Below are 71,277 nucleotides of genomic sequence, written 5' to 3'. Positions count from 1 at the left end.
CCACACCCCTGGCAACCTCATTCTAATTTCTATCCATTTGACTCTCTAGTTAGCTCACATGAGCACTCATTGAAATGCTCAATAATCTGTGTCCTGTGAACTGTTACCACAGTCTCTGCCAGCGCTGGCCAAGCGCTCCGCCCCCTGCCTGACAGTGTGGGCCGCCCCCACCCCACAGTCACTTCAGTGGTCAGGGTGGGGGTGGGCAGAGCTGACAAGACACCTGCATCCCCTCTACATCTGGTCTCCTCCACCCCTGTGTCCACCCCCCACCCCCGCCAGCAGAGGGAGGGAGAGCTGCACATTACAGACGTGGACTTTCAACGACTGAGCAAGCCTTCCAGAGAAACTTCCAGTTGTCCATTTCCAAGTCTCTATCAATGGATCTCTCTCTCTGTTCCCATAGGTCATTCCAGCCGTGGCGCCATTATTACCTCCCGCTATATATAGCCTGGGTACTAAGTTCAAGAAACAGTAAATTAAAGTGCAAAATATAACACGATAACAGGCCTGTTCAAGTGCCAGCTACTGAGAAACTAGATGCTAAGCATCTTGTATATGGGACAGGCAGCTGTCACTCCTGGGTGCCTGCCCTGCGGTCCCAGGGGAGCCTTTATCCCCTCAGGCCCCCAAGCCGTGGGGCATCAGGGAGGGTACCCTGAGGCCGCCCTCAGGGGGACATCCAGTCGGGAGGCTGGCCTGAGCTGGTGGCCTGTGTGTCCCCAGACGCCCGTCCTCAGACATGCGCTGGCCCCTGGGGGAGACTTGTGACTTAAGAACCAGCAAGCACCTGCTGTATGTGGTAGTTGTCCTGTCTTCCTCAGCCAATCCCAGAGGAAGACGAGGACAGGAGAGGTTCTGGTTCTGGGCCCAGAGAAAGGGGACCTCAGTCAGAACACCCCCTCCCTGCAGCTCAGTAGTGGGAGGTCAGTCGGGGCCCCTGGCCCTCCCGACTCCGGGTCGCCTGCTGCCATGTGTGATTATATCTCTCTGGCAGAGAAATGGAAACAAAAACTTATGACAAACTTATGTCCCTGGTGTTTGTCATCACCTTGGTTGCCACCCCGACCCTGGGAACAGCTGTAGAATGGGTTAGCGTCACCAGAGAAGGCTGACTGGCTGGCTGTCAAAGGGAGTTACCCTGCCTAGCCCAATGACCTCACCTCACAGATAAGGAAACCGGGGTTCACCAAGGCACAGAGGGCAGTGGGGATACCAGGGAAGCAGTCCGTGGACACTCTGTTCTCTGCTTTTTTTTTTTTAAAGATTTATTTAGTTATATAAGAACCGGGGTACAGGCCAGAAGTGCGGGAGGGTGAGAGGATTCACCAGAGACAGAGCGGGGAACAGAACAGGCAGATAGACCAAAGACACAGCTGAGGGGAGCAGTGGGCGAGAAGGAGAGGTGGGAATCTCCCTGGCCAGCCGGGAATCGAACCCGTGCAGCAGAGGCTGCGGACAGCTTCACAGCACTGTGCTCAACCCGCTGCGCCACCGGGGAGGCCCAATGTTCTCTGCTTCTTTGAAAACAGGCCAGCCGCTGTGACTCCAGGCTTGGGCGTGACAGCCCCTGCAAGGGAAGCCCAGGGTCAAAGCCCACTGAGCCCTCCATTCTCCTGGCCACCTGCTGCCCGCAGCGTTTCTGTTGGCAGGGAGCAGTGCAACCTGTCTCACAAGTGGAAAGGAGCAGATAACCCTGGCAGGTTCCAGAACACAGGCATCTGGGAAGATATCACTTACCGGGGCAAGGGTGAGGGCAAAGCTGCAGGGTGAAGAAGGGCCGCGAAGCCTTCCAGACCTGGCTTCCACATGACCTGGGCTCTCTGTGGCTGTGGGTGATGTGTGTCCTGCTGTGCCAGGCTCTGACAGCCCTCGATGACCTTCTGGTCTTTCTGGACTCCTCCCTGTCCAGATGCCCATTGCGCCCCTTTTTCCATGCCTCACACTACTGTTTCTATCTGGAAACCGGCTCCACTCAGTTTCTAAGATCCGGTTCAAAGACTACTGTTGCGTGGAGGCTCTCATGTGTTCAGCTTCCTCTGGTTCCTGCCACACATGCCCAGCTGCTGCGGAAACCCAGCACATCCGCTCTGATCTCCTGCATCACACTATCTGCCCCAAGCATTGCTCGTTCATCTCTGTCCACCCCCAGCCCTGCCCCGAGCAAGCTCCGATCCCAGTTCTTCCTGACAAACATTACGGAGTGACAAACACTGTAGGGAGATGGCCGAGAGCCCCCTCGAGTCACCTCCAGGGGTGTGGGGGAGGGCATCAGATACAAACAGTAGGTGGGGTCACAGGGCCATGCCCAAGGTTCGAGGAGGGCATAGAGGGATGCAGACTCAGGGGGCATGGTTAAAGGTCAGAACAGGCTGTGGTGGGCGGGGGGTCGTTTGAGTCAGTCTGCTTCTTGTTCCTTGGGCCGGGGCCGCACTTTCCAGGCTGGTGAGTAAGCAGTGGGCTCCCTGCTTCCGGAGCCTGGTAAGCAGCGAGATCTTTTCCCCATGAGTAGGACAGGGGTGTGTCCAGGTGAGGGGACACTTCTTAAGAAAAGGTGTGACAGCAGGAAAGATCACGGTCTCTGTGTGGGGAGGGGTGGGGGGGTGCTGAAGGCAAGCCAGTGGGGTTCGAGGTTGTGGAGGGCTTTGTGGGCTGAGACTGGGGTCTCTTGAAGAGGGTGATAGTCAGGGAAATCCCTGGAGAGCCTTGAGCCCAGCCCAAGGCCAAGGAGGGAGTGGTTGCTGGCCCAGGGAAGTGGGGACTGAAAAGGTGCCAGCTCCACTGAGAAGATTCCTGCTGTGCCTTGTGTCCACCTGTTGTGGTTCCCGTTGCCAGGAGGGAAGAGCGAAGCTGGCGCCACCCTGACCCAGGAACTCGTGGCCATGACTTTGGACTCCCAGTACCTCAATGGGCTCCCGTCACGCATGACTCTGGGCCAGCTCCTCAGACCCACTCCCGTCGTCAGACCCACCTCACAGATGGGCACAGGGATGGAGGGATGGAGGGATGGGTGGGCTGCGGAGCAATAGTTTAGAGCAAATATGGACCGATCCTTCAAACCCATCCCTTTTACTGGAAAGAATCCAGCCTCCCCCAGGCTCATTCACACAGGCAACACTCCCTGCAGGTCAGAATCTGCAGGACAAACCCAACCTTGAAAGTTCTAGTCATTTCTGGTCCTCCCAGACACATTGGCCTCACCCCAATTCTGAGGTGACTCAGGGACCTCCCCCACCAGAAGTTACTCTGTGTTCCCCACCCATGTTCCTCATACCCTGGGCTGCCTGGGAGCGGTGCGGCACACCAGGCCCCTTGGACCTCGCCTCTCTCCCATCCCCCACTTGTGACAATGGCTCAGAGAGGGAGAGGGCCTCCCAGCTGATGATAACACAGTGGGGCAAACAGAGAGCCCGCCGCAGCCCCCTCCTCCCACTGGTCAAATGGAAACAGACATAGGAACTCAAGCCTGTTTTGCTCAGAGCTGGTGGGCACCTCCCAGCCCCTGCCAGGACCTCATCTTTGCTCCTTTGGGAAGCCCCATGGCTACCCAACACTTGGGATTCTTTGTTAGCCCCAGAGTGACATCCCTCTCTGGAAGTCTCTACCAATAAAAGAACAAATTGTGAAGTACAAGGTGTGGAGTGAGTGGCCTCCTTCCCTCCCCTGTAGTGGCCTGGCTGGGGCCTGGGTCTCTGGGAAGGATCTTCTCAGACCAGGGTTGGGTGCCAAGTCTGGACATGGGACACTTTGTTAGGGAGAAATGATGTCCTGAGCTAATCCCATGCAGGCTTTGTGGACTCCACTTCCAGTTCAGACTAAAGCCATTAAGACATTGGGAAAGACAAATCCCATCACCACCAAAGGGAGGGTGGCTGGGACCTGAGGGTGGAGTTAAGCAGCCAGGTTGGGTATAAAAACCAAACACGTGGGCCTTGGGGGGGGTTCACTCTGTCACTCACCTCCTGGCTTCACAGCTCCTGGCTCGCGGCCAGCTCTCAGAGTGCCATTTTGGGATTCCTGATCGGCGGATCAGGTAGGACTCATTTAAAACTTTGTCTCCCACTTTTCTCCCTGAGTTGTACATTTCCTCATTTCCCCTTCCCTTGTAAATAAACCTTTATTAACCTTTCACGTGTGCCTGCAGTAGAGCATTGATAAGTCCTTTTAAGCGCGCGGGTGAGGACCCACAGTCAGGCACCCCGTTTTGTATTGGGGTTGCTCTACAACAACTTTGTCTTGTTCTGTGCCCACACCTAGAGCTCGGAGCCCCTCACCTGTCCCACTTGAGCAGGGCCAGGGCCACCTCTGCCTGGATGAGGCAGTGAACCTTAGACCCAAGGAACAAGGGATGAGAGCCCCCAGGAGGTAAACACCTGGCATGGACCTTGAGGTGGGGGGCCACTCCAGATGGCCACAGGGGTCCATGCTCACATGTGGACCCACAGATCCCTGGCCCCTCAGACCCAAGAACCCTCAGTTATCACAGGCTCCGGCATGGACATGACCTGTACCCCATGTTCTGGTTGGAGACCCACTGAAGAAGAGGGGAGGAGGGTCTCCTTGATAGGGGCTGGAGTGAAATGCCAGCACCTTCTCCTGTTAGCTCAGGCCTGGTCTCTTCTCCTCACCTCTCACCTCCAAGAGGTTCCTCATTCTCCTGGTCTACTTCAGGGCCCTGTATCTGCACTTCTATTTTGGTGACGAATCTGATGATTTGCATGCTGATGTGCTGCCTGGCTCCCTCCCTGTGCCCTTTGGCCTGAAACAAGGCCCACACCCCCAGTCATAAGGGTAGCTCCCAGACTGACTCAGGTAGAGCTGGCGCGAGGATCTTCTGTCACAGGGATCAAAGTTCTCCCAGGGTCCATTTATTTGGGGGTTCCTAGGCTAACATTCATTTGCTGGCTCACACAAGAGTGACAGACAGGTGCGCAGGCCTGCGAGCTCCCATGTCAAGGCTGGGGACTATGGTGCTCTGCCTGCTGCTTCTGCTGCTCCAGCTCCCGCACCCACCTGCTGCTGCCTCTGCTGTGCAAGGTGAGCCGCCCCAGCCCTGGCCACTGCTTCGAGACTGGCTGTGCCCACCCGAGGGAGGGCTGCCTCTTGGGGTTACACATAGGGGGATCCTCTGCTTGGAGTTCAGCCTCCCCTCCCTCAGCAAGTTTTGGGGCCAGGGCTTTGGAGGCTCATCCCATTAGTCTCTCCGAGCCTGGGTTTCCTTTCCAGAAAGGGAGACTAAGAACGCTGACTGGCCAGAGCTGGAAGATTAGACAGACTCCCCCAGGCACCAACCCTGGCACATGACAGATGCCCAGCTGATGTTAGGACCTGTCCTTACCCAGAGAATGTAATTCCCACCTACCTCCCTTCTCTGTACATAGCACAAAACAAATGCCTTAAATCTGCTCTAACTCTTGTCCTGCATCACCCCTCCCCTCCCCTCGTTCCCGAGGAGGTGCAGGGCTGTCGGGTTTCCCAGAACCAGGAGAAGGGCCACCGTAGCACAAATGGGCTCCTGGGGTCCCCGTTCCAGTTTTTCCCCTGAAGGACACAGATGACCCTTCCAAAGTTCCTTCCAACTCAGCTGCTCTGGGACCCCAGGCTCAGGTGGGCAAAGGAGTTCTGGTCCAGGGCCTCCCTTCTCTGCCCGCGGGGGGAGAGAGAGAGAGAGAGAGAGAGAGAGAGAGAGAGAGAGAGAGAGAGAGAGAGAGAGGGAGCCAAGGCAGAAACCACTTTTCAGCTTGGGACTCCCACTGTTTTCAGCTTTGGGGGTTCGGTCCTTGACTGTGGTCATGAAAGAATCCAAACCCACGTCTTAGTAGACGCAAATCCAAAGTTAGTTTATTTAGTGACGGAATTAAACTACACCCGGGAGAGGCCAGCGGGCAGATCCCCACAGAAGACCCAGGCCTGGGGCAGAGCTCCTGGCCTTTATGGAGTGCCCAGTCTTGTTCTGCTGTCTCCTTGTCCCGCTCTTCTGCTGCAAAGGAGATTGGAAGGGATTAGAATAGTGACTGGCGTGCTTTGCCCTTCCCTTGGGAGGGCAAGAGTGTTTGGTGTGTTTTTGGGGAATTGTTTTATTGCCCAGAAATCGGCCAACTTAGGGGACTTGCCTCCCCTCTTTGGGTGTTTCCTGCTCTTCTAGGGCTTTATAGGCTCTGCCTGCCAGGGCGGGGGATCTGTGGGGCACTACCATGTCTGCTCTTGGGCATGGTGTAGTTTTTTTTTTTCATCTAGATCTTCCGCTGCCCTTGCCATCCTGGGGAGTGGCCAGTCTTTAATCAATTCCAGAAACCACTGTCTCCATCCTAACTGCCTACCACTGTCCCCTTGAGACGTCATCCTCGGGGAACCTGGGCCGAAGGAAGGAGACTTGGAGGCAGAATCACAGGACTCGTGACGAGCCCTGTAACAGTCATTCAAACTGGCCTGTCCTGGACTTTATCTTGCCCTGAGCTCATGATGCCAGGAGCAGTGGGGCCCTCTGCTCTTCTCCAAGGAGGAATGGAGTGGTGGGGGGCATAACCCTAGGACCTGGAGCTTCCCTGGCTCCAAACCACCCACAGGAGGCTGGGTCTTCTGTGGGGCCAGCTGGGCAGGGCAGGGCAGCAGCTGGGTTCGCTGTAAAGGAGTTCACAGACCTGAATCCTGCCAACATTTAACACGCATTCCCAATGTGATGTCAACCAGAGCTATATCTTATTAGAAGTAAGAATTGATGAGGTTCTGATGAGATGTTGGGGTTCAATGGGTGGGACCCTTGGGTTCCCACTGAGATAGGTTTTTGTAGAGTTTCCCATGTGTTGGCACACAGCGAGTTTACTATGGAAAAAGACGTATGCATAGACACCAACAGGCAGAGGCTGCAATTTGAAAGGGCAGGCTTATCAGGAAAAAGACACGCCCTCATTGACACAGGTGGGCAGAGAGCTGCTGCATTTCGCAGGGCAGTTGTTTTATATAATGTTCTTTGGGGGGAAGAGGGGATTCATGTCTTTGTGGCATTTTACCTATTGTGAAAGCTATCACTGCCAGGGTCTGATTGGGTTAAGCCGCAAGGACTACTGTTTTCTGGAATGACCAGCAATTCTCCCTATTCCCACCTCTTCACCTCCAGGCTGTGCCTAAGGATTTCCATGACTCTAATCATTTCCACTCCCACTTCTAGTTTCCAGTAAAGCTTCCATCCTAAAATTCTACTCTAAGCCTCCATCAAGAATGACACCTCTTGCTGGTCACTTTGATGTTTTCCAGACTTACCTTCATTGGTGGCAGTTCAGGCGCTATAGAGGGCCTTCGGAGGGGACTGTCTTTCTGGTTCCTTCTCACCCCTCCACATCCCTTCCTGGCCTTCATGTCTCCCTGCTTCTCCCTTCTCGCTCCCCTTTTTCTCTGCATCCTGCCCCACATTCTGCAGGCTGAGGCTCATGTCATCTCCTGCCTCAGTCTCCCCCCTTTCACTCTCAACCCCAGCTCTCCAGGGCTCTGTGGTCCTCTTTTTTGACATCAACTGGACTGTAGAGCCCTGGCCAGCTTTGAGTGGCTCCTGTCCCTCCCATGCCTCCTTTCTGGAGACCCACAGGCACAGGCTACTAGACTCGAGGAAGCATGGGCCTCAAGGAGGAAGTGAGGGCCCTCACCTGGCTTTTCCTAGCAGATACACTGTCCAGGCCCCTCCTGGCAACACTGCACTATAACCCTGGTTGTATTATGTGTCAGACAAACACCGGGTCCTCTATCAAACAGGCACAAGGGTCCAGCCCATCCCTAATAAACCTTGGCAAGGGACATCTTATCTTCCACACGTAGCACGAATGGGACCAAGTCCTGGATGCTCAGTCATCTGTCCACAATGTGTCCTCTGCTCTTTTTACCCTCCCTGTGTTCCCACCACGATCCGGCTTTCATCCTTCTCTTAAAAAAGCCTAAAGAACACACATTCAAGTGCTCACCTTTCCCACCTTAACCTTTATCCAGAAGGCTCACCTTCTCCAGGGGGTCTTCCTTGGTGTCTCCACTAACTTATCTACTCTTGAATTCACTCCTACACAGCAAGTTCATAGGTGAACTCGCAGGTGACCAGAAAGACAGACAGCATATTCATTTCCTGGGGCTGCTGTTACAAATTGCTACAACCTGGTGGCTTGGAATGACAGAAATCTATTATCCCGTGGTTCTGGAGGCCAAAAGTCCAAAGGGATTAGGGCCATGTACCCTCTGAAGGTGGCAGATAAGGATCTTTTCCAGGCCTCTCCCAGGCTTCTGGTGGTTTTCTGGCAATCTGGAGTTCCTTGGCTTGTAGGTGCTTCACCTTGATCTCTGCTTCATCATCACACAGCATTCTCCCTTGGTGCCCACGCCCCTCCTAAAAGGACATCAGTCCTATAGGATTAGGCCCACCCTATTCCAGTGTGGCCTCACCTTAACTCATTACATCTGCAGTGACCCTATTTCCAAAGGTCACATTTTGAGGTGCTAGGGGTTAGGACTTCAGCAGAGGAATTTGGGGAGGGAGACGCAATTTAACCTACTCCACGGCTGGGGATGGGTCCCCCTAGTCATGCCCCATGTGTCTACACACTGTCTTCTCTCTCTGTGCATTTGTCTCTGTCTCCACATTTCCTTTTCTACTATTGCTACACGGCAGGGTGAGGGGTACCCCGGGCCCCCAAACCTGCCCACTCTAAACTGTAAGCAAACAAACTGGGTCTTTCCTTATGCCCAGAAAGCCAAACTCTGAATCACCTGAATTGTCTTTACAGGAAATGCTATTTGAGTCAGCCAGCAAGGGAGTCAGCAGGATAGACCCCAAATGGCCAGCTCCCCGAATGGCCGAAAGGCTGGGGTTTTATAAGGGGTGAAGGAATGTGACGGAGTGCAGGGTTTCACATGTGCAGCCTGGAGGAGGTGCAGAGAGTCGAGGTGACAGGAGTCAGGTGTTGGATTCTCCCAGCAGGTGGCTGCTCAGCAACCAGCAGAGTTTGCTTCTGATGCCAGTTTCAACTTAGAGGGACATGGAGGACTTTATTAGGGATGTAACACGATCAATTTTCCGAGTTTCCAGGAACACAGAGTTAGAGTTTAATTCCCCTTCTTCTGAATTTTTAGTCTGGGATGTTGCAAAATGGAGGTGATCTGGCTACACCACCAGTCATAATGGATTAGGGACCCCAATGACCTCACTTTAACTTGCTATCCTCTATAAAGACCTGTCTGGGGATTAGGATTTAAATAAATTTTGGGGGGGTGGGGGTGCTGGGGGTGAACAGAGTCTGCCGCAGGGAAAATGGAGTGGCTAAGACTCTTTTTCTCCTGCCACCGCCGCCAGCCTCTAGGACCGCCACCTGTGGTTTGCTTTCCTCCCAGGTTTTGTTGCCCACATGCGCTGTGTGTTATTGTAAAAGAGGCACTTGGGAGTGCAATCTCGGGGCACGCCTGCCTGTAAAAACAGACACCTGAGCCAAGAAGCTGAAGAGCACAGGGCATGCATACCTGTGAGTACAGGCACCTGGACAGAGTGCGGATCATGGAAGACATTATGGGGAGACTGGAGAGCATGGAGATCGTGGGGGGCTAGGAGGCTTGCTTGCTACCTGCCTCCCTGCCTCCCTGTCTCCTGTGCTTCCACTCCCCTGCTTCAGCACTAAAGGCCGTCACATCTACCTAAGGCTCCAACCATGAACCTGCCGACCCTGGGATGGTTACCCCCCACATCTGCCCGTAACAATTGCCAAGAATCAAAAAACTAGATAAACTTTGGTTAGTGTTGAAAATTGCCACACGCAGGTGGAAGGGATTTAATTAGTAAAGCTCTGTAGAGGGGCGTTTAGAAAGAAGTTACACGATATTAAATACTTACGCTGTGTCACTGGGGGAGTTCTAAGTTTGGGAATTTGCCCACTGGTGCACTCACACGCGCCTGTTCAGAGCCGCGGGTAGGAGGGCACCCACACTCACTCCAGCAAACCCCCGCACTTGCCTATGTTGACTTTCTATTGCTGCTGTTATGACGTTCCTAGCATTTAATGATTTAACATTCCCAGCAATTAATGATTTACAACAATATTCTTTGATTATTTCGGTTTCATGAGTCAGAGATCTGGGCAGGAGCAGGCTTGTGGACACATTGTAAAATTTTCTGGAAACCCTGCCTCTTCCCTGGCCTGCAGGTGAGAGAGCAGTCATCAGCCCAGACTTAAGTCTGCAGGCGCCACCGCGTAGTTTATACAGGAATCTGCAGCCTAAAGTAATTCAGTCTGTTCACACCCACTGCTGCCCTAGGAGTCAGATAAGGAAGATTTAACAACACATGACAGTCTCCGTTTCTCAGTACATTCTTTAGAAAAGAAGAGATTAAATCCTACTTTGCCTCCCTCTAGCTTCAGCATATCTGTAGGTTGGGACACTCTGTCTGATATTGAGGCTTTATTTCCAGTGAACAGACTGAAATCCAGAGACGGTCACTTGCGGGTGTGTGGGGGACGGAGGGTGTGGGGAACCCTCCTGACTCCTGTTCTTGGGCAACTTGATCTTGCCAGGAGGCCCCTTCAGCTGCTAAGTCAGCAATGACACCCTCTCATGCTCTGAATGTCTGGCTTCCCTTCTGCACCTGCCTTCTCCTTCTCAGGGCTGATGTGATAAGATTGGGCCCACCCTGATAACGTAGAATAATGTCCCTATTTTAACCACTTAGTGAACTGACTATTGACTTTACTTATATCTACAAAAACATCTCTCCTTCCAATTTTTAATATTTTCTTAAGTGAATCCTGGTAAACCTCAGTCTAGGGAGACTCGTCCAGTTATGAAAGCAAGACCTTCCTGGGCACTCTGCCCAATGCGTGATTGTAACAGGGTGGTCCCCAGGAAAAAGGGGTTCCCTGCCCCACCCAAGGAAGGGCGGAGCTAAGCAGGAGGAGGAAAGGCTGGAGAGGAGACTGGGAGAAGGAAGGAAGCAGGAGGAATGATGCCGGTGTGCGCTCTTAATAGAGCCCTTGAACCACCACAGGTTCTTGTCCCACAAAGCCATACAAAGGAATTCACATGACACGTTAAAGAAGCAAGCAGAGAGAAACAAACTTTGTTTAAGAAAGTAAAGTTTATTTAAAGGAAGACAGCAAGGACTCCCACGTACACTGTACTTGCGAGGGGCAAGGAAGCCGTTGTGGGCCACTGTCCAGGGATAATTAAACCTTTTCCCGTATTTTAGGGTTTACCTCTCCTGTCCAAGGTCTTATTCTCTCAAGTTTTACTGCTTTTGTTTAGTCCTTTTGGACTTTCTGACCTCATCTCTGGAGTGTGTTTTGGCTAGCACCTCTTAGAATTTACTGTCTTTTTCTCAGAAGCCTCTCTAATCTCTGCCGCTTCCAACGTTCCTTCCTGCACTGTCCCTGAAGCTGCTGAATTAACCCTAACCTGCCCTGGGGCTCAGGAGGAGCCAGCAGACCTGGAAGAGGCACTTGAAGCGAAGAGACTTGTGAAGAAGCTGCACTTGCTTCTTGGTCTTGGGCTGGTTGAAACGGATGTGGGTGAGAGACCCATAGGAGGTTCACAATGGCAGGTGGGCATTTACCCAGCCGGGATGGGTAACTTTAGGTGCTTGATTTGGAAATTATATTCTTTGTCTACTCTTTGTTGCACACAAATTGTATTGTTTCATTTGCATTAGAGGCTTATGCACTAGATGTGGTGGATGGCAGGACCTAGTTAGAGAGGGCAGGTTTGGGGGCTCTGGGATGCCCTTCACCCTACTCTGTAACACTGTCAATTACAGCTTTATCCATTTTGGCCAGGGGAAGCAGTGCTGTTCCATCCCGGAGCAAGCAAGAGGCAGGTCTTGCTCTTCTAATCTGTTCTAATCTCTCCCTGATAAGCACGTGCTGATCATGCTGAGAAAGATGCTGGTTAGGCAGAGAGGATAGAGGCCCCATGGAGAGTGAAAAGTACAGAAGAAGGGAACATAACAGGCCCTGTGCCCATGCAGGTGAGCAGAAAGCCACCTAAAATGCTCTGTAAGGAGGGGGAGGAGGGAGACCCTGCGTTTTGAGCTGTGCTGTCAATTTCTAGCGAGCTCCCCCCTGCGTTTCTAGCTGCATGTGTCCATCTTTAGCAAGCTACCTCCTGCGCTTGCATTCAGCAGATGGAGGCCTCTAAGTGAGATAGATTTGCTATAAAAGACCCTAAACATGAGCATTTCAGGGGTACCTGTTTCGGGTGACCCCTCCCTGTCACCGCAGGGAGTTTTTTCTTTTTCGCTTTCCTGTCACTGAATAAATTTTCTAAAACTCACTCCTCGTGGTCCGTGTCCTCAGTTTCTATGGCACGAGACAAGAATGCACCGACAACGCGCAGCACTACTGTGCTTGGCACTCTAGGAGGACCCTCTGCACACCTCCAGCGCCCCCCACCCCACCCCACCATCCTGTGCAGCGCTCTGCTCTCCAGAATCTGTATCTTGTGAGCGCCAGCTGTCTGGGTCTCCCAAGACTCAAGTCCACCTGCCCGCCTTAGGGTCTAGGCGTGCGAGGGTGACTCCAGCTTGCCCCACCGCCGGGAGCCAGTGTGTTGAAGTCATTGTTCTATAGCTTTCATAGAGTTATATGGCTATTTGGGGTTGGCAGCTGCTGCCCTACAGGGAGCTGGGGTTTTGGAGAACACCTGTTTATTCTGCATACGGAGTTCCAGGATGTTAGAAGTTCTGCAGACAGAACTTCTTCCCAAAATTGACTCCTGTTTTCTGAGGACATGCTGGCTTGTGCACGTGTTCAGCAGTAATTTATTAACCTGCATAAGCAAAAACACAAATGCATGCTATTTTCTTGTTCCTTTGTTCATATCTGTAATAAAAGCTTGGACTGGGAGAGTGAAAGGCAGAGCTGCTCTCGATGGCCCTCTCCCCAGCCTCCCCCCCCGCCCCCGCCCCCCCCATTGCAAATTCATTTAGACTCCGGTCATTAATGGCAGACAAGTTCATTGGCTGTCCTGTCTGTGGCAATTTGGAGTTGGGTTATTTGGGTAGGAATGTACATCCCATCCCTGTACCCTAGCTTGGCCAGTAGCAGAAGTACAGTTACTTTAGTTATCTACTTGGCTATTTAAAGACCTTTGAACATTCTAAGCTGCATTTATATAATTAACACATTATGTTTCTTATTTATACATGACAATTGTTTGATTAATAAATAAAACCTTTCCAACTACTCAGAAAATTTCTTAAATCTAATGCACTGAATGCATATTTTTCAAAACTTCCCCCAAACTTAGGTAATTCTATAAATTTCTAAAGTGAATGTGTATGTATGTAGTGAAACTTAAGTTCTTTTCATCGTTCTAATACTGTTCACAACCCTGGCAAGACTTTAATAAAAAATGGTAAGTCTAAATCAATCACAAAAGGATGTAATTTAGATGGAATTGTAACAGCGTGATAGCCACAGAAAGGGGAGGTCCCACATTTCCTGCCCCACCTAAGGAAGGGTGCAGATGAGCAGGCAGGAGAAGCTGGAAAAGACTGGAAAGGGACTTAGGATGAAGAGGGATATAAGACTGGGGCCTGGAGGAGCACATGGAGCAGAGACATATGAAGAAGCTGCGCTGGCTTCTTGGCCTTGGACTTGTCCCAGGGACTGGGGGGACATGGAAAGAGACGCTTGAATGAGAGAGACGTGGGTGGGGACATGTGGGGAGGCTGGCCACGGCAGCCTTCATCTTGCCTTGCATTTTGATTTTGCCTTTTCCTTACAGACTTGCCTGGATCCTTCTGCCAGGCACTCTCCTATGGTTCCCTGGCAGAACGGGCCTTAGACTTGTGACAAGCTTTCAGGCCTCAGTGACCCCACTTTGTGTCAACCCTGTTTTGTCTTTGTGCAATGGGTGGCAGAACCTATTTAGAGCAGGCAAGTTTTGGGGGGCCCAGGGAGCCCCTCATTTTGCCTGTTTACAAATTCTGCAAACTTAGCATGTTATTCAAATAGGCCAAATTCTTTGGAGCAGTACAAACAGTTCGTTCCAAATGTGAAGAAATTTGTAATACAAAAATATTAATAATAGGTACCAGAATTTCTTGAGGACTAGAACAATTTTACCCATCTCTGGGGTTAAACGAATGAAGCTATTCACTGCATTAGTTATATATCCGTATCCGCTGTGGCAAATGTGCACAAAATATATAGTGGCTCAGCCACAAAGGATATTCCCAACACAGGTCAGCAACACAAGGCAGACGTTTCTGGTTGACAAGCAGCTTTTCTTCATGTGACTTATATTTATTATTCTTGAGGCTGTTTTCTTGGCCTCCTCCCGTGCCTCCAACTAGCAGAGCAATCAGGACTCTGAGACTCCGGGCCAGCTCTGCCAGCGGCCGCCTCCAGTGGGGCTCGCATCCCTTCAGAAAGGGCTTGGCATGTTCCCATACGTGATTCCCTGGATCTCACTCACGAGCTGTACAGGTGCTCCTGTGCTGTCCTGCACAATGTGACATCGCCTGACCTGCTGAGAGACATGCGCAGCCTCAGGCTGCACACTGCCCCCCGACCTTCGTGCTTCACCTCCATGGGTTGATACCTAAAATCTGATTGGAACTCATCAAGGTGGTGCAGGCGCCAGGGCACTCTCCAGCAGGGGGAGGAGGAGCTCGGAGCTTGCAGAGATGAAGGAGGCCAGAGTGGGATGGAGGGTGAAGCCAGCAGAGGTGACTTCCTTTCTCTTGCAGACCTCAGAGAAGACCGGGCAGTTTGGGATGGAGGAGGGTGTGTGTCCACAGAGGACCTCCAGAACCTGGACTGTGAGCCCCCAGGGAAGAGAGGTGATGCAGGCGTGGCTCCAAACCCTGCAGGTATTGGGGAAGGGGGAATTTCTCAAAAAAAAAAAAAAAAAAAAAGAGCTAAACTCAGTAAATGAGCAAATGAAAAGATTGAGGCCCATGAAATGATCTCAGGCATTCATTTCCCTGAGGGCTGCAAAGGAATTTCACAATTGAATGAAGAAGTTATAGGTTAGGAGGATGAAAGAGCTTCGCAGGTCCATATGAAGAGGCACACAGTGAAACAACATATGTGATATACAAAAAGACACTGCAACTAAAATTAAAGAAAAAATAGTTTTAGTAAAGTATACGATACTATCACAACTGACAAACACTTATCATATTCTCTAGAGCACAGATCACCGTCTGGAAGCTCAAATAACACCAATAATATGGGAGCTATTTCAAAAGAATCCAGGAATTTGAACAGCATTCCCATGTCCAGCGATTCATCCAACTCTGACAGCAAAAACAAATCTGAAGTCAGATCGCCCACAATGTCCAGCAAATCAGCAGCCTCGACCACCAGCGCCCCCAGTACTGACGACTCTCCCACGACATCCGGGATATCACCTGCCTCTACCACCAGCTCCACCAGCGCTGACAGATCTCCCAAGACTTCAGGCACTTCACCGGCCTTTGCTACCAACGCCCCCAGTGCTTCCGGCTCAACCATGACAGCGGACTCCTCACCAGCCTCGGCCAGCAGCAGCCTCAGTACTGAAGGCTCAGCCATCACAGCCGGTACTTCACAAGCCTCTACCACCAGTGCCCCCAGTGCTTCCAGCGCTCCCATGACAGCTGGTCCTTCACAAGCCTCTACCACCAGCGCCCCCAGTGCTTCCAGCGCTCCCACGACACCTGGTACTTCACCAGCCTCTACCACCAGCGCCCCCAGTGCTTCCAGCGCTCCCACGACACCTGGTACTTCACCAGCCTCTACCACCAGCGACCCCAGTGCTTCAGGTGCTCCGACCACAGCTGGTACTTCACAAGCCTCTACCACCAGCGCCCCTAGTGCTTCCAGCTCTCCCACCACAGCTGGTACTTCACAAGCCTCTACCACCAGCGCCCCCAGTGCTTCCAGTGCTCCCACGACAGCTGGTACTTCACCAGCCTCTACCAGCAGCGCCCACAGTGCTTCCAGCGCTCCGACGACAGCTGGTACTTCACAAGCCTCTACCACCAGCGCCCAGAGTGCATCCAGCGCTCCCATAACGGCTGGTCCTTCACAAGCCTCTACCACCAGCGCCCCCAGTGCTTCCAGCGCTCCCACGACAGCTGGTACATCACCCGCCTCTAAAACCAGCGCCCCCAGTGCATCCAGCGCTCCCACAACAGCTGATCCTTCACAAGCCTCTACCACCAGCGCCCCCAGTGCATCCAGCGCTCCCACCACAACTGGTACTTCACAAGCCTCTACCACCAGCGCCCCAAGTGCTTCCAGCGCTCCCACGACAGCTAGTCCTTCACAAGCATCTACCACCAGCGCCCCCAGTGCATCCAGCGCACCCATAACGGCTGGTACTTCACAAGACTCTACCACCAGCGCCCCCAGTTCATCCAGCGCTCCCACCACAGCTGGTCCTTCACAAGCCTCTACCACCAGCGCTCCCAGTGCTTCCAGCGCTCCCACCACAGCTGGTACTTCACAAGCCTCTACCACGAGCGCCCCCAGTGCTTCCAGCTCTCCCACCATAGCTGGTACTTCACAAGCCTCTACCACCAGCGCACCCAGTGCTTCCAGCGCTCCCACCACAGCTGGTACTTCACCAGCCTCTACCACCAGTGCCCTCAGTGCTTCCAGCACTCCCATAACGGCTGGTACTTCACAAGCCTCTACCAGCAGCGCCCCCAGTGCTTCCAGTGCTCCCACCACAGCTGGTCCTTCACAAGCCTCTACCAGCAGCGCCCTCAGTGTTTCCAGTGCTCCCACCACAGCTGGTACTTCACAAGCCTCTACCAGCAGCGCCCCCAGTGCTTCCAGTGCTCCCACCACAGCTGGTACTTCACAAGACTCTACCACCAGCGCCCCCAGTGCTTCCAGCGCTCCCACAACAGCTGGTACTTCACCAGCCTCTACCACCAGCGCCCCCAGTGCTTCCAGCGCTCCCACCACAGCTGGTACTTCACCAGCCTCTACCACCAGCACCACCAGTGCTTCCAGCACTCCCATAACGGCTGGTACTTCACAAGCCTCTACCACCAGCGCCCCCAGTGCATCCAGCGCTCCCACAACAGCTGTTCCTTCACAAGCCTCTACCACCAGCGCCCCCAGTGCTTCCAGCGCTCCCACCACAGCTGGTACTTCACAAGCCTCTACCACCAGCGCCCCCAGTGCATCCAGTGCTCCCACGACAGCTGGTACTTCACCAGCCTCTACCACCAGCGCCCCCACTGCTTCCAATGCTCCCACCACAGCTGGTACTTCACAAGCGTCTACCACCACCGCCCCCAGTGCATCCAGCGCTCCCATAACGGCTGGTACTTCACCAGCCTCTACCACCAGCGCCCCCAGTGCTTCCAGCGCTACCAACACAGCTGGTACTTCACAAGCCTCTACCACCAGCGCCCCCAGTGCTTCCAGCGCTCCCACGACAGCTGGTACATCACCTGCCTCTACCACCAGCGCCCCCAGTGCCTCCAGCGCTCCCACCACAGCGGGTAATTCACAAGCCTCTACCACCAACGCCCCCAGTGCTTCCAGCGCTCCCACCACAGCTGGTACTTCACAAGCCTCTACCACCAGCGCCCCCAGTGCTTCCAGCGCTCCCACCACAGCTGGTACTTCACCAGCCTCTACCACCAGCGCCCCCAGTGCTTCCAGCACTCCCATAACGGCTGGTACTTCACCAGCCTCTACCACCAGCGCCCCCAGTGCATCCAGCGCTCCCACAACAGCTGTTCCTTCACAAGCCTCTACCACCAGCGCCCCCAGTGCTTCCAGCGCTCCCACCACAGCTGGTACTTCACAAGCCTCTACCACCAGCGCCCCCAGTGCATCCAGTGCTCCCACGACAGCTGGTACTTCACCAGCCTCTACCACCAGCGCCCCCACTGCTTCCAATGCTCCCACCACAGCTGGTACTTCACAAGCGTCTACCACCACCGCCCCCAGTGCATCCAGCGCTCCCATAACGGCTGGTACTTCACCAGCCTCTACCACCAGCGCCCCCAGTGCTTCCAGCGCTACCAACACAGCTGGTACTTCACAAGCCTCTACCACCAGCGCCCCCAGTGCTTCCAGCGCTCCCACGACAGCTGGTACATCACCCGCCTCTACCACCAGCGCCCCCAGTGCCTCCAGCGCTCCCACCACAGCGGGTAATTCACAAGCCTCTACCACCAGCGCCCCAGTGCTTCCAGCTCTCCCACCACAGCTGGTACTTCACAAGCCTCTACCACCAACGCCCCCAGTGCTTCCAGCGCTCCCACCACAGCTGGTACTTCACCAGCCTCTACCACCAGCGCCCCAGTGCTTCCAGCACTCCCATAACGGCTGGTACTTCACCAGCCTCTACCACCAGCGCCCCCAGTGCATCCAGCGCTCCCACAACAGCTGGTCCTTCACAAGCCTCTACCACCAGCGCCCCCAGTGCTTCCAGCTCTCCCACCACAGCTGGTACTTCACCAGCCTCTACCACCAGCGCCCCCAGCGCTTCCAGCACTCCCATAACGGCTGGTACTTCACAACACTCTACCAGCAGCGCCTCCAGTGCTTCCAGCGCTCCCACCACAGCTGGTACATCACCCGCCTCTACCACCAGCGCCCCCAGTGCCTCCAGCGCTCCCACCACAGCGGGTACTTCACAAGCCTCTACCACCAGCGCCCCTAGTGCTTCCAGCTCTCCCACCACAGCTGGTACTTCACAAGCCTCTACCACCAACGCCCCCAGTGCTTCCAGCGCTCCCACCACAGCTGGTACTTCACCAGCCTCTACCACCAGCGCCCCCAGTGCTTCCAGCACTCCCATAACGGCTGGTACTTCACCAGCCTCTACCACCAGCGCCCCCAGTGCATCCAGCGCTCCCACAACAGCTGGTCCTTCACAAGCCTCTACCACCAGCGCCCCCAGTGCTTCCAGCTCTCCCACCACAGCTGGTACTTCACCAGCCTCTACCACCAGCGCCCCCAGCGCTTCCAGCACTCCCATAACGGCTGGTACTTCACAACACTCTACCAGCAGCGCCTCCAGTGCTTCCAGTGCTCCCACCACAGCTGGTACTTCACAAGCCTCTACCACGAGCGCCCCTAGTGCTTCCAGCGCTCCCACCACAGCTGGTACATCACCCGCCTCTACCACCAGCGCCCCCAGTGCCTCCAGCGCTCCCACCACAGCGGGTATTTCACAAGACTCTAGCACCAGCGCCACCAGTACTTCCAGTACTCCCACGACAGCTGGTACTTCACAAGCCTCTACCACCAGCGCCCCCAGTGCTTCCAGCGCTCCCACGACAGCTGGTACATCACCCACCTCTACCACCAGCGCCCCCAGTGCTTCCAGCGCTCCCACAACAGCTGGTACTTTACAAGCCTCTACCACCAGCGCCTCCATTGCATCCAGCGCTCCCATAACGGCTGGTACTTCACAAGCCTCTACCACGAGCGCCCCCAGTGCATCCAGCTCTCCCACCACAGCTGGTACTTCACCAGCCGCTACCACCAAGGCCCCCAGTGCTTCCAGCGCTCCCACCACAGCTGGTACTTCACAAGCCTCTACCACCAGCGCCCCCAGTGCTTCCAGCGCTCCCACAACAGCTGGTACTTCACAAGCCTCTACCACAGGCACCCCAAGTGCTTCCAGCTCTCCCACCACAGCTGGTACTTCACAAGCCTCTACCACCAACGCCCCCAGTGCTTCCAGCGCTCCCACCACAGCTGGTACTTCTCCAGCCTCTACCACCAGCGCCCCCAGTGTTTCCAGCACTCCCATAACGGCTGGTACTTCACAAGCCTCTAGCACCAGTGCCCCCAGTGCATCCAGCGCTCCCACAACAGCTGGTCCTTCACAAGCCTCTACCACCAGCACCCCCAGTGCTTCCAGCGCTCCCACCACAGCTGGTACTTCACAAGCCTCTACCACGAGCGCCCCTAGTGCTTCCAGCTCTCCCACCACAGCTGGTACTTCACCAGCCTCTACCACCAGCGCCCCCAGTGCTTCCAGCACTCCCATAACGGCTGGTACTTCACAAGACTCTACCAGCAGCGCCTCCAGTGCTTCCAGTGCTCCCACCACAGCTGGTACTTCACAAGCCTCTACCACGAGCGCCCCTAGTGCTTCCAGCTCTCCCACCACAGCTGGTACTTCACAAGCCACTACCACCAGCGCCCCCAATGCTTCCAGTGCTCCCACGACAGCTGGTACTTCACCAGCCTCTACCACCAGCGCCCCCAGTGCTTCCAGCGCTCCCACCACAGGTGGTACTTCACAAGCCTCTACCACCAGCGCCCCCAGTGCATCCAGTGCACCCACGACAGCTGGTACTTCACCAGCCTCTACCACCAGCGCCCCCAGTGCTTCCACTGCTCCCACCACAGCTGGTATTTCACAAGCGTCTACCACCAGCGCCCCCAGTGCATCCAGCGCTCCCATAACGGCTGGTACTTCACAAGCCTCTACCACCAGCGCCCCCAGTGCATCCAGCTCTCCCACCACAGCTGGTACTTCACCAGCCTCTACCACCAGCGCCCCCAGTGCTTCCAGCGCTCCCACACAGCTGGTACTTCACAAGCCTCTACCACCAGCGCCCCCAGTGCTTCCAGCGCTCCCACGACAGCTGGTACATCACCCGCCTCTACCACCAGCGCCCCCAGTGCATCCAGCTCTCCCACCACAGCTGGTACTTCACCAGCCTCTACCACCAGCGCCCCCAGTGCTTCCAGCGCTCCCACTACAGCTGGTACTTCACAAGCCTCTACCACCAGCGCCCCCAATGCCTCCAGCGCTCCCTCCACAGTGGGTATTTCACAAGCCTCTAGCACCAGCGCCACCAGTGCTTCCAGTGCTTCCACGACAGCTGGTACTTCACAAGCCTCTACCACCAGCGCCCCCAGTGCTTCCAGCGCTCCCACCACAGCTGGTACTTCACAAGCCTCTACCACGAGGGCCCCTAGTGCTTCCAGCTCTCCCACCACAGCTGGTACTTCACCAGCCTCTACCACCAGCGCCCCCAGTGCTTCCAGCACTCCCATAACGGCTGGTACTTCACAAGACTCTACCAGCAGCGCCTCCAGTGGTTCCAGTGCTCCCACCACAGCTGGTACTTCACAAGCCTCTACCACGAGCGCCCCTAGTGCTTCCAGCTCTCCCACCACAGCTGGTACTTCACAAGCCGCTACCACAAGCGCCCCCAATGCTTCCAGTGCTCCCACGACAGCTGGTATATCACCCACCTCTACCACCAGCGTCCCCAGTTCATCCAGCGCTCCCACGACAGCTGGTCCTTCACAAGCCTCTACCACCGGCGCCCCCAGTGCTTCCAGCGCTCCCACAACAGCTGGTCCTTCACAAGCCTCTACCACCAGCGCCCCCAGTGCTTCCAGTGCTCCCACGACAGCTGGTCCTTCACAAGCCTCTACCAGCAGAGCCACCAGTGCTTCCAATGCTCCCACCACAGCTGGTACTTCACAAGCCTCTACCACCAGCGCCCCCAGTGATTCCAGCGCTACCACGACAGCTGGTACATTACCCGCCACTAAAACCAGCGCCCCCAGTGCATCCAGCGCTCCCACAACAGCTGGTCCTTCACAAGCCTCTACCACCAGCGCCCCCAGTGCTTCCAGCGCTCCCATAACGGCTGGTACTTCACAAGCCACTACCACCAGCGCCCCCAGTGCATCCAGCACTCCCATAACGGCTGGTACTTCACAAGCCTCTACCACCAGCGCCCCCAGTGCTTCCAGCGCTCCCACGACAGCTGGTACATCACCCGCCTCTAAAACCAGCACCCCCAGTGCATCCAGCGCTCACACAACAGCTGGTCCTTCACAAGCCTCTACCACCAGCGCCCCCAGTGCATCCAGCGCTCCCACAACAGCTGGTACTTCACCAGCTTCTACCACCAGCGCCCCAGGTGCTTCCACTGCACCCACCACGGCTGGTCCTTCACAAGCCTCTACCACCAGCGCCCCCAGTGCATCCAGTGCTCCCACGACAGCTGGTACTACACCAGCCTCTACCACCAGCGCCCCCAGTGCTTCCAGCACTCCCATAACGGCTGGTACTTCACAAGCCTTTACCACCAGCGCACCCAGTGCTTCCAGCGCTCCCACCACAGATGTTACATCACCCGCCTCTACCACCAGCGCCCCCAGTGCTTCCAGTGCTCCCACGACAGCTGGTCCTTCACAAGCCTCTACCACCAGCGCCCCCAGTGCTTCCAGTGCTCCCACCACAGCTGGTCCTTCACAAGCCTCTACCACCAGCGCCCCCAGTGCTTCCAGCGCTCCCACCACAGCTGGTCCTTCACAAGCCTCTACCACCAGCACCCCCAGTGCATCCAGCGCTCCCACCACAGATGTTACATCACCCGCCTCTACCACCAGCGGCCTCAATGCTTCCAGCGCTCCCACCACAGCTGGTACTTCACAAGCCTCTAGCACCAGCGCCACCAGTGCTTCCAGTGCTTCCACGACAGCTGGTACTTCACAAGCCTCTACCACCAGCGCCCCAGTGCTTCCAGCGCTCCCACGACAGCTGGTATATCACCCACCTCTACCACCAGCGTCCCCAGTTCATCCAGCGCTCCCACGACAGCTGGTCCTTCACAAGCCTCTACCACCGGCGCCCCCAGTGCTTCCAGCGCTCCCACAACAGCTGGTCCTTCACAAGCCTCTACCACCAGCGCCCCCAGTGCTTCCAGTGCTCCCACGACAGCTGGTCCTTCACAAGCCTCTACCAGCAGAGCCACCAGTGCTTCCAATGCTCCCACCACAGCTGGTACTTCACAAGCCTCTACCACCAGCGCCCCCAGTGATTCCAGCGCTACCACGACAGCTGGTACATTACCCGCCTCTAAACCAGCGCCCCCAGTGCATCCAGCGCTCCCACAACAGCTGGTCCTTCACAAGCCTCTACCACCAGCGCCCCCAGTGCATCCAGCACTCCCATAATGGCTGGTACTTCACAAGCCTCTACCACCAGCGCCCCCAGTGCATCCAGCGCTCCCACAACAGCTGGTACTTCACCAGCCTCTACCACCAGCGCCCCCAGTGCTTCAACTGCACCCACCACGGCTGGTCCTTCACAAGCCTCTACCACCAGCGCCCCCAGTGCATCCAGCGCTCCCACAACAGCTGGTACTTCACCAGCCTCTACCACCAGCGCCCCCAGTGCTTCCACTGCACCCACCACGGCTGGTCCTTCACAAGCATCTACCACCAGCGCCCCCAGTGCATCCAGTGCTCCCACGACAGCTGGTACTACACCAGCCTCTACCACCAGCGCGCCCAGTGATTCCAGTGCTCCGACGACAGCTGGTATATCACAAGCCTTTACCACCAGCGCACCCAGTGCTTCCAGCGCTCCCACCACAGATGTTACATCACCCGCCTCTACCACCAGCGCCCCCAGTGCTTCCAGTGCTCCCACGACAGCTGGTCCTTCACAAGCCTCTACCACCAGCGCCCCCAGTGCTTCCAGTGCTCCCACCACAGCTGGTCCTTCACAAGCCTCTACCACCAGCACCCCCAGTGCATCCAGCGCTCCCACCACAGATGTTACATCACCCGCCTCTACCACCAGCGGCCTCAGTGCTTCCAGCGCTCCCACCACAGCTGGTACTTCACAAGCCTCTAGCACCAGCGCCACCAGTGCTTCCAGTGCTTCCACGACAGCTGGTACTTCACAAGCCTCTACCACCAGCGCCCCCAGTGCTTCCAGCGCTCCCACGACAGCTGGTATATCACCCACCTCTACCACCAGCGTCCCCAGTTCATCCAGCGCTCCCACGACAGCTGGTCCTTCACAAGCCTCTACCAACGGCGCCCCCAGTGCTTCCAGCGCTCCCACAACAGCTGGTCCTTCACAAGCCTCTACCACCAGCGCCCCCAGTGCTTCCAGTGCTCCCACGACAGCTGGTCCTTCACAAGCCTCTACCAGCAGAGCCACCAGTGCTTCCAATGCTCCCACCACAGCTGGTACTTCACAAGCCTCTACCACCAGCGCCCCCAGTGATTCCAGCGCTACCACGACAGCTGGTACATTACCCGCCTCTAAAACCAGCGCCCCCAGTGCATCCAGCGCTCCCACAACAGCTGGTCCTTCACAAGCCTCTACCACCAGCGCCCCCAGTGCATCCAGCACTCCCATAACGGCTGGTACTTCACAAGCCTCTACCACCAGCGCCCCCAGTGCATCCAGCGCTCCCACAACAGCTGGTACTTCACCAGCCTCTACCACCAGCGCCCCCAGTGCTTCCACTGCACCCACCACGGCTGGTCCTTCACAAGCCTCTACCACCAGCGCCCCCAGTGCATCCAGCGCTCCCACAACAGCTGGTACTTCACCAGCCTCTACCACCAGCGCCCCCAGTGCTTCCACTGCACCCACCACGGCTGGTCCTTCACAAGCCTCTACCACCAGCGCCCCCAGTGCATCCAGTGCTCCCACGACAGCTGGTACTACACCAGCCTCTACCACCAGCGCGCCCAGTGATTCCAGTGCTCCGACGACAGCTGGTACATCACAAGCCTTTACCACCAGCGCACCCAGTGCTTCCAGCGCTCCCACCACAGATGTTACATCACCCGCCTCTACCACCAGCGCCCCCAGTGCTTCCAGTGCTCCCACAACAGCTGGTCCTTCACAAGCCTCTACCACCAGCGCCCCCAGTGCTTCCAGTGCTCCCACCACAGCTGGTCCTTCACAAGCCTCTACCACCAGCGCCCCCAGTACTTCCAGCGCTCCCACCACAGCTGGTCCTTCACAAGCCTCTACCACCAGCACCCCCAGTGCATCCAGCGCTCCCACCACAGATGTTACATCACCCGCCTCTACCACCAGCGGCCTCAGTGCTTCCAGCGCTCCCACCACAGCTGGTACTACACAAGCCTCTACCACCAGCGCCCCCAGTGCTAGCAGCTCTCCCACGACAGCTGGTACTTCACAAGCCTCTCCCACCAGCACCCCTAGTACTTCAGGTGCTCCCTCCACAGCTGGTACTTCACAAGCCTCTACCACCAACGCCCCCAGTACTTCCATTGCTCCCACTACAGCTGGTACATCACCCGCCTCTACCACCAGCGCCCCCAGTGCATCCAGCGCTCCCACCACAGCTGGTACTTCACAAGCCTCTACCACGAGCGCCCCTAGTGCTTCCAGCTCTCCCACCACAGCTGGTACTTCACCAGCCTCTACCACCAGCGCCCCCAGTGCTTCCAGCTCTCCCACGACAGCTGGTACTTCACCAGCCTCTACCACCAGCGCCCCCAGTGCTTCCACTGCTCCCACCACGGCTGGTACTTCACCAGCCTCTGTCACCAGCGCCCCCAGTGCATCCAGCGCTCCCACGACAGCTGGTACTTCACCAGCCTCTACCACCAGCGCCCCCAGTGCTTCCACTGCTCCCACCATGGCTGGTACTTCACCAGCCTCTACCACCAGCGCGCCCAGTGCATCCAGCTCTCCCACAACAGCTGGTACCTCACAAGCCTTTACCACCAGCGCCCCCAGTGCTTCCAGCGCTCCCACCACAGATGTTACATCACCCGCCTCTACCACCAGCGCCCCCAGTGCATCCAGTGCTCCCACCACAGCTGGTCCTTCACAAGCCTCTACCACCAGCGCCCCCAGTGCATCCAGTGCTCCCACCACAAATGTTACATCACCCGCCTCTACCACCAGCGCCCCCAGTGCATCCAGTGCTCCCACCACAGCTGGTCCTTCAGAAGCCTCTACCACCAGCGCCCCCAGTGCTTCCAGCACTCCCACCACAGCTGGTCCTTCACAAGCCTCTACCACCAGCGCCCCCAGTGCATCCAGCGCTCCCACCACCGATGTTACATCACCCGCCTCTACCACCAGCGGCCTCAGTGCTTCCAGTGCTCCCACCACAGCTGGTACCTCACAAGCCTCTACCACCAGCGCCACCAGTGCTTCCAGCGCTCCCTCCACAGATGTTACATCACCCGCCTCTACCACCAGCGCCCCCAGTGCTTCCAGCGCTCCCACGACAGCTGGTACATCACCTGCCTCTACCACCAGCGCCCCCAGTGCTTCCAGCGCTCCCACCACAGCTGGTACTTCACCAGCCTCTACCACCAGCACCACCAGTGCTTCCAGCGCTCCCACGACAGATGGTACATCACCCGCCTCTACCACCAGCGCCCCCAGTGCTTCCAGCGCTCCCACCACAGCTGGTACTTCACAAGCCTCTACCACCAGCGCCCCCAGTGCATCCAGCGCTCCCACCACAGATGTTACATCACCCGCCTCTACCACCAGCGCCCCCAGTGCTTCCAGTGCTCCCACCACAGCTGGTACCTCACAAGCCTCTACCACCAGCGCCACCAGTGCTTCCAGTGCTCCCACCACAGCTGGTACCTCACAAGCCTCTACCACCAGCGCCACCAGTGTTTCCAGCGCTCCCACCACAGATGTTACATCACCCGCCTCTACCACCAGCGCCCCCAGTGCTTCCAGCGCTCCCACGACAGCTGGTACATCACCCGCCTCTACCACCAGCGCCCCCAGTGCTTCCAGCGCTCCCACCACAGCTGGTACTTCACCAGCCTCTACCACCAGCGCCCCCAGTGCTTCCAGCGCTCCCACGACAGATGGTACGTCACCCGCCTCTACCACCAGCGCCCCCAGTGCTTCCAGCGCTCCCACCACAGCTGGTACTTCACAAGCCTCTACCACCAGCGCCCCCAGTGCATCCAGCGCTCCCACCACAGATGTTACATCACCCGCCTCTACCACCAGCGCCCCCAGTGCTTCCAGTGCTCCCACCACAGCTGGTACCTCACAAGCCTCTACCACCAGCGCCACCAGTGCTTCCAGCGCTCCCACCACAGATGTTACATCACCCGCCTCTACCACCAGCGCCCCCAGTGCTTCCAGCGCTCCCACGACAGCTGGTACATCACCTGCCTCTACCACCAGCGCCCCCATTGCATCCAGCGCTCCCCCGACAGATGGTACATCACCCGCCTCTACCACCAGCGCCCCCAGTGTTTCCAGCGCTCCCACCACAGCTGGTACTTCACCAGCCTCTACCACCAGCGCCATCAGTGCTTCCAGCGCTCCCACGACAGATGGTACTTCACAAGCCTCTACCACCAGTGCCCCCAGTGCTTCCAGCGCTCCCACCACAGATGTTACATCACCCGCCTCTACCACCAGCGCCCCCAGTGCTTCCAGTGCTCCCACCACTGCTGGTCCTTCACAAGCCTCTACCACCAGCGCCCCCAGTGCTTCCAGTGCTCCCACGACAGCTGGTCCTTCACAAGCCTCTACCACCAGCGCCCCAAGTTCTTCCAGCTCTCCTCCGATGTCCAGCACTTCACCGGCCTCTACTCCAGGCACCCCCAGTGCTTCCAGCTCTTCCACAGCACTTGGTACATCACCAGCCTCTTCCACTTACACCCCCAGTGTTGACACCTCTCCCACTTTATCCGGTACATCATCCCCCTCTACCAGGAGTACACCCAGTGCTGACAGCTCTCCCACGACAGCCGGTACATCACCCGCCTCTACCACAGGCGCCACCAGCTCTTCCAGCTCTCCCAAGACAACTGGTACCTCACCAGCCTCTACCACCAGTGTCCCAAGTGCCGACAGCTCTGCCACGACGTCTAGCACTGCACCAGCCTCTACCACCAGCACCCCTAGTGCTTCCAGCTCAACCATGACGTCCCGCACTTCACCTGCCTCTTCCACCAGCGCCACCAGTACTGCCGTCTCCTCCACGACGTCCGGCACTTCACCTACCTCTGACACAATCACCACCAGTGCTACCACCCCTTCTATGTGCAACACTTCACCCGGCTATGCCACAAGTGTCACCAGCGCCACCAGTGCTACCAGCTCACCCATGACGTCTGGCACTTCACCCATATCTACCACCAGCACCACCAGTGCTGCCATCTCTACTACAACGACCAGCATGTCTACCACCACGCTCGCCACCTCACCTACCACAAGTAATCAGTTTCTCCAATTATCTTTGAACTACATTTCTCTTCTAATCACTCTGTTTGCAATTTCCAAAATTTTAATTTTTATATACTTTTCCATTGCTATGGTTTTTTCTGACAACCCCTCATGTCATCACTTTGTATTGACTGTTCACTCTCTCTGGTGTTTTTGTACATTCCACCTCAGTACAACTCTTGCCAATATCTCTGTAACATTCCATGTCATTTCAAATGTCCTGATAATCTTGTTTCCTTGCTTTTGCACACTGCAAGTCTTTCCCCTGCATTTTTATCCACTGATTTAATTGACTGTGGTTTTCATTGCATTTTCACATCTATGTTGTATATTTTCTTTTGACTCAAAGCATGGTGCACAGATTCTTCCCCACAAAGGGATATAACTGTCCTGTTAAAGTGTATCTTTGACCTCTCTCTCTGACCCCATTCACTTTTTTTTTTTAAAGATTTATTTATTCATGCATATAGGAGCTGGGGTACAGGCCAGAAGTGTGGGGGGTGGGAGGATTCACCAGAGACAGAGTGGGGAACAGGACAGACCCCATTCACTTTTACACTGTTCCACCTTATCCTCTAAGCATCCACATTTGAGGCCTATATAGGGTCATTCATCAACCCTGAACTCTGTCCCCACGCCCTTGAGTGTTTCTCTGGCTCATACTTTCCTCTCTTGTCTCTACGGAAGTTTCCACTCAGCTCTCTTCACTCTGGCTTCACTCAGCTCATTTCAGGTACAGTTAGAATATACCATATATTATTTATATTACACAGATTATATATGATATTCTATATACATCACATGTATAGCACAGCAATATACCTGTGAACATTCGTTCCCATTCAGATTGATATAGGTAGTGGTATGAATTAAAATACAAATACTAATTAAATTACTTGACTCATTCATTTAGATTTAGATGAACCACAGATATGCTCAGACGCTCGGTCTGGGTCTGCCCCAGGCACTGCCCAATCTCGTCTTGAACTCATGAAGTTGAAGGGCACTTCTTCAGCTTTAGGTTATTGTATTTTCTCATGGCTGCTCATTGCTTCCTCTGTTGAGCTCTGTGTTGCTTCCTCTTCAGGTTGGAGGTTTTGTTCTCTGGCTTCTCTCCAATGTGTCTTTGTCTTTTGAGATCTCTTGTTCTCAGATAGAGGGCTGAGCATTTTTGGAGGGGAGGTCTGGCCCTTGTCTTCTCAAGAAGACCCATAGGTGTCTCCCAGCCATGGCCTGGTGACTACCTATCTGCAGGGCCCAAAGTTGGTGTTAGCTGCCTCTCTGAGGGGAGATGGGCCCCTTTCTTTCTTCTCTTTAGACCCAGTTGTCAGCCTTTTCTTTAGATGGTCAGACAACATGTGGACACACCCCAGCTGTTGTTTTTGCTGCTACTCACAAGTTCTTGGGTGCATCAGTCAGGTCTGAACATCCTTAGTAAGGAGAAAGCAAGAGAGAGAGAGAGAAAGAGAGAGAAAAGAGAGTGAGATAGAGAAAGAGGTGGGTGGGAGAGAGGAGACTGAGTTAAGATTTGTGGGCGTCCATTGTGCCCAAGACTCTTGACTTATCCCTTCCATTCTTCCTTAATGTCTGGGACCCAGGCCTTGCAACCAGAGGCAGCACCACATGACCACCGTGGTGTGAGCCCTGCTCTCCCAGTGGGGTGGTGGCAGACCAGGAGGCCGCGGGGGCGCAGTCTCTGTAGCGCACATGAACGGCTTGTACGCCTCCCCACACCGAGCACACTGGGCCAGGGCCTGCACAGGTGCTGCTCTGTTCAAGACAAGCCAAAGAGAACAAGCCCTGGACTTTGCCGCCTGGGTGGCATTGATACTTGAGAGGTGTCTATACCTTGTCCCATCTGTTTAAACTAAGTCTACCCTCCTCCCCTGAATGCCATGTCCCAGCAAATAAAAAAGCGATCCTGAGCCGTCACAGCAGCAGCAATTGCATCCCAGCTCTTCTAAAGCAGGCGTTGAAGGGACATTGCCTGTTCACTCCCGAGTTGGTCAGGTGCCCTGGCTTCTGTCAGTCTCTGTCTCCTCTTCTCTCCCTCAGCCCTAACTGTGCTGTCCCCCACCTTTTGTCTTTCCTCACTCTTTGGGGCTAAGGTGGGTCTCCAAGGCCAGGTCAGGTCTGACCTCCACCTGGAACATTGGGCAGGAGACTCAGTCTCCCTCCACCTCACATCTTCCCTCTGTAGGGTGGGGGTGATACCTGCCTATGCTGGGGGTGATACCCTGACACTGTCAAGTTCTGCAGTGTCTGTGAGAATACGTTGCGCGTTGTAAAGTGCAGTGCAACTGCATGTGGTGGAACAGGACCTTGCCTCTTGCAGGTAGCTGCCTCAACGGAGGGAGCTGGAATGGAACGAACTGTGTGTGCCCCAGCGGCTTTGTGGGTGACCGGTGCGAGTCGGTGGACAGTTACATCTGCCAGAACGGAGGCTCCTGGGATGGAATTAAGTGCCTGTGCCCGGAACCATACATAGGCAACGAGTGCCAGTTTCTGAAGGGAGATGACTTCTGCTATAACGGAGGCACCTGGGACGGGATTAAATGCAACTGCACCGAACAATTCATAGGGCCGAAGTGTCAGGACGTGATTTCCAAAATCGAGCTAAGTGAGTGAGGTGGCAGGGCCTTCCCCCCAGCCCTGCAGGCCAGGAACAGGGCCTCTTCCCACAGCAACCTTTGTCGTGATAGCAAGAAAGTTAAAAAATGAGTAAAGCAAGATGTTGTAGTTTGGAACAAAATACAAACTTGCTACAGATGTTGGAGCAAAGTGCACTTAAGAGAGATGAGTATGTGATGGCGCAGAATACAAAGCGTGTGTGGAATCTCTAAGAGAACATAAGAGCGAAGGTCCTCAGCTCCATCCCAAAGCCATGAGGAGTACAGTGACACCCCCTCCGGGGTGGGATGGGGGTGGCAGGAGATGTGGGTGTCCTTGGTAGGGAATTCGGGGGTGCTACCCTCAGTAAGTGCTGCTGCTTTCTGACCCCTTCAGCACCCCCGCCTACCATCAAAGCCCAGGTGGAAGTGACCGTGACAGTGACTCAGAACTTCACTGAAGACCTACATGACAACTCTTCTGAGGCTTACCAGAATTTCACAAGGGAATTCAAAATCAAGGTGAGCCTGGGAGAGCAAGTACTGGGGCCACTCACTCTCTTCCCCCCAGAGAGGAGTCCCTAGGGGTTAAGAAGGTAGCTGAGGGCCCATTGTTCTCTGGGGAGAGGCATGTGTGTTTCTCTGCTCTCATTTCCTCAGGGCTGGCCAGGAGGAAGGGGAATGACCCAGGATTGACCTGGTTGCTGCTGGGTGCCCAGGGCAGGCTGGTCTTTGGGAGGGGGCTGCTCCCACTGGGCAGTGTGCCACTGCCAGCTGGGGCAGCCGGGGCTGCAGGTCCACTGCCCACCTTGCTGCGTCTACAGCACCCTCCTTGCCTTTCAGATGAACAAGGTTTATTCCCAGATCCCTGAGTATAAAGAAGTCATCATCAAAAGTCTGAGGTAGGTACCGGGGTCCCAGAAGAAGGCCTTTGGAGAGGACATGGTAGTCATGTGCATTAAGACAACTACAGCTTCGTCCCCTGTCAGTGTGCCCGGGCTTTCCTGACAAAACGCCGCCCACCAGCAGTCTCCAGTAGAACTTGATTTCTCATGAAGCTGGCTGCTGGGAGTCCAAGATGGAGGTGTGGGCAGGTTGGTCTGGCAGACGGCCAGCGTCGTGCAGGGGCCTTTCCTCTTGTGTGCACATCCCGGTGTGTCTCTACCACCAAAGTTTCTCTTCTTATAAGGACACATTGGATTAGGGTCCTGACCCCCAGCACAGGCACATTCTGGGGTTCTGGAGATTAAGGTCTCAACATATAAATGGGGGGGCACACAATTCGGCCCCTAACACCCTCCAACAATCATAGCTTGACATCATTTTCCAATGGAAGTACATAATGCCCTGGGAGCGGGCCTGGGAGGCTGCCCCAGGACATCTTTCCCTTCCTCCTCAGAAAAGGCAGTGTGGTGGTGGATCATGAGGTCATCCTGGAGACTGATTACTCCATAGAATATGAGGAGGTTTTGAAGAATGTCACCGACAATGTGGAGAAAACAATCATGCATGTAACTGGAAATGAAAGCTGCACAGGTAAAGGCCTCCACTTCTGGGAGCAGCTGGAGGTTCCTTCACAGCAGCTTTAAGCTTTGTCCGCCTCTGGGACAGGAGGGGGGGAAAGGCCAAGAGGGGGATGGGGATGAGGACTGAGAGGCCAGGAAGCAGGTCCAAAGGCAGTGGCCCAGGGTAACAGATGCCAAGAGAGGTTTTGAGGGGTGGGGGTGCAAAGCTAGGGGTACACACAGACTAAATCCCCTGCAGCCTCAGAATCTATATGCTTTGTGCAAAATACATTCTTCTCAAGCTAAGAGGAGAGAAGGACCCGTGGGAGGCGCAGGAAGCTGGGATGGTCATCGCTCTAGAGAACTGGCTGTGAGGCTGGTGTCCCCCTCCACAGGGACGGGCCTCCCACCCCCACACTCGCACCTGTGCCCCCGCTGAACAAGCAAGCACTAACGGATTTCATGTCTCCATCACAGGCATGTGTTTCAAAGCCAATTCCACCAAAGTGCAAGACTTTACAGTTACCAACTACAACCCTGAACGTAGGTGACCTGAGGGAGCGGCTTTGGGAAGGGGGAGGGAGCGGGCAGCCAACCCAGCCACTGACCATGCGGCTCCTCCATGTCTGTGACCACAGAGGAATGCAAGGAGAGGGCTGGGAAAGGCTTGAGCGAGTACTTCTTTCTGGAATACAAGGACAAGAAGCCCAACTGCATCAACCTGTGCACGCCTGGCTTCAACCGCTCCATGAACTGCAACATGGGGAAATGCCAGGTGGAGCCCTTCAGAGGCCCCCGCTGCTAGTGAGTACCCCCACTCCCACTGGCCTCATTCTGCCCCACTCCCCCCACCCCACCCTTCAAGAGAGAGTCTGGAAGCCAAGGTCTTGGAATGGGCCTAGCCTCTGCTGAACAAAATCCGCCAGAAAGGACCACAGCCCCAAGGCCAGGACCAGAATGAGCCAACGGTGGCTCTAACTGCCCTCCCTCTCAGGGGTTTATGCTGCATTCTGTGCCAAGGCTGAGGAAATAGGAAGTCTACCTCAGGAAGCACCTGTCAGACTGAGAGGACTAACAGGCCTCCCATCCCCTGAGGGAGCGACATCCCCTGCTGGGGAAATATGAGGAAGGAGAGCTTGAAAGCCCAGTTACAGGAGTCGCAAGCAAAAGCTTTGCTCACCAAAACTAAACCAAAGGGGTGGGGGAAGGAGTCACACATTTGCAAAGAGCTGAGTGGCTATTGTGGGAAGATTTCCTGGAAGAGGAGCTGGCAAGTCATTTGGGGGAGGGGAGCAGAGGATAAGAGCTCAGAAAGCACATCTCTAGTTTCAAAAATGGAACAGATGCTGGGGATCAGAGCTGGGGGATAGTTTTTCTGACAAGCAAGGAGGCTGAAAATGAGCATAGTCAGTGTGTGTGTGACAGAGCTGCTGCTGCAGCCTCAGGTGCCTGTGCACAGCCCAGGGCAGCCCTAGAGCTGGGCCAGCTGTTCTCATCCTGGGTTGCAAGACCTAAAGGCCAGGTGCTAGGCATGGGGCCTTCATCTCTGTCCATCCCCTTGTGGCTCCTGGCTCTTCACCCCACCAATCTCTTTGTTCTCATCAAACACCCATGGGTCAGGGGGGATTCGGAGACTGGGAGGCTATGGGCAGTGCTGGCCCTGGCTCAGCATGGATCCCCACTTGCCCGTTCTCTCCACCTCAGCTGCTTGACCACAGACACTCACTGGTACAGAGGGGAAAAATGTGAGTTCAGCACCCAGAAGAGCCTGGTGTATGGACTCCTGGGGGCAGCAGGTGTGGTGGTGATGGTCGTCCTGGTCACCCTCCTGGTGTTTGTGTTTCGCTCCAAGAGACAGGTGAAAATGTGAGTTACTGTGCCGCCTGCACCTCCCCCTCCCTTCCTGATCCCTCTGTCTTTAATCATCCATCCTCCAGTTGGATGGTGGGAGCACTGAAATTAAAGGACACAGTGAGTCCCCAGGTCTTTATCTCCTGCCACCCATTCATAATGCCGCCTCTTTGGTGTTTTGTTTTGTCAATAGGCAAATGAATGCAGTGACTAGGATGAGGGAGTGGCAGGAAGAAGAAGGTGGATCCGGCCCAGGGGCCTTCCAGAACATTGGCTTTGACAACTCTGGAGGTATTGGAAATTCTCAGTGGTCTCAAAATATCTCAAAGTGTGTAAACACATGTGGGAAGTACATGGTGGGGAATGTTGGGGCTTGAAGGAGCAAAGGGGGACAACATTTCCATTGCTAAACATTAGGTTCTATATCTGCACCCCAGTTTACTGCTGGCTCTTGCAAGGGGCATAAGTGCAGGCTCAGTATAAGTAGACATCAGGGTGGCCCATGTTATTTGACAATCATAGATTTCTTTAGAACATAAACCTGTGCTTGTGTGAATGCACTTAGGATAGGGACGCTCATTACAGGTGAGTTACAGCTCAGTGAAGGGATGATCTGTAGGTTTTACTAGGTTAAAAGTTCATGTGAAAATTTCTACAAGTCAAGTCTTGAAATTCTAAAGAAGGAAAAATGGAATGCGAATATTTCTAGAAGTCAAGCCTTTAATTCTAAAGCAGGGGAAAATCAGGATTAGAGAAATGTTTGTCAGGCAAGAATGGGGAAGAAAAGGAAAGGAAAGAGTACAAGAAGAAGGCACAAGATAAGACAGTAGGAGACAGCATATCACAGCAATAACTACAACAAATATAAATGGGTTAAACATTCCAAATAACTGGAATTTTTGAAAAGCTAGCTATTCCTTGTTTGTGGAAGGCACATGAAAAATAGAAGTACAGAGAAGGATGCAAGCAAAGGTATGGAATAAGACAAGAAATATTAGTTGTTGAATAACTATAAGAAAGTGAAAATCAAAATCAACAAAAAACTATGAACCAGAGACACTTTTTGGGGGGTGGGGGCCGGGAGGGGAGGGATTGGGGTCAGAATGGGGCATGTGCAGTTGTGTGGGGGAATATAAAAATAAAATTTACTATTAAAAAAAAAGAAATATTAGTTGTTGTTCTGTGTATAGCTATATTTATTCTTGAAGGAAAAAAGAATGTCCAGGGCATTCTATAAATGATCAATATATATTGGGAAATGGTTTACTTTGTTAAGAAGACTAGTCTTACTTATATGCCCACAAATATACTTCAAAATATATAGAGCAAAAAATAGAAAAAACTACAAAGAAAATTGATGAATGCACCAGTATGGTGGGGGATTTTTAAAATTTCTCCCTTCGTAATTGATTGATCAAACAGACCAAAAAAAAGAAAAAAGAAAGAAAGAAAAACCTTAAGATAGAAGATACATATTTCATACAAAATAATTAACAACTTTAATATAATTGTCATAGACCATGCTGGAGAGTAGACATACATTACAAGAGCATACAGAAAACCTGTAAGAATCTCCACACACAAAACCATAGAAAGTCTCAGTAGATTTCAAAAAAAGTTATCAGCCTATCTTATCAGGATGACAATACAAGCGAGTTAGAAATTAATAACAAAAATGTTCCTGGTAGCCTCCCTGGTGGCACAAGGGTTAAAGTCTCAGTGCTATCAAGCTATCACCAGCAACTGTGGCCTGAGTTCCATCCCTGGCAGGGAGCTGACCCACATGGCACCACAGACCTCTCCTGTTTCTCCCGCTGCTCCCCTCAGCAGTGTATCTCAGTAGATCCATCTGTTCTGCTCCCTACTCTGTCTCTGGTGAATCCTATCAACCCCTGCTCCTCTGGCCTACATCCCAGTTCTTGTGTGCATAAATAAATAAAAATAGATCTTAAAATGTGCCTGGAAAACAAAACCAAAGAGACTCTACCTTAGGACATTTTTATAAAATGACTCTAAGTAATTCAAGGACCAAATGAGAAATCATGATGGAAGTTAGAGTAACACTTGAACCTGAATAATCATGGGAATATATGGATGAAAACTTGTGGAATGCAGCTTCTGTTGACCTCAGAAAGAAACTTACATTGCTTACATCAGGGGAAGAAAGGGAAGATTGTCAATTATTGAGCTCATTTTTCAACTCTAGAAGTTAAGGAGAGAACAACAAAATACAGTCAAAGAATGATGATACAGAAAAAACAAAGAGCAGAAATACACAAACTAGAAATGCAAAAGAAAGAGGCAGTAAATCAAAAGTTGGTGTTTGAAAAGATTAATGAAATTGACTAATTTCTACTTGAAATTATTGGAGAGAAAATGATGAAGGCACAAATCCTCAGTATCAGGGGCAAGTAAGGGCATACAGCTCTGGAAACAGCATTATTTAAAACACAATACGAAATTCTTATGAATATCTTCCAATCAATAAATCCATAAATTTAGGGGAAATTCTGAAAATCAGAATGACCCAAAAGCTATTTTGAAAAATAAATCGGATGGTTTTACAAGTGAGTTCTACCACAGAGTCACAGAGCAAAGATTGATAATCTTACAAAACTCATTCAGAGGCATCCTCAAGCCAGGTCAAGTCTAAAAGGGTTTTCATGCACTTCAAAAGCCGCTTGCAAAGAGTTTACATTTTTGTTTTTGTTTTTGTTTTTCACATCTTCCAAGAACCAGTCAGACCATTTGCTGAGGTCTGATAACTTAGGAAATCAGTCACGTTTGCTATAGTTTTCAGTTTCCTGGAGAGTGAGGATGCTCCAATCACCCTGAGGTGGGTAGGATTAAATGGGGGAGACAAAAGTATATCTTCCTAACCATCTGCTTTGGTGGGGCTTTCTTTCCTATAGAACAAGAAAACTACATCCCCATGGACTCCCTCTATAGTAACTTCGCATCTTCCCTGAGCCACATAGACACTGAAAGAAAGGTAAGAAGAGCGTGAATGGACGCTGACCTCCATGATACCTTATGTCCCCTCCTTGGTGGTAGGACCTTCCAGAAAGTCAAGTCAGGGATAGTTTATTATCCAGGTGATCATCCAGAACTATAATGCTGGGAAATGGACAAAATAGGGGAGAAAACAGGTGGGGAGCAGGGAATCTAAGCCCTAGGGTGGAATCAGCCCCAGCTAGACCCCTGAGGAGGCTAATGTTTCAGAGGTTTTCTTTCCATTTAAGTATGCCTTTGACAGCCAACTTATTTAGTTATTTTAATTTTTAGCCCTCATAAATGTCAAAATAATTAGTGCAGTAAATACCCCATGTAGATTAGCAATGTTTAACATGTTGCCATCTTTTTGTTTTATGTTAATATATACTCACCAAGTTTTGTCGAACCATTTGGAATTTGGTTACAAACATTAAGATATTCCTCTAAGCATTTCAGCACATATCCACAAATACTATTATCATGCCCAATAGGTTGACATTAATTTCACAATATCTAATATCCATTTTTCCAATTAATCCAAGAACATCTCTTATTATTAGTTTTTTCAAAAGTTAATGCAAATTTGACTCTCTGAATTTTGTTGTCTCTCTTTGATGTGTCCATCCACAGCTGACTCCTACCTCTTTAATATATTGGTTTTTAAAATAGAGTTTAGGATACTTATTTCAACTTTCCTTGTGATGTCATGTAACTTGTCCTTCAATCCTCTGTTTCTTCTATAAACTGGAAGTTAGGGCTAGAGGCTTGATTAGACTCAGTTTAAACGTTTTGTTAACCATACTTCACAGATGATGCTATTGTATCATCTCAAGAGATACACACTGTCAGGTTATCCCACTACTATTGAGACCAAGATTCATTACCTGGCAAAGGGTCACCATACCTCAATTAGCACCTTAATTTTGTTTCAACTGGATGGATATTTTATGTCAGAAAATGCATTTCAGAGTATTCACAACTCAGGAGTGTGATTGACTTTAGGTGCTATGCTGCTTAGAGAGAGCTGGGGTGGGGTGGTGGTGGTATGAAATCCTCAGTGATGGGATTTGGGGGAGACAAGTTGGTCTGTGCTATATGTCAGGTAATAGGATAAGTTCTAAGCTGCACACTTCCCCAATCCCAAGACTATTATAGGGTTCCCACATGGGCCGGGCCCTCACCTGGTTTTACATCTCTTTCAGATCAATATTCAGAGGCCCCAGGTGAAGATGTAACCAAGTTAAAGCAAAGGAAGAGTTGCATGAAGCTGTGGGGTCCAGTAATGAGAGATCTCAGTTTGTCTAAGTTTGGTAGAACATTTCCTCATTGAGAACATTCTGCAGGAACCTGATGAGAAACAACACTGTGCTTGCCAAGAAGAAAATGAGAGTCCACGGTAGATGGAAAAGCAGGAAGCTCTGATGAATTTGTCATGATCTCAAACTTGGCTCCCCTGCTTATTTGGGGGGGGGGGGCAGGGGGGAGGTTCTTCCACCTCCCTGCCCAGGTTCAGCACCAAGGACAGCACCAAACAAATCCTTTAAGATGGTGATTGTACTCTGTTCTGAACTTCACATCATGCTTTTGTGAGATTGCTTGCATTTCATCTTCATGAAAAAATAAATGCTTAAAATAATATTTTGAGGATATATATATAGTATTATGATTATTTAAGTTCTTATTTTTACCTGGAGGATATGATATTTTGTTAGTCACTGTAACCATTGTATTTTAATAATCATATAAATATAATGTATATTATATTATAATTATGAAATAAATATCATTTTCATTAAATTTTTCATGACTCCCAAACCTTTCTCCCATCAATACTCTATATAACCGCTTGTTTCCCACCTGCCAGACTCTCTTTTACTCTCCTCCAGGATGTAGGGTTTGACGACTTTGGCTTCGAGAGGACAAAAGGGAAATCTGCAGCTAGGAAGTGCCAATCCCTGCACCATGGGCTGGGCACTGAGGAGGCCATGAGATGACTGCATGCCTACCCGCTCACCCACTCGCTCACACGAGACAGGGACTCACTTCTTACCAGGAGAAAAGCAAGTTCTCCTACTGGAAATAGGCCCAAGACCTTTTCATATATCCTAAAGACTGGAGTTCTGGGTTCTAGTTCCAGCTTCCTCATCAACTCCCTGGGTTAAATTTGGAAAAGATCATTTGACCATTTGGACTCACTCTTACCTTCCATTGACTCATAGAAATATTAGTATAATAGTTGTTTCTGAGGTTCCCCTCATCGCTCTTATCTTTAGCATTTTTAGGATGTCTTATGATTCCTACCATATAGTTTAAGGTTGATTTTATTCTGGAAGGAGGCCTTTCCCCGAGACCGCCCCACTTAACCCTAACCTAAGCCAGAGCCTCGGCTCTGCTGCCCCCTCGTGGGCATTTAGAGCATGTGCAGGCACCACCCAATTCACAGCCAGTCCCTCCTGGCCTCTCCCACCAGAGATTTTAGCCTTCACTTGGTTCATTCTCATATTTGACATCAAAATCCCAGCTCCAAAAACGTGCTCTTAGTCAATTTGAGCTGCTATGACACACTCTAACTTGGCGACTTGTAAACAACAGACATGTTCTCACAGCTCCAGAGCCCGGGGTGGCCGAGATCTGGGTGCTGACAGATTGGGTGTCTGATGAGAATCCTCTTCCTGGCTCATAGGCAACATCGTCTCACTGTGTCTTCACGTGGCAGAGAGGTGAGGGAGGCCTTGGGCCTCTTTCATAAGGGCACAAATTCCATTCAGGAGGACTCAGCCCTCAGGACTTTTCAGCCCCCAACTCCTAATACTGTCAGACTTTGACAGGTGAATGTCATGGAGGACGCTCCTTAACACTGTTTTGTACACTTCTGATGTGACTTTCCTGATGTTCCCTACTTGTCTCTCCCTACAGGTAAGGAGGGTTTTGTATCCCTTTTGTACCCTTGTTAACCATTCTTCACAGATGATGCTATTGTATCATCTCAAGAGGTACACACTGTCAGGTTATCCCACTACTATTGAGACCAAGATTCATTACCTGGCAAAGGGTCACCATACCTTGATTAGCACCTTAATTTTGTGCTGATTAAGGTGCATGAAATTGCGCAATGTCTAACATAGTGCCCTGTGCATGGAAGATGCTATTGATGTTTGTTAAATTGAATTAAATCAAGACTCATCTTCACAAAGTCTTTAAGTACTCCTGTCACATTCATCCCATTCTCCTCTGGCCTCCTTTTGGGTTTGTGTCAACACAACTAAATTCTTGTGTTCCAATTGTTTCACATATGCTTACCTCCGCCTCTGGACAGCACCATGTTCTGGGGCCATGGCCTCTAGCTTGGGTCATACATCCCATGGGCACTTGGATGTCCTGATTTTGTCCTTCCCACCGACAGCGAAGACTCTCCCTCTCTGGAAAAGATCAATTCAAAAGGAATGGTCAGCAGAGCGTCCTCCATCTCAGGGGGCCCTGGAGTCTGGGAATGAAAACAGCTTCCTGGCTCCCTCCTTCTCCTTCGCTGAGTCTTCTCAGGTCATGTTCAGTCACCCAGAGGCCCTGGGGAGGGAGAAAGTAGGAAATGAGGCTGAAAGTCCAAGGGCCACCCCCGATGAGAAATTAAGAACAATGTTACTAGCCCACCCACAAAATATGTAGAAACAAGGGAAATCATTTTTCCAAAACCCCCTCTAATATTTAGCTTTTTTGAAAACAGTGAGGTCTTGACATTTAGAACTCCAGAGGTTTTGCTAGACCTGGGAAGATGTGACAATTGTGTTTTGCTGAGGGTGATGTGCCTCTGTCAATGGCGTTTAGATTACACCCCCAGGTTGGGCAGGCCTGATTCATCTGCAATGATACAGCAGGCAGGGAGCTGGCGGCCTCCTAAGTCAGGCTGCTTGGCAAGAGGCAGGGCTCACAGGGGAGCCAGGCGGCTAAGGAAATTTACTGCGTGTTGTAGTCAGGGAAAGTGGAATTGGACCTGAGTGATAATCAGCCTGATTAGCTCAGTGCCTCCTGGAGAGAGCCAAGGGCAGGGAGGCAGTGAGGTGGGGGTGGGGAACAGGTCAGCTGGCATCAAGGTGGAGCCCCAGGGACTGGGGTTTGCTAAGGTCAAGAACAACGAGGCCCAGAGAAGTGTATGGAGTAGCAACCCCAGAGAAAATAAGCCTAACACCCAGCCATGGGAGAAAAGGTGGTCAGAAGCGACCACCAGGCTAAAGGCTGGGAGCCAGGAATTGTAGGCTGGGGTAGTGGGAGAGCCAGAGTGAGGACCTGGACAGTGGGCAGAGCTGGAGTGCCAAAGGGCAGGCGCTGGCCAGGTAACAGCCTCTATCCACTGTCAGCCACCCCCTCTCCGGCCCCATCCCCCGAAACTCAGCCTTTGCCAGTAGTTCTTGATCCGAGCTCACAATTGATCTTGGTGATGGGCCACGCTTTTCTCAAAGGCAGCTACAGGAAGCCCTGGAGTCACAGGCCCTGTAGTTGATAGGCCCCTGCCAGGAGGCATCTCCAGACTTCCCATACTCTCCTGACCAGTCACAGCTCAGCCATTTTTGAGTCTTGGGCAGACACCAGACCTGGTACCAAGTGCGCATGTACATTAACTCAGTTTCTCAGCCTGGGGACCTCAACCCAGCATGTCCTGAAAGGGTTACAAAGTGCAGCGAGGGAGGCCCCAGCTCTTGCAGCACTGGGGAGGGCTTGCCAGAGACTAGTGCCCCAGCCCCAGGTAACTCCTGGCCTCCAGCCTTACCAGTGCAATCAATTTTCACACGTGCCAACCATGGGCAAGGTTTGAAAACACACCATTGTTTTATTTGATTCTCACAATGACCAGATGAGACAAGAACCATTGTTTCCTTTTTACAAATGAGGAAACAGGAGTTGAAGGATTAAGGGGCTAGCCTGTGGCACCAGCTAGAAAGAGGGAGATCTGCACTGGGCATGCTCACTTTGCAAGTCCACCATATGAACAAACCTATGGAAAGCTGCTCTCTCTCCAACACCAGGCTAAAATCGTTAGCAGAGCCAGCTGTACCCCAATACCTCTCTGAGGGTACTCCCCGAGGTAGAGTGGGGTCCACTTTCAACAGGAAGGGGCATGTCTGTTTCTATGCCATTCCTTGACTTGTGGCCCCTTCCTCCATTTTTAAAAAAAGATTTATTTATTTATGCATACAAGAACTGGGGTACAGGCCAGAGTGCGGGGGGTGAGAGGATTCACCAGAGACAGAGTGGGGAGCAGAACAGGCAGACTGACTGAAATACACTGCTGAGAGGAGCACTGGGCGAGACAGGAGAGGTCTGCCGCGCCATGTGGGCAGCCCACTGTCCATCTGGGGATCTCGTGCTGCAGAGGCTGCAGACAACCTCCCAGTGCAGTGCCCAACCCCTTGCACCACCAGGGAGGCCCCCCTTCCTCCATCTTTAAAGTTCATCACTCGGACCTCTGCTTCTGCCCTCACATCACCTTCTCTCCCTGTGACCACAGGTAAGTTTCTCCACATTAAAGGACTCATGTGATGAGCTTGGTTCTGCCTGGATACCCTCCCCAGCTCACAATCCCTAATTTAATTATATCTACAAAACCCATTTGCCATGTGAAATAACATCCACAGGCTCTGGGGATTAGGATGGGGATATTGTTCAGCCCACTACAGAATCGAGCTAGATTTTTGCTCCATAGACTTTGTTTTCCCAGTAACATTGACCAACAGGCCATTTCCCCATTGGCGGTGGTGTCACCTCCTCCTGTGCCAAGCACCCATGTCCACACCACCTGGTTCTGCACTGTCACTCCCATTCCACTGCACAATCCTTCCCAGCACAGCAGCAGTGTAGTTTGGTGGGTTTTTTTTTTAATCATGACTTCATAAAATATCTTAAAAATTAGTAGGGAGAGTTCTCCTTCCCTCTTTTTTTTTTTAAAGATTTATTTATTTTTACATAAGAACTGGGGTACAGGCCAGATGCGTGGGAGGGTGAGAGAATTCACCAGAGACAGAGCGGGGAACAGAACAGGCAGACTGACGAATTACACTGCTGAGGGGAGCAGCGGGCAAGACAGGAAAGGTCTGCTGCGCCATGTGGGATTCTCGCTGGCCGGCTGGGATTGAACCCACACTGCAGAGGCTGCGGACAGCTTCACAGTGCAGTGCTCAGCCACCTGCGCCGCCAGGAGAGGCCCTCCTTCCCTCTTCTTTTTCAACATTTCCTCAGCTATGTAAGGACTTTTATTCTTACAGGTATCGATACACTCAGGATTGAATTTCATAGATTAACTTGGGGAGAATTATTATCTTTGCAGGGCTAAATCATCATATCCATGAAGTGGTATTATTATTTTTTCTTCAGGTCCTCTTTTTAAAGTTCTTCAAGGAAGTTTAAACTTTATTTCTGTAAGGGGCAAGGGTTCTCAGCATCAATCCTCAAAGTATGCGTGTGGCAGTGGCAGGGAGGAGGGGGTCCCTACACCTCCACAAGCAATTCTCTGACTCCAGCTGAATGGAATTCAGGTACTTTCTACCTTGAGATAGTGTGAGATCCCAGAGGTGAAGGGTTCAGTTTCACAGGCTGCCTTCCTGTGCTTCTGACTGGTCATAAATCTGGTTCCCATGGCTTCCTCCTTGGGTTTCATTAATTCGCTGGAGCAACTCACAGAACTTGGAAAACCTATTGTAGGGTAAGGCAAAAGTATCAGGCTTTTCTGCCCTCCCGCCATTAGGTTAGATGACGGAACCCTGTGGTCCTGAATGCATGCCTGATGGCGGGCACCTGGAGTGGGGTGTGGGCACATGTAGATGGGATTCACCTGGGCTTAAACTGGGTTTATAAGGGCAGTGATATGGGGACGCCAGAAGCAGAGAGTAGAGCAGAAGAAGCAGAGAAGGAGAAGCAGAAAAGCATGAAGGACCATGAGAACAGCGAGATCACCGGAGAGCCCAGACAGAGTGAAGACTTGCTGGGGGCTGGGAGGCCTGCCAGTCTCCCGGCCCCCAGTGCCCCTTCCTGCCATGTACCTGGTAAATCCCAATAGAAGCCTGCAAAAGCCACTGATGGCTCCAGGACTCTCCTCCTTTACCAGGTCTGCTGGATTAGAAAAACTGCTCAGTGCCCCTTCCTGCCCCTTACACCTATTTACACACCAGATAGCCAGTTTATTATAAAGGATATTAAAAAATATGAATCAACAGTCAAATGAAGAGACATGGAGGGAAAGTTCCTGAAAAAAGGAGCTTCTGGCCTGGTGGAGTTTGTGCCCAGCTCGGTGGCACAGGGCGCCCTCTGATTCACTAACCTAGAAGCTCTACAAAGCCCTCCTTTTGTTTTTTCTGTGGGTGTCTCATTACTTAGGCACAATTGATTAAATTATTGGCCAATACCAATTGATTCACCTTCCAGTCCCTCTGTGCTCACCAGACATCAGGGGTCTCTGAAAATTGAAAGCCTCAATCTTCTAATGCTAAGGCTAGTTCTGCCAGCAATCAGCCCTCAATCTTAGGTACTTCCCAAATTTACCTCACTAACCTAACAAGGGCCTCCCTGGTGGCACAAGGGGCTAAGCACAGCACTATGAAGCAATCCGCACGAGTTCTGCAGCACCAATTCCATCCTGGCAGGCCAGGGAGCAACCCACACGGCAGCGCAGCAGACCTCTCCTGTCTCGCCCGCTGCTCCCTCAGCAGTGTATTTTGGTCAATCTGCCTGTATTGTTCCCCACTCTGTCTCTGGTGAATCCTCTCACAACCCCCCCCCACCCCACTCCACTGCCGCACCTCTGGCCTACACCCCAGCTCTTGTACACATAAATAAATAAATCTTAAAAAAAAAAAAGAGAGAGAGACGCCTTTCATGCTCTGAACCAGAAGTGGTGATGAAACCCAAATATGTATTTTTCATTATAGATCACAGTACCACAGCGGTCACTAGATCCCATTGACGGGAACTCAATCCTCGCGTTTCCTGAGTTGAGTTCTCCACTAACATCCCTTCTCCACTTGCAATGAGAAGTGAAATCATTTGTCTAAATCCCTTGAAGGACTGCATCAATTACTAAAAGGTTTTAAACACTGGACTTCATACCTCTTTGACTCCCTGCTCTACCCTGGGCAGTGAGGCCCCAGCCACATGCTGGCCCCTGCTCTCCATGGGCTGCCCCAGGTCTGGGGGAGGGGCAGGGAATGCCAGCAAACTCATTTGCTCACAAATCTTAGCCACATCCTCCAACTTGCCTTTATCAGGAGCCAAGTTGACATCCCTGTCTCCATTCAATGGACTCCTGCATTCTCCCAACTAATTCTGAACCTGGGATATAAACCAGAACTGGCTGTTGAGTATCTTTAGGTCTTATGCAGCAGCTAGTGGGGATTGTGTAGGCTTTTACCTTGGTGACAAGCAGCTGTTTTTTTCAAAAAGCGTTTGGCTTTTGTTCTTTAAAAAACTATGATTTTCTATACATACACTAATATCTATATCTATATTCTATGTATACTTTAATACTCTCATTTTAAGTACAAAGCTCAATGATTGAGACAAATGCATAGATTTGTGTACTAGCCATCACAGCGAAGATACAGAATATTTCCATCACCCCAAAGAGTTTCCTTCTGCTCTTTTATAGTCAAATTCCACCCTATCCCAGCCACAGCAGCCACGGATCTGCTTTCTTCACTATGTGTTTGTTCTAGAAATTCATATAAGTAGAATCATACAATATGCATTCTTTGTTTCTGGAATAACTAAGTTTCCTCAAACTGAAAAGCTACTTTGAGGCACAGGAATGAAGCAGGCACATCCATATCACACCTAAAGTTCACTCAGGCCAAATTACATAAAGGGGTCCTTGACACTGGAGGTGGTGGGCAGGACTTCAGCTCGAGGCAGGGTCACACCAGGTTCCCTGACAGAGACCTCCTTAAACCCTATTTGTTCTGTGTGATCTTTTTTGCAAGAGCCTAATGATGCCAGGTACCTGGGAGGACATGTCACACCTGCCTTTGTCAACAAGATAAATAGAACGGTGTCTAGATCACAATGGGGGAATTGGTGACCTCTCAGGACAGTGCAGTTACTGGTCATGGGGCTAAGATGGCATCGATACAAGATGGAGTCGCTTTGGTTTTCCTACCCTCCTTCTCACTCAGTCCTCACGTGGTCTTTTCCCTGTGCACTGCCTCTTGGGTCCTCCTTTTATGAAGATAGCTATTTGGCTCATCCTAATGACCCCACTGAACTTGATCAACCCATACACAGTCACATACTGAGGTACTGGAAACTGAGGGGTGTTAACCAGCCTGACCATCACAGAACTTAATGTTGACAAGCTTTACTCACTGCAGATATGTCATACCTCATCAGCAAAGGTAAATAAAAACAAAAAAGCAAAGACTGTAGTGGCTGTGAGGTAGGGACTAGATAATGACATTCGTTGCCAGCTCCTTAGTTCTGGTTGACATGCTTCCTCACCGATTCATTACCTCTTCATTTAAAAGGGGTGAAATGTAAAAACCAAGTACATAAGCGAGTAAATACATATGTCCATCATCATAAGGAAAGTTAAGTTGGAATCTTGCTTTAGAAGCGGAGCAGTGGCCACACATCACTTAGCTGAGGAGTGAGACTGCTGGAGAAGCTTCAAGAAAGGATAGGAGCTCCTGGGGCCAGTACACAGGAAGGAAAGGGAAAGTGAACTGCCCTGGGCAAGCTCATTTTTATTTTACTTGTACTCATTTTTATTTTATTTTTAAAGATTTATTTTATTTATACAAGAGCCAGGGTACAGGCCAGAAGCGCAGAAAGGTGAGAGGATTTACCAGAGACAGAGTGCACAGATCAGGCAGACTGACGAAATACACTGCTGAGGGGAGCAGCAGATGAGACAGGAGAGGTCTGTTCACCAAGTGGGTTGCTCCGAGGCGGCGGTGATCGAACCAGCACTGGAGAGGCTGCGGACAGCTTCACAGCGCTGCGCTCAACGGCCTGCACCACCAGGTTGGCCCCTGTACTCATTTTTAAACTAAACCCCTGAAAACTGAAATGCATTTCTTTTTTTTTTTTAAAGATTTATTTATTAATTGATTGATTGATACATACATACAAGCACTGGGTACAGTCAGAAGCGCGGGAGGGTGAGAGAATTCACCAGAGCCAGAGCGGGGAACAGAACAGGCAGAAGGACCGAAGTACACTGCTGAGGGGAGCAGCGGGCGGCAGGAGAGGTCTGCGCGCCATGTGGGACCCTCCTCTGGTGGTCGGGGAGCAGCTGGGGATTGAACCGGCACTGCAGAGGCTGCGGGCAGCTTCGCAACCCAGCGCTCAACTGCTGCGCCACCAGGGAGGCCCTGAAATGCATTTCTTAACATCTTTAATGCTATTGTCTATATTCAGAGATGCAGTGTATCATGAAGACCCCCTGGGGTTGACTATGGTTCCTTTTAAAGATCGCACGTGGTCAGTCTGTGCTCTCAAAGAGTGGGTAGTCTCTGTTCCATTGGCATAAGAATACACCCAAGTAATTATTTCTATATAAGTAATTGTCATCAGTTCATGTTTACCAGTGTGGCAGGTCCTGGGTTTACTTTGACTCTTGATGAGGAAAAAAAAAAATCCTGGCTGCAGGCCTCCCTGGTGGCGCAAGGGATTAAGGACCGCAGTACGAAACAATCTGCAGCCTCTGCAGCAGGAGTTGGATCCCCGGCCTGCCAGGGAGCAACCCACATGGAGAAACAGACCTCTCCTGTCTCGCCCTCTGCTTCCCTCAGCAGTGTATTTCAGTAGATCCACCTGTTCTATTCCCCACTCTGCCTCTGGTGAATCCTCTCACCCCCTGCAACTCTCGCCTGTACCCCAGCTCTTGTATGCATAAATAAATAAATCTTTAAAAAAAAAATCCTGGCTGATGTTAAATGAAACAAGTCATGCAAGGACCTGCTTTTGTTGCCAGTCATTTTGCTTTAAATCAGTTTCCATGAACAAATCAACAATGTTAAGTGAGCACTTACCAAAGTTTATTCAAATGTTCTATTTCCTAATTAGGCTGAAGATAGATATTTACTTAGAGAAAGATATGAAAGGAAGATTGAGATCTCAAAGACAAAAATACTTTAAGGCAAACAGCATTATAATAATCCAAAGGAGTAATGGATGTTAACATATGCTAATAGCACATTAGTAAAAATTTACTGGAAAAATACACCAGTCCTAAATGTGTTTAGATTTTTTTTTAAAGATTTATTTATTTATGCACACAAGTACCGGGGTACAGGCCAGAGGTGTCAGGGGGAGGGTAAGAGGATTCACCAGAAACAGAGCTGGGAACAGAACAGGCGAATCTACTGAAATACACTGCTGAGGGGAGCAGCGGGTGAGACAGGAGAGGTCTGCCGTGCCATGTGGGCCACCCCACTGGCGGGGGGTGGAACTCGTGCTGAGTGGCTGCCAGCAGCTCCATAGAGCTGCAACCTAAACCCTTGTGCCAACAGGGAGGCCCCAATGTGTTTAGATTTAATATAACTTATATTAATCACAAACTGGCAGACGTTTGAAAAGAAATGGGCAAATTCACAGCCTCAGTGAGATATTTACAAAAGCATGCATGACTGATTAGTATCTCAGAAAAAAAAAATCTTATCAAGAACACAGAGGAGGTGAATGAGACAGTTATAAGCTTGACTTAATGGATATACATAAAGTTGTGTTGCCAGAAATTTAAAGAACATACATTTTCCCAAACACACATTTATAAAATCCTATGACACACTAGTTCCTAAAGCATATCTCTGTAAATGTTGCAGGGAGGGGACAATGAAAATAGGAGACCAGTGAGGAGGTTACTGCAGTAGTTCAGGCAAGAGGGTGGGAAACGAGGTGGGATTCCAGATACATTTTAAAGGCAGAGCTCAGAGTTTGCTGATGGCTAGGGAATAACGCAAATAGAAAAAGAGGAATTAAGACAGTGACTCTAATGGATAATACTGTATTGCATATTTGAAGGTTGCTAAAAGAGTAGATTTTAAATGTTTCTCAAGAAAAAAATTGTAACTATGTGTGAAGATGGATTTAAACAAAACTTACTGTGGTGATCATTTTGCAATATGCTCATGTATCAGCTTATTATATTGAACACCTGTTTGGCCAGCAAACCCAGGGCAGGTTCATTATTAATCTGGCAGATGGATAAAGGAGATTCCCGGAGCCCTCCCTCTGTGGATTTTTCAGGCTTTAATATTCTCTCAGGGAACCCAGCACACAGGCACACGAGGAGGCTGGCATGCAAGGAGGCAAGCATGGGGGTGGGGAGAGCTGGGAGGCAGGCAGGCAAACAGCCTCCCAGCCCCCCACAAATCTTTACTCTTTCTCTGGGCTCTCTCTGGCTTGTGGTCTCACCTCTTCTGTAGTCACTCTCCTCACATAGCTGTCTCTTATTGCCTGACTTCTAGGCTCAGGTGTGCATGCTTACGTGTGTGTTCCAGGTGTCCACATGTGCCCCACACCCACACTCTCAAGCACCTTCTGTGCTAACACAATCAAAGCTGCAGGTGATAGCCACAGAAGTTAGTGGCGTAAAAAGGCTGGTTAATTCACTTACCCTACAGCACCTAAAACAAATACGTTGTTAAATGTCCACTATATAACTGCTAAAAGAAAAAGAGGAATCAAACACAATTGTAAGACACTTAGACTTAGCAACTGGAAGATAGAGTTCATTATTAAGATGGAGATGCTGGGGTTGGGGGGCAGGTTGGGATGGGGACAGTTAGCACTCAGGAGCATATTAAGGATGGATATGGAAGTGTCCAATGGAGCAGTCGGGCAGAAGTCTGGAAGTCAGGGCAAATGATTGGTCTGGGGATGCAGCTTTGGGAACAGCCATTTTAGCAAAGATAGAATATCAGTGTGAGTCATGGGGCTGGATCAGATCCCTTCAGGAGGGAGTGTAGACAGAGAGGTCTGATTGCGCACTCATGTTTAGGGTCGGGAAGAGAGGAGAGCCCAGAGGTGTGAGCATGGAGGACTCATGAAGACCTGCAAACCTGGGAGGCCAGGACACAAGAGGAAGGAATTTCAAAGAGGACCTTACAAGGCCATGTAAGAGGAGCACCAGCAAGGTGGAGGGTATTAATGATGCTGGCTAGAGCAGCTTCCGGGGAGAGTTGAGAACAAAAACCTATTTGTAGTCGGTTCAAGAGAATGATTGTCTGGTATGCAAGGTTGAGCAGGGGACTGATTTTCTTTTGTTTTAAGACTGGAAATATGTTAAAGGATGGGGGCGGGTGATATTGCAGGAGAGGCAGATGCAGAAAAGTGCTTGAGCAGGTGGTGGGGGATCCCCTGCAGTGCTGAGTGGAGCCATATTGAAGCCTGAGGCTAAAGAAAAAATCAAGAATTCTGATTCAAGAGTTCAGAATAAAGGTTCTGTCTTTACCTAAAATTTTGATACTTGTTCATTGTGGATTTTTTCATTAATTTTGACTTTAAGTGATGGCATTAAAGTATTATTTATGCTGATTGGTGAAGGTTTAAGTGCTCCTTTAGATTTTGCCCCTGAGGCCTATGCTGTGAAGCTGAATCTATGTGGCAGATTTCCCAGTATAAGAAGGAGAGAGAGGAAAACCCGGTATGTCAGAATAGAGGTGGCACACAGGCTGACAGCCACCCCCCAAAGTGCAGAACCAAGGTTAGGTGATTAGCACAGGCGGCTTGGTAATGGACTCTCCTGGGGTAGAGTCCACTTCAGCAGGGACAGAGCTCCCTCTGGTGGGCCTGCAAGGCAAAGACGGCTCAGATCGGAGGTGGGGGCTGCACGTCTGTAAGAGGCTGGGAGACCAGGGATCCAACAGAAGCAACGCTAATTTTACTTTTAAGTGAACATTATACAATCATTTCATTTAAAACTAATTTGCAGCATAAGTACCTACAGGATGTAATGCTTGTGTCTTTTTCCAAGAATATCAACTGTGGGGCCTCCCTGGTGGCTCAAGAGGTTAAGCATCGCACTATGAAGCAACCCACAGCCTCTGCAGCATGAGTTCGATCCCTGGCCGGCCAGGGAGCAACCCACATGGCGCAGCAGACCTCTCCTGTCTCGCCCGCTGCTCCCCTCAGCAATGTGTTTCGGTCAGTCTGCTTGTTCTGTTCCCCACTCTGTCTCTGGTGGATCCTCTCACCCCCCACATCTCTGGCCTGTACCCCAGCTCTTGTATGCACAAATAAATAAATCTTTAAAAAAAAAAAAGAATATCAACTGTGTTCCGGTATTTCCCATCATAAAACAAACAGAACTCTCTGGAGCACTTATCTCCCACAATTACCTCTTTTAAACTTCCCCATTCACAGCTAAAATCCTTGAATAACATTTCCAAAGCCACAATCTCCACTTCTGAACCACCCAATTCATTCTTTATGAAGGATGGGAATTTCAGTAATTGGAATGGAGGAAATTAAGCAAATACACCCAAGTTCTGAGGCTTCTCCTTCTTTGATTACAGGCTATTTTTAGCACATATTCTCATTTTATAAATTAATCATCCTTTTCAACTATTTTTCCCACCACCACCCCTTATATCATTTTGATTCTTTCTCCTTCCCCCTCCCTCTAAACTTTAGAAACCTCACTTCATTTATTAGTGTGCACTATTTTTCATAAGTACTTTGTCTAATAATCATCCACTATGTAAACATCCAATATTTGTCCTTGTCATTCTGACTTGCTTTACTGTACCATGGTTCTTTTTAATGATACTTTTTCATGTTATACCTGCAGTGTTTCCTCTGAGAAACTGAGGGCGTCCAGCACAAAGTAAAAGCCAAGACACACTTGAGGGCAGCTGAACCTCAAATGTGCTCTCCTTCCCCTACACAGGACACGTGGCAGAGTGGAAAGGTAAGAGCTCCAGGTAGCTGACCACAACCTTTGCCCAAATCATCGACTGACAGACAACTAGGCTATGCAGACACAGGGAGATTCCAAGGTCAGACTGAAGAACAGAACAGCCAAGCAGATTCAACGGCCACACACCATCGGAGAAGCAAACCACAGTTTAAGTCTATTTAAGTTGTTAAGCGAAGCTGCATAAGCACCAAATACGCCAAGACATGCAGAGAAGAGGGAAAGTGACCCCATTCTCAGGTGAAAAGGGGAGTCAACAGAAATTGATCTGAGTGTGTTCAGAAGTTGCATTCATCACAGATACTTCAAAGCAGCTATTATGAATATTTTCAAGGAATTAATGGGAAATATAATGGCAATTGTATTGTCATTGTTTCTCAGCAGATAAACAGAACCTATTTTTTTTTTAAAGAACCAAACAGAAATTATTTGGAAAATAAAATAACTGTAGTGAAAACTACATGAGAAGGATTCAACAGCAAATCTGAGATATCAGTGAGTCCAGAGACAGATGCATAAAAATTGTCCAATTAAAAGAATAGAGGGGGGTGGGCCTTCCCGGTGGCACAGCGGTTGAGCGCTGGGTTGCGAAGCTCCCCGCGGCCTCTGCGGCGCTGGTTCAATCCCAGGCTGCTCCCTGGCCACCTGAGGAGGGTCCCACATGGTGCGCAGACCTCTCCTGCCGCCCGCTGCTCCCCTCAGCAGTGTACTTCGGTCCTTCTGCCTGCTCTGCTCCCTGCTCTGGCTCTGGTGAATTCTCTCACCCTCCCGCGCTTCTCACTGTACCCAGTACATGAATAAACAAACAAACAAACAAATAAATAAAATACGTGCCTCTTTAAAAATAAAAAAACAAACAAAAGAATAGAGGGGGAAAATTTCAAGACAAATGGACAGAGACATATAATGGGAAACCCAGACGATGAAGAGAGGAAAGGCAGAAAAAAATATCCTTCAAAAACAGAGAGGAAGCCCCCGCCCCTGGCACTGCTGTGTGCCAACCTGGTGGGGGCCTGGGTCCTCTTAGGTGAAACTGTTATAGGACAGGGAGAGGGGCAGCCCAAACCCCGCAAACCTGCCTATTCTATTTAGGGTTCTGCCATCCGCCGCATCAACACAAAACATGAGACTTTAATGGGAAGGAACTTTAATACAATTAGGAAACAATACAAAAAGGCAAAGAGTCTAGTTTCTAAATCAAGCACCCAAAGTTACCCGTCCCCTCGTGGGTAAAAGTCCATCCAAATGGGATTGGCCCAGAGCAAGGCCCCAAAGCCTGCCACAAGTCTAAAGCATCTTCCAGTGGGGACCCACAGAAAAGCATCAGAAACAACCAGACAAGCCCAGAAGGAAAAGAGCAAAATCAAAATCAAGATAAAAGCTGCTATTATCACCTCCCCACGGGTCTCACCCACATCTGTGTCACCCCGTCCACGACCAAAAGACAAGCGCAGTTTCTTCACGTGTCTCTAGGTTCCATGTGCCTCCTCTAGGTCTCCTTCTGGCTCCATCCTGCTTCCTTCCTCAGTCTCCTCTGCAGCCTCTTCTCTTCCTGCTCAGCTCCACCCTCCCTTGGGTGGGGCAGGGAACCTGGAACCTCCCCCTTTCCTGGGGACCACCCTGTTACAAAACTACATCCAAAGACACTTCAGTAATTGCTATGATGGGAAACCCCAGAAGGGCATCTAGATGGAGAACAATGGTGATGTTTAATGAAACACCAGAGGCCTCCCTGGTGGCACGAGGGGTTAAGTCTCAGCACTATGTAGGTGTCACCAGCCACCTCAATCCCCCGCCAGGGAGGTGACCCACATGGCACAGCAGATCTCTCTTGGATCACCCAGTGCTCCCCTCAGCAGAGTATTTCAGCCATTTTGCCTGTTCTGCTCCCCACTCTGCCTCTGGTGAATCCTCTCACCACTACCCTCAGCACTCTGGCCTGTACCCCAGTTCTTGTATGCATAAATAAATAAATTTTTTTAAAAATAAAATGAAATGAAATGTCAGGTGGAACTGAGGCGCGGTATAACAGGAAGAGCTGGTACCACTTCGCAAACTAACAAAGGTTTGTCAATGAAGCAGATCAGATTCTGGGCTGATGGGTAACCAGTCAGTGAAAAAAGCCCACCTGCATAGTTGGAAAAAGGGCATAGGTACAGTTAGCATGTTCCACAGTGACCAGGAAGTGTCTACTAAAAAGAGAACCTACCACTTTAATTCCGAGTTCTTTTTCCACAAGCCAAGATCGTGTTCTTTCTTAATCAGAAAACTGCAATTAGCTTCCAGCACATTCTAAATCATTTTCTGCATGTCCATTTCTGCAACCTTTCCATGTCCATGTTCCTCTACTGTTCACAAAGTGAACAGAAGATGTATACAAATGGGCAATGATATGTTTTCATCAACAGCAAATGGAGGTGAAGGAGGGAAAAATAGTTTTCTGTGAAAATAACCCCCTTCTCCACTAGGAACACGCTCATATAACTCTCGTCTTTATTTTCCAGTAAGTTATTAGCTCTTGATGTTTAACAACATCCTGTATATCGTATTTGGAGAATTTGGATATTTTTCATCTGTCATTGTTAAAATCAAGGACAAAGTTCTAATATTTTTTCTATGTTGCTGTTACTTGTAAGGCAATATATCTTCAGTGACAAATTATTTAAAAAAATAGATTCCAGGTAGTTTTCTTTCCAAGTTAAGAATCTTTCTAGGGCCTCCCCGGTGGTGCAGCAGTTGAGCGCTGGGTTGAGAAGCTGCCCACGGTCTCTGCGGCGCTGGTTCGATCCCCGGCTGCTCCCCGGCCACCAGAGGAGGGTCCCACATGGCGCGCAGACCTCTCCTGCCACCCGCTGCTCCCCTCAGCAGTGTACTTCGGTCCTTCTGCCTGCTCTGCTTCCCGATCTGGCTCTGGTGAATTCTCTCACCCTCCCGCGCTTCTGACTGTACCCAGTGCATGTATAAACAAACAAACAAACAAACAAATAAATAAATAAATAAAACATGCCTCTATTAAAAAAAAAAAAAACTTTAAAAAAAAAAGGAATTTTTCTAAATAAATTTCTTATTAAAAGAGTTTTAAAAATTAACACAAAAATAAAAACATCCCCAGAGGGCCTCCCCGGTGGCGCAGCGGTTGAGCGCTGGGCTGCGAAGCTGCCAGTGGCCTCTGAGGCGCCGGTTCGATCCCCGGCTGCTCCCTGGCCACCGGAGGAGGGTCCCTCATGGCGTGCAGACCTCTCCTGCCGCCCGCTGCTCCCCTCAGCAGTGTGCTTCGGTCCTTCTGCCTGCTCTGCTTCCCGATCTGGCTCTGGTGAATTCTCTCACCCTCCCGCGCTTCTGACTGTACCCAGTGCATGTATAAACAAACAAACAAACAAACAAACAAACAAATAAATAAATAAATAGACATGCCTCTTTAAAAAAAAAAAAAAATCCCCAGAAACAACCAGAGACACAGACTATGAGAGCCTGGGGGATTCGGCAGCCCCATTTCACTGAACTCACTTATTCCCAGCCACAGCTTCCAAACCAGCACCATTTCAAGGGAAGACAATACAGTAGCTAAGTGCGTTGGGGCTTGGGCTGCCACAGCAGGGGTGGCTGGCTCTAGAGCTGGAATTGGGACTGTGTTTGGGCCTCAGCATTGGTTATGCTAGGAGCCCTTTTCTGAAGCCACAGCTCTTCTCCAGCCTTTCCCAGCTTGGCCCTCTCAGAGGCCAGCGGGCTCTTTGGCCTGACAGTGGCCTTCCTCATCCTCTTCGCCATGTGAAGGAGCAGCCGCCAACTCCCACAGTTCTTTCTCCCAGGTCTTCTCTGCCCGTACTTCTCCAGGCAGCCTGGGGAAAGTGGTTGGCTCAGGAACAGGAGGACAAATAATTACAGTATTAATAATAAAAAAAAACTGTATACAAATGTTCATAGCTGTATTTGTAATAACCCCAAATTGGAAACAATCTGAATCTCTTCCACTGAGACAATGGATAAGCAAACTGTGGTACACCTGACAACAGGATGTTACCTGGCAATAAAAAGGAGAATTACTGATGATACATGTGCCACAACTTGGATAGATCTCAGGGACAGTAAGTTAAAAAGGCCAGTCTCTCTAAGTTCATACTGTATGCTTCTGCTTATATAACTTTTATTTTTATTTATTTATTTTTTTTTGTGGGACCCTTGCCAGCGGCTGGGGAACGAACTGGCGCTGCAGAGGCTGCGGGCAGCCTCACAGCCCAGCGCTCAACCGCTGCGCCACCAGGGGAGGCCCATAACATTTTTTAAATGACTAAATTATAAAACTGGAGAGCAAACCAGTGGCTGCCAGGGGTCCAGGACAGGGGACAGAGTTTGTTTGTGTTAATGGGATAATTCTGTGTCTTGACTACGGTGCATGCATCTATATTGTATAAAATTGCATAGAATTATACAGAACACACACACGAGTGTACACTAAGAAGAGTATGTAGAAACAGAGAGTGTTGATAGAACATTAAATTCTATAAGTAGACAAAAAGTACACGTACACTAAGCACAATTATGTAAAATATAGTCATGTGGACTAATAACAAAGGGAATGCGCACAAGGAAAAATAGTTATTTGGTTACAATAATTATAGGAGTGTTTTAAACTTTATTTTAAATTAGCCTTATTATCTATATAAATATTAAAAAAACACAAAACTTTTGTTCTCCTCCCCACTCCCAAGTACCTCCAGAACAAAGTCCAAACTTGCCTAGTGAAAATCCTAGAATGGCACCCCATTACTTTAAGGCCTCACAGGACTCTAAGTTGAAATTGTAAAGCTAGTTACATTTTCTGCCACTTCCCTCCACCCATCTCTATTCTACTCCTCTTAGATGCCTTCCCAGTCCTCTGGATAAACCCTCAGCATCTGCCAGAATCTCCACTTCCCCCTATTCCTTCTAGATGGTAATGATCCAGTGGGCTGAGCTGAATTATCACTTGGCTTAGGAGTCTGTACTCAGGGAAGAGAGTACAGACTGTCTTCCCTGGGGCCTGGCCACACACTGTAGACTCTCTAAGCAATTGTTCAACATTAGGGAAACACAAGAAGGAGAGTCACGGTGAAGCTGCCTCTTTCAGGAAGCCTTCCTGACTCACCACCACCACCACCCCCATTCCAGAGAAATCAGGCTCTCCTTCTGTGCTGTCATAGCACTTTGTGTGACATTCACACTGTGTGAATAAGTCACTTTGGGTGACTTATTCGCTCTATAACACAGTTTCCTCACCTGTAAAATGGAAGCAATAATGACACCTATCTTGCCAGGTTATTATGAAAATTAAATCTGTTTATGATTAGGATACCCCGGGCCAAGCTCTTGGTAAGTACCCAATAAAAGGAAGCCACAGTGATGATTACTTTGCCTTCTTAACATTATCTGTCTTACTGTTTCATATTGCAACATGCAGGGATTTCCCCTCCTCTTTTAGATTATAAACACTCCGTCCTCTATTGAATTATAAACTCCTGTGGGCAAGGAACATATCTTGTCTATCTTTGTATAGATCACAGATGTAGGAGATATTCAACAAATTGCTTTTTTGTTGGTGGTGATGACACTGAAACTTTATATAAATATCAAGAGTAAAGCTTTATAATTGACCTACTATTACTGCATTATGACCACCACAGGTCAGGTTTCCACCCATGAGCATACAATTGAGCCCCTCTACCCCTCTCACCCACACCCTTCTCCTTGCCTCTCTGGCAACCACCAAGCTGACAAATTGTGCAGACCAGCACACCCACAGGCACACACACAGACAGATGTGTACACACTTGCGGACACACAAGCACCAATGCATTTTTTTCTGTCTTTTTCCTGGTTGATGGTCTGGTCTGGCCTAGTTTGCAGCAATCCTCAGTACCCGCCTCCTCCTTCTGGATGCTGCATTCTCCAGCTGTGGCTTTGTGACCTCTGTCTTGGATTTCCACTACCCTCTGGTAAACTACATCTCCACTTCTTTCAGGCCCAGTCCCTCCCTCCAAAAATGTCTGTGCTCCTGTCACCCAGGCTAAACGGTTAAGCTGCTCTAGGACCTTAAAGAACACAAAAGGAAAAAAGCTTATCTTTCTCTCTGAGACTTGTATTTGAGTAACAGGAACAGCCTCGCACTGAGCCTCAAGGCCAGCTGGAAATTGATCATGCAGAGAAAGAAGGGGCTACCCAGAGGTGGGCCCCTTGAATAAAGGTGAATCCTGCCTCTGGACTCCTGTTACAAAGACTTCCCTAGCTGGCTTGGGTGGAGGGCACCCTACTCTCCTGTGGCCTCAAGGCCAGCTGGAAACTGATCAGACAGAGAAAGAAGGGGCAACCCAGAGGTGGGCCCCTAGAATAAAGGTGAATCCTGCCTCTGGACTCCTGTCACAAAGACTTCCCTACCTGGCTTGGGTGGAGGGCACCCTACTCTCCTGTGGCCGCTGTCACTATAAGGTACTAATTTCTTTGGATCCTGGCCCCTGTCTCCTGAATTGCTTAGTTTCCTTTGTCTCCCAATAACTGTAACACAAGGGTGTGAACAATTAGATGACAACTCTTTGACAATCAATCATATCACAAGTTAGCTAGGGAAAGAGTGCTGCTTTGTGGCCCCCCCAAACTTCTGCCCCTACACAGCAGGAAGTAGCTCCAGAAGAGGGACATCTGCCCCTGGTGCCTTAAGAGTGAGGAACAGGATACAGACAGAAGAGGGAATTCTCCCTGGTTGGTAACCCTCAGTTCCTTGTTCTTGCCTGTCTGTCCTTGCCCTGCTCCTGTTTATCTTTTCATGCAGACAAAACCAGAAAACCAGGCAAAACTGGCTGAAACCAAGATAGAGGTAGAAGTAAGATAAGGGTGAAGCCACAACCTCATTATCACGGTAAAAAGCTGCCCACCAGCCCGGGACAGCTGCCAGTCAAGACCAAAGTTGGAAGAAAAAGGGGCATGAATATGATGGAGGAAAGAATAGAAAACCTAAAGGCGGCATCACAAAACTAAAACCTGACTCACACAAGGAGGCGGGGGTAGAGGGGATTAACATGACCATTAACCCAGCCATAGAAATCAAGACCCTTAGGCACCAGTGCCTTTTCACAAGGCCTAAGCCCCAAGTGGGATCAGACTCCTGTAGGGAGTGGCGCACAGACCTGCGGGTAAAGGTATAGAGATTGGGCCCATCCTGGAATCTCTGGCCCCTTTCTAGTTTTGCCTAATTATCCCAAATCAGCAAACAACAGGCCACTCCACAAAGGAGTGACCCCTTCCAAAGAGAAAAGGACTGTATCAGTACAGTCTCTGCACTGGCTCAGGGCAGCAGCCCCTCTGCCCACCTGTGACTATGCAGGTGCATCTTTTCACCAACTCTCTCCCTCCTGCCTGCCCCTGACCTGCACCACGCTGGGACTTCTCTTCACTGACCTCCCTCAGCCTCAGCGGAGGCAGCTCTCCTCAAGGCCGCCCACCTGCAACCATGCAGGCCTCTCTCAGCAAACCTGCCCCTTCCGGGGCAGCTCTTCCTGCCCGCTTGTGTTTATGCAAGTGTCCTTTATTCTTCCTTCCCTTTTCCTAATAAACCTGCTCTTTAAATATAACTAATGTCTTTGTCTCCTGGAGAACCTCGCCCGGGAAACTCACCGCGTGCTGCTGAAATGGGAGCTCCGGTAAAACCTTTCCCAGAGTGAACCCAAGGACCCTGCACTCCAAACGCACAGACTCCAAAAACGACATCAAACACAGTTCCTGGAAAACCCTATTTCTCTGAAATCCTACTGATAGCGCCCTTTAGCCCTTTCCTTAGCACTCCCCCACATAAGCCCCTGCTTCTCCCTGGTCAGGGAGAAGGCCTCTGTGACGGTAATCCGCCACGTCCTTAGGTCTGCAGGCACCAGATGAAATCATATTTCCTCCCTCTGTTAGGGGGAAAGGATGTCCTGAGCTAATAATCAATCCAGGCTTTCTGGACTCCACCCCCACTCCAGACCAAAGCCATCAAGACATTTAAAAAGACAAATCCGGGCCTCCCCGGTGGCGCAGCGGTTGAGTGCTGGGTTGCGAAGCTGCCCACAGCCTCTGTGGCGCCGGTTTGATCCCCGGCTGCTCCCTGGCCACCAGAGGAGGGTCCCACATGGCGCGCAGACCTCTCCTGCAACCCACTGCTCCCCTCAGCAGTGTACTTTGGTCCTTTTGCCTGCTCTGCTCCCCGCTCTGGCTCTGGTGAATTCTCTCACCCTCCCGTGCTTCTGACCATACCCAGTGCATGTATAAACAGAACAAACAAACAAATAAATAAATAAAACATGCCTCTATTTAAAAAAAAAAAAAAAAAAAGACAAATCCTCAGACAACCCGTTTTATATCGGGGCTGCCCTGTAACACCACCAACCTTTGTCTCTCCAGGTTTGGCTTAAGAGCAACGAGTAGCCAGACCCCCACAGAACCCTTGTCACATCCCCTGAAGGGCCATCCCACCCCTGCTCTTCGCATGCTGGACACTTTCTTTAGCAACTTCATCAAAACTGCAGACACACTGGACTAGTCAGAGAAACTCACAAGCTGGGGTGTCCCCAGCCCAGCCCTCCCCTCCTCATCCCCAGACCTGCCGAACACCTCAGGGCAGCCTGCCCTCCCTCACCTCCCCCCAGGGCCAGGTCCTGTGCTCTTCCCTTTGACAGCGGCTCCCAGTGAGGGAAGCTTCAGTCCCGCACCCTCCCTTCTGACCCTTTTGCAGTGTCAGTGGTGGCCTTTGTGGCTCACTGGGGCCAGCCATCAGGGTCCCCCTCTGCTGCCCTGGCCTCTGTGAGCTCCTGTGTTCATTTCCTACTGAAATTCCATTCGCTGTGGCCTGTCTACGCCTATAAGGACGAAAATGTGATGAATCACCACAGTAAATCTTAACCGTAGAATCTCATCAGTGGGTCTATGAGTGTCGTTTGCAGTTGTTTCAACTTTTTTATGCTTCAAAATACTCCTTTAATGTTCAGAAACTATCCTTCAATGGTATCTTTTGGCTTTTTGGATAAACTCATACTCCTTCCTGCGGAGAATAAGGCCCTCTTTGAGCTGGCCGCTGGCTCCCTCTAGAATCTCATCTGCCACCACCCACATGTTCCCCTCTCACAAACCCGCCTAAATTACTTGGAACTGTAACAGGGTGGTCCCCAGGAAAGGGGGAGGTTCTAGGTTCCCTGCCCCACCCAAAAGGAGTGGGGAGCTGAGCAGGGAGAGAAGAAGCTGCAGAGGAGACTGAGGAAGGAAGGAAGCAGGATGGAGCCAGAAGGAGACCTGGAGGAGGCACATGGAGCCGTGAGACTGTGAAGAAGCTGCGCTTGCCTTTTGGTCGTGGACTGGGTGACACAGATGTGGGTGAGAGACCCGTGGGGAGGTGACAATGGTGGGTTTTGTCTTGATTTTGATTTTGCTCTTTTCCCTCCAGACTTGTCTGGTTGTTTCTGATCCTTTTCTGTGGGTCCCCACTTGAAGGTGCTTTAGACTTGTGGCAGGCTTTGGGGTCCTGCTCTGGGCCAATCCTGCTTGGGTGGACTTTTACCCACCAGGGGACGGGTAACTTTGAGTACTTGATTTAGAAACTATATTGTTTGCCTTTCCTGCATTGTTTCCTAATTGTATTAAAATTCCTTCCCATTAAAGTCTCATTTGTTTTGTGTTGATGGCAGAACCTATTTAGAGCAGGCAAGTTTGTGGGGTCTGGGCTGCCCCTCTCCCTGCCCTGTAACAGATTCACCCAGAAGAGCTGGGGTGCATCATTCCTCTGTGCCCACACACTTGCTATTCCCAGTTTCCAGAATGCCCTTCCCTGCGTTTCCTCTCCAGCCACCCCAAGCCTGAGGGTCCTCCTCAAACTCATGCCTCCTCCAGGAAGCTGACCCCCTGGGAGTGGAGTCGTGCTTATCTGGTTTCCTTTAGCCTCTTCCTCAACTCAGCAAAGGTTTGTGACCTACTGGGCCTCGCCAGAAGCAGCTCCGAGCCCTCCCTGGCCCGGCTACCCTAAGGCTCTGAAGCACAGAAGAGCGCTCAGTTCTCCCCTCGGGCGGCTGCCCCGCCTCGCAGAGCTGCACACCTAGCAGGGCGGGCCCGAGGCCGCCCGGCGGGGACTCGGGCGCCGGCAGCGGGGCGAGCCGGCGCAGGGGTGGGGGCGCGGGAGGAAGCGGTCCGGCGGGGCAGGGGAGAGGGCGGGGCCTGGGCGGCGGGGCGAGTCGGTGTCCCAGGCCCGAGACGGAAGTTGCACAAGTCCGATTAGTTTCAGTTTTGCTTCCCTTTCAGACGCCGGGCAGCGGCGGCGGCCAGACCGCGGCCTCCCGCTCCCGCCGGCGCCCAGTCGGCTCGGGTAGGTAGGCGCGGGCGGCGCGGCCGGGAGGGCGGCTGGAGGAGGAACTGGACCGCGGGGGGGGGTGGGGGGGGAGCCCCGAGAGGGAGGAAGGAGGTGGAGAGACCCAGGAGGCTGGCGGGGACTGCCCTCCCCTCTGCCCAGGGCCCGAGGCTTCCCTAGGAATGCCCCCCCCCAGCCCACTCTCCGAGCTCCCCTCCCAGCGCACACTCACACTCACTCACGCTCACACCCCTACCCACCGGGCACGCACACGCGCGCACACACCTACCTTCGTTTCCGGAAGTTTGGGGGGAGAGTCCCCAAGTTCCTGCAAGTACTTCACAGCCAGGGCGCCGCGTGCAGAGCTGGTGTGGAGAGCTGGGGGACTAGGGATGAAACTCAGAGGGCCCCGGCCCTTCTGCGGTCTCTGGGAAAGCAGGAAGCCTCTCCTAGCAGGGACGGCTGAGAGAAGAGGACTCTAGGAAATGAGGCAAAGCCTGAGGTGACCTGTGTTCCAGCAGCTGGAAGGAGAGAGGGCAGCCCCTCCTTTCTGCTCCCGCCAGAACAAGGCAGGAGAGTCAGGGCAGGAAGGGAGGTCCCGGCTCTCCATGATGCAGCTCCCAGGGGCTAGAAGACAGGTGTGTGGGCTATGGGAATTGGCACCCCTTCCGAGCCCCACTTGCCAGGCTTCAAGGCCACTCTGCCCATCTGGAAGCTCTCCTGTGTCCTGCCTGCCCACCCCTGCCCCCTAGCACCCCACCCCTGCAGGACCCCAGGACCATTCAGGCTTGCCAGTGTAGTGTCATTACACTGTCAACTGTCTGAGACCCAGGCTTCTAGGTTCTGTCATTTCTCCCAGTGACTGAAACAAAGCCAGTAGCATTGACTTTTTTTCCATTTCCTCCATGTTCGCAAGAAGAAGGCGGATCACCCCCTAGCCCAAGAGCCCAGAGGCCCTGACCGAAGACCAGAAGAAAATTCCTAGCCATTCAGGTGAGACCCCAGTCCTAGTGGGGCATGAGGATGGGGGGAGTGGCAAGAGGGCAGGCTGGAGACCTTGTGGAGGTGCCCTCTGCCCTCTGACCGTGACCCCTCCTTGCAGTATGGTTTCCCAGGGATCCTCACCCTCCCTGCTGGAGGCCCTGAGCAGTGACTTCCTGGCCTGTAAAATTTGCCTGGAGCAGCTGCGGGCACCAAAAACATTGCCCTGCTTGCACACCTACTGCCAGGACTGTCTGGCCCAGCTGGCTGAGGGTGGCCACCTCCGATGTCCCGAGTGCCGAGAGACTGTGCCCGTGCCCCCCTCAGGCGTGGCCGCTTTCAAGACCAACTTCTTCGTCAATGGGCTCCTGGACTTGGTGAAGGCTCGGGCGGGTGGAGACCTTCGTGCAGGGAAGGCAGCCTGTGCTCTGTGTCCCCTGATGGGCGGCACCAGTGCCGGGGGGCCAGCCACAGCCCGGTGTCTGGACTGTGCTGACGACTTGTGCCAGGCCTGTGCCGATGGGCACCGCTGCACCCGCCAGACCCACACCCACCGAGTGGTCGACCTGGTGGGCTACAGGGCAGGGTGGTATGATGAAGAGGCCCGGGAGCGTCAGGCTGCCCAGTGCCCCCAGCACCCTGGGGAGGCCCTGCGCTTCCTGTGCCAGCCCTGTTCCCAGCTGCTGTGCCGTGAGTGCCGCCTGGACCCTCATCTGGACCACCCCTGTCTGCCCCTGGCTGAGGCAGTGCGTGCCCGGAGACCAGCCCTGGAGAAGCTCCTAGAAGGTGTAGACAGCAACCTGGCCGAGCTGGAGGCCACTCGAATGCTGGAGAAGGAAGCCTTGGCCCAGCTGAGGGAGCAGGCAGCCAAGGTGGGGATGCAAGTGGAGGAGGCGGCTGAGGGAGTCCTCCGGGCCCTCCTGGCCCAGAAGCAGGAGGTGCTGGGCCAGCTACGGGCCCATGTGGAGGCTGCTGAAGAGGCTGCCCGGAAGCGACTGGGGGAGCTGGAGGGCCGGGAACAGGTGGCCAAGGAGGCTGCTGCCTTTGCCCGTCGGGTGCTCAGCCTGGGTCGTGAGGCTGAGATCCTCTCGCTGGAGGGGGCGATCACACAGAGGCTTCAGCAGCTACAGGGTAGTCCCTGGATGCCTGGGCCAGCCCCTTGCCTGCTGCCTCAGCTGGAGATCCACCCTGGACTCCAAGACAAGAACTGCCATTTACTACGGCTTTCCTTTGAGGAGCAGCAGCCACAGAAGGACAGTGGGAAAGAAGGAGCCAGGAGCCAGGGAAGCAGCGAAACCCAGAGCTGCATTGAGAATGGAGCCAAGAATGAGAGACGCGATGGAGTCCAGCCCCAGGGTAAGGATAGAGCCCCGACACCCCAAGAAGATGGAACCCAGACCCCGAAAGAGGGCAGAGCCCAGTCACCCACAGAAGATGAAAGAGCCCAGACCCCGAGGGGTGGCAGATTAAACAAGAAGAAGAAGTTCAAAGACAGGTTCAAGTCGATTTCCCGGGAGCCCAGCCCAGCACCAGGGCCAAACCTGGAGGGTTCTGGCCTCCTCCCCAGACCCATCTTTTCCTGCAGCTTTCCCACGAGGATGCCTGGAGACAAGCGGTCTCCCCGGATCACTGGACTCTGTCCCTTTGGCCCCCGGGAGATCCTGGTGGCCGATGAACAGAACAAAGCGCTAAAGCGCTTTTCCCTCAACGGTGACTACAAAGGAGCAGTGCCTGTCCCCGAGAGCTGCTCCCCGTGCAGTGTGGCAGCCCTGCAGGGTGCCGTGGCCTTCTCGGCCGGTGCCAGGCTCTATCTTATCAGCCCTGATGGAGAGGTGCAGTGGCGCCGGGCCCTGAGCCTATGCCAGGCCAGCCACGCTGTGGCTGCCATGCCGAGCGGGGACCGGGTGGCCGTCAGCGTGTCTGGCCACGTGGAAGTATACAACATGGAAGGCAGCCTGGCCACCCGGTTTATCCCTGGAGGCAGGGCCAGCCGGGGTCAGCGGGCGCTGGTGTTCCTAACCACCAGCCCGGAGGGGAATTTTGTGGGTTCAGACTGGCAGCAGAATAGCTTGGTGGTCTGTGACGGGCTGGGTCAGGTGATCGGGGAGTACCGAGGGCCAGGCTTGCATGGCTGCCAACCAGGCTCCGTGTCTGTGGATAAAAGGGGCTACATCTTTCTGACCCTGCGTGAGGTCAACAAGGTGGTGATCTTGGACCCCAGGGGGTCACTGCTTGGTGACTTCCTGACAGCCTATCATGGCCTGGAAAAGCCACGGGTGACCACCATGGTGGACGGCAGGTACCTGGTTGTATCCCTCAGTAATGGAACCATCCATGTCTTTCGGGTTCGTTCTCCTGACAGTTAATGGGGTAGGGTTGGATGGGGTAGGGTGGGGCTGGGGAGGGAGGGGAGAGGCAAGACTACCCATGGGATGTGGTGGGCGAGGGTATTTTCCTGAGGGCAGGGGTTGGCAACTTTTCAATGTGAGGTGCCAAACTGCTCCCTCTTTGGCGTATAGGGATGGGCAGGAACCAAGGGTGGTGGCGTGACCATGGCTCAGAAGCAGAAGAGGAGGGTGGCAGGGGTGCTGGCCACACCTCTTGCTCTCTGTGGATGGCTGCTGCATTTAGTTTAGGTTCCTGAGGTTGGAAAGCTCTCTCTGATTTGTGTTCTTCAAAACCATTCCTGATAGAGTAGCCTGGGGAGAGCCTGGGGAGAAGTCCCCCGAGTCATGAAGTGCCCAGGGTGTGTTAGACAGGTGCCTTCTGAAAGACAGCAGAGAGCCTGGCACTCTTCAGACTGGAGCAGGGACATACCAGTCGGAGGAGGCCTGGGATTTCCACAGAAAATGGCTTCTTCCACCAGTCCAACCCAGAAGTTGAGGCTCCTAAGATAATGGCATCTCCCAGGGAGGTAGAAGGTCAGTTTCTGCCAAAATGCGGACACCAGCTGAGGCCAAGAGGTGGTTACTTCCAAGTCCATGAAGAGAATGTACTTCTAAAAAACTGAACCGGGCAGGGCTGCAGTCTAAAAAGCAGAGTTCTGGGTGTAGGAGTAGCGGAGGCCCCTGGTCCTCCCCTCCCCCACCTCCAGACTTACGGAGGATGTAAAATAAATCTCTAGGATGCAACACTTCTGTGTTGACATTTTTACATTTCCTGGAGTCTAGCATTAGCTTTCCCTCAGTTTATTAGCAAAATCCCTTTTGAGAAATTTTGGCCTTCATTTGGCTGAACTGGGGTGAAGGAATGTCGTTTTTGTAGGCTGCTGTGACTGAGGACAACCACCTATAAGCCTAGAGGCCAGGTGTGGATTGGGGGACAGGGGCAAGCCAACCAGAAAATCTGGCAAGTGGGTAGTGGGGCTGAAAAAGTGACAGCTAGGAGCGGGAGCCATTCGCAGGTGTTTCCCGGCCCTAGTGCTTTGCGTGGGCCATGGCCACAGTGGGACCGAGATGAACAGGTCTGGCTAGGGGTTGTGGAGACGTGACCAACGAGAGTCTTAACGTAGAGATCATTGGCAATGAGAATTCACGGAACCGGAGGGATTTGGGATGAGACCAGAGGGGAGGTGTAGGGCATTAGGGGTAGGGCAAAGAGAATCCTTCTGCAGGAAGATCACTGCTTATTTAATGAAGAGAGTGCAGAAATTATCAGTGTCAAGTGGACACATTCATATATATAAGAACTTAAAATGTATGAACAGCGAAGAATAATGAAGATTAAAGGAAAATCAACAGCATGAGAAAACTACGCAGAGTTGATCTGAGGAACAGCAGGGCCTCCAGTATGTGAGTGACGGAAAGGTCTGCTTGGTCAGAGGGCCACACAGACGCAACACCGGGGAGGCACACACCCAGGCTAGTAAAATAAGATAGACCATTTGTATTCATCAGAAATACATTTTGAAACTATGTCATGGTGAAATAGACTCCTGGCACTATAAAATGAAGTCTGGAGAGAGATTGGGCAATGCCTGACCAGGGTCCAAAAAAAAAAAAAAAAGGCTTATAAAACTGAGCTATTCCACTTTTGGGGAATACATTCTGGGAAAATAATTCAAAAGGGAAAAAGTATTTGCAAGAGATGTGGCCATCCTATATACTACAGTCATTAACTGGAAACTGCTGAACAGTGGGGGGTAGATAAGTAGATTGTGGTCTATTAGGACAATGAGCTGCTGCCTTCAGGTATGACAAGTACGAAAACTATGTGGAAGAATATGTTATATGATGCAACCATAGTCAGTGATTGGGGGGAGTTTGGAATTATGATCACATAATGATGGCAACAAGGTTGAAAGTGTGACTGAATAATTCTGGAGTGGAAATAGGTTCAAAATTTGTAAATAGTGATTGGGGAGATTGGGTTCTTTTTTGAGTTATTTCATGCTGTTGTTCATATGTGCACATTCCTGCTTCAGTGATTATTACCCATTAAGTAACATATAGGCTTGAATATTTACTTTAAAAATATACACGCCTCTGTAATTGAAATTCAAGAATTGCTGCTGGGTTTGCAAATGAACATGGGAACACAAATAAGACTCTCCCATTAGAGGAGGAGGAGGAGGGGTCGGGAGGAAACCCCAGCAACTGGGACCTAGTTGGAAGAAAGAGTTGTCAGGGCCGAATTTTGTTTGGTGACTGACCAAGGAACTTGCCTTGGGGGCTTGGCAGAGGTCAGGATGTCCCTTTGGGTGAGTGGATCATTGTAGAGAGTCCAGAAAGCAGGGGACGGTTTTGTTGGTTTTCCCAACTAATTCAGACCAATTGGAAACCAAGCGGGGGTCGTATGGGACCAAGCAGTGTGGGAGGAGTTGCATGGGTGTGTCTGTCTTTGCAGCTCAGTGTGCCGAGTTAACACTGTCATGGCTCCTAGAAAGTGCTAGGAAACATCTGTGAATCAATACCTAGAAAAGAATGGGACAGTGGAAGGCTGCATATATTTCCCACCTCAGATGCCATAGCCCCAGCCAACCCTGTCATTCAAAACCCTGGCTTGTGGGAAATCTCCAGTAGGGGGCACTGTGGACACAGCCCACCCTATGCCTCTCAGGGTGGCTGGGCTCCAAGTCAAAAAAAAGAGATAGGGGTGTCCTGCTTATGTGTGTGTATGGAGGGAGGCTCTGGGGTATGGGGACTCTAGGGGATCCTAGCTCAGCTCTGTTGAGCTGTGGAGAAACCATATGTGGAGGGCCTGGCTGGTGAGGAGGCTCCAGCCCTGGGGCGCAACTGAAAGAGAGCAAAAATAGAGACGTTCAGTAGTGTGTGTCACCTGCTGCAAGAAGAGAGCCCCACAGATGCTCTGGAGATTCAGGAAGCTGGGCACTGGAAGATTGACAGAAATAATAAAGTTTCCTCACTAAGGGGCAGAGGCACAGAACACTGGCAAAATGGGAAACAGATGGGAAGTACAGCATCAAGCATAATTTGGAGGTAAAAATCCCCACCTTAACTGGGACCTGGAAATCCAAATGGGCCCCATGGAAAGCACTGCCTGGCATTGAAGGAAACTATGGGTGTTAGGAAATTGGGAACATCACGAAAGATACAATGACACCCCTTCCCCACTCCCACCCCACATTGCACTGTGAAATTAAATTCATCAATCATTCCTTTTTCTGTTTGGAACTTTCCAGGTTGAACGAAGAATGCCATTTGGGTAGAGAGAAAGGGAGTAGAAACCTTTTTCATATTCTTTGTTCCTAAAATGGAAATGGAAATGAGTAGGCAGAGATGGAGGTTGAGGGCTGGCTTTTCCACTAAATAGCTGTGTGATCTTGGTCTAGCTCCCTAACCTCTCTGAACCTATTTGTAGATGTGTAAAAGAGGGTAATGGTATCCACCACGCCCACTTCGCAGGGTTGTTGTGAGGACTGGGTGAGCAGCACGGAGACGTATATTGTATGCCATGGGTTAGAGAATAGTCCAGCCGACTTGTGCTCACCCAATAATGCTCTTCCATCGGTGTAAATTGAGCAAAGATAAAAGGTAAAATCTCGAGGTAAAATGTCGAGACTATCTGGGTAGTGTTATTACCTGCAAACTGTCTTTTCTTTTGGAGGAAAATGTTTTGTTTAGCTCCGCAGCTATTCCTTGAAGAAGCCATATGCTAAACCACAACAGTGATTTAGGAGCAGAAGGGACACAGACCAACTAGCTAAGACTCAATGCCATTCCTACAAGCCAGCTGAGAAGCAGGCCGCACTAATTAGGGCTTGATAAACAGACATTTAGAAAAAGTTCAAATTGGCACGAGTGACCCCATCTTTTGCTAGTTTAGGGAAACTGTAATTTGGGAGGGAAAAGTTCTCCTTTCTCTATAGTCTTATAACTATTGAATCCATAAAGCACTATCATAGAATAAATGTACAGTGATGAAATTCCAAAGGGACAGAAGTCTTAAGAGAGATGTCAGAAATCTTGCGAGGAAATTGGTGAGGTTGGAGACCTGAGGGGGCGGGCGCAGTAAGTGGGTGCCAGGGTCAAAGTCAAAGTAAGTGGGTGCCAGGGTCTCCCCGCAGCAGGTCAGCTGGGAATGAGAGTGACCCTGCAGGTGAAGTGGGAATAGACAGGGCCACAGAGTTGGGCTTTTTGGGGGAGAAAGCAGTCTTGGACTAGCTAGAGTGGGGAGCTGCCCACTGGGGCACTCAGTGTTCTAGCAGGAGAGAAACCAAGGTCAGACGCAGGCTTAGGAAAATAGGTAACTTGGCTAAAGGTAACAGAATCTGCCTACTCAGCTTGTTCAGGAATATAGTTAAGTGCATAGAGACAGGAGGAAGAATAGGTCTTCTACTACAAATGCCTTTGATAGCGGGAGCAGAGAGTGTACGGCAGGGTCAGGCTGTACCACACTGAAGCGTCAGGAGGAGTCTTTGGGGCCAGGTGGAGAAGGGTCTGTATATAAAGAGGTGATTAGGAAGTAGAACTGGTTGGCTTAGCAGACCAGAGAGACGTTGTTGAACACAGAATGGGGCGTTGTGTCCACCAGCAAATTTTTCTTAGCTGCTAATGGATTGTGATGGAAACACCTTCATTTCTTTGGTTGTGTACTTTATGTCGGTCTTCTGTTAATAAATGCTTTGGAAAAATTCAACCCTTTTCTCAGATGGATTTGTGGGTATGGGCAACATCAACACCTAGATACTGAAGGGAACCAGACAGCATCACTGTGCCCGCCAAGTCCAAGATGCCCACGTGGAGTCCTTGGGGACACTGCAGGGACAAAGGGTCACCATCTGGGGACCCTCCCTCATCCAGGCCTGGCCACTTGTAGGACAGAGGAACCTGCTGGGCAGACTGTCCCTCCAGGCTGACTCTCGGGGGAGCCAGCGGGTGATTAGCCCAGCATGACTACATGAAACCACCTTAGGCAGGTGAACAGGGAACTGGATTGGGGTGGCTGTGCCCCCTGTGTCAGTCTCTGCTTGTTTTTTGGTTTGAGGGAGCCACAGCATCAACGAGCCCCTTCGGCTGCTGCAGTTGTGATTCCAAGGTGGCCCCTGCAGAGCTGGCAAATATGGGGACCCTGGAGTATCCACACCCTCTGCCCTAGTCTCTAGAGCCCTGCAAGGAGCCCTCTCCCCTCTGAGGTGTCCTGAGGAAGAGGAGAGACCTGGGGTTCTTAATTCTAATCCACAGGCCTCTGGCCTCCCCATCAACCTCTGGAGATCAGACAGCAGTCATTGACTGCCTGCCTGCCTGCACATCACACCCATCCACTTCCGGAAGCCTCAACCCCTGAACGGAGATATTAACATTAGTGACCGGCTTGCTTATGAGAAGCTGATTTAGGTCCTGACTCCAAAGCTCCCCTATGGCCAGCCCTGAGCCAGTCTCTGCTTCCTCGTTCATGAACAGAACTGAGAGAAATGAGGCCTGGGATTCTTCCCTGAGCCCCCATCCCCAGAACAGGCCTGAAATCTGGACACAGGAAGGAAACTTGGAGGCATCCCCACATGCCCTTCACCGTCTCCTGCTCACCTTCAGAGCCCCCCAAGATGCAGAAGGAATGACAGCTGAGATGAGAATGTTTTGAGTGGCTTGGTGGGAAGCAGGGGGTGGGGATCAGGGCCCACCACTGCTGTGGTGACAGCCTGAACAAGAATTCCGCAATTCATCATCTAGTGACTCAGCCTGGCTTGGA

The 71,277-nt window shown here is 51.6% G+C and overlaps 1 protein-coding gene and 1 long non-coding RNA gene across 6 annotated transcripts; one reads left to right on the top strand and one right to left on the bottom strand.

The window, feature by feature from the left end:
• Window positions 1-29,275: 29,275 nt before the first annotated feature.
• LOC129145521 (uncharacterized) lies at window positions 29,276-62,716 on the bottom strand. Its single transcript, XR_008551217.1, has 3 exons — window positions 62,438-62,716; window positions 40,217-40,335; window positions 29,276-29,387 (listed from the first exon to the last, which is right to left on the bottom strand). It is a non-coding gene; the product is annotated as an uncharacterized LOC129145521 (long non-coding RNA).
• TRIM56 (tripartite motif containing 56) lies at window positions 62,085-65,504 on the top strand. Of its 5 annotated transcripts, XM_037506918.2 has the most exons (3): window positions 62,085-62,166; window positions 63,068-63,141; window positions 63,251-65,504. In XM_037506918.2, the coding sequence occupies exon 3, from the start codon at window positions 63,252-63,254 to the stop codon at window positions 65,493-65,495; it is 2,244 nt and encodes a 747-aa protein (XP_037362815.1). In that variant the 5' UTR covers window positions 62,085-62,166; window positions 63,068-63,141; window position 63,251; the 3' UTR covers window positions 65,496-65,504. The 5 variants fall into 5 exon arrangements, with proteins under 5 accessions (XP_037362815.1, XP_054549608.1, XP_037362813.1 ...); XM_054693633.1 differs by having other exon boundaries at window positions 63,068-65,504; XM_037506916.2 differs by having other exon boundaries at window positions 63,065-65,504.
• Window positions 65,505-71,277: the final 5,773 nt, after the last annotated feature.

Source organism: Talpa occidentalis, unplaced genomic scaffold (genome assembly GCF_014898055.3).
Source record: "Talpa occidentalis isolate TD23 unplaced genomic scaffold, MPIMG_talOcc4v2.1 talOcc4.12, whole genome shotgun sequence".
Classification (NCBI taxonomy): Eukaryota; Metazoa; Chordata; class Mammalia; order Eulipotyphla; family Talpidae; genus Talpa; species Talpa occidentalis.
This window is presented reverse-complemented; position numbering and strand designations above follow the sequence as displayed.

Coding starts and splice junctions, on each gene's coding strand:
- TRIM56 (XM_037506918.2), top strand. CDS start 63,252: ATGGTTTCCCAGGGATCCTCACCCTCCCTGCTGGAGGCCCTGAGCAGT.